Source organism: Glossina fuscipes, unplaced genomic scaffold (assembly GCF_014805625.2).
Source record: "Glossina fuscipes isolate IAEA_lab_2018 unplaced genomic scaffold, Yale_Gfus_2 127, whole genome shotgun sequence".
NCBI lineage: Eukaryota > Metazoa > Arthropoda > Insecta > Diptera > Glossinidae > Glossina > Glossina fuscipes.
Genome location: NW_023998470.1, coordinates 47996 through 100420, shown reverse-complemented (window position 1 = coordinate 100420; position 52425 = coordinate 47996). Strand labels below are relative to the sequence as shown.

General features: G+C 32.7%; 4 protein-coding genes across 10 annotated transcripts; 2 read left to right on the top strand and 2 right to left on the bottom strand.

Annotated features, from left to right (window-relative positions):
- Positions 1-8281: 8281 nt before the first annotated feature.
- On the bottom strand, positions 8282-15725 carry LOC119640719 (transmembrane protein 245). Of its 5 annotated transcripts, none has more exons than XM_038038921.1 (8): positions 15268-15724; positions 13567-14184; positions 12907-13503; positions 12301-12838; positions 9404-9606; positions 8917-9326; positions 8703-8849; positions 8282-8583 (listed from the first exon to the last, which is right to left on the bottom strand). In XM_038038921.1, the coding sequence occupies exons 2-8, from the start codon at positions 14083-14085 to the stop codon at positions 8550-8552; spliced, it is 2448 nt and encodes an 815-aa protein (XP_037894849.1). In that variant the 5' UTR covers positions 14086-14184; positions 15268-15724; the 3' UTR covers positions 8282-8549. The 5 variants fall into 5 exon arrangements, with proteins under 5 accessions (XP_037894849.1, XP_037894846.1, XP_037894850.1 ...); XM_038038918.1 differs by having other exon boundaries at positions 8500-8583; positions 15413-15725; XM_038038922.1 differs by having other exon boundaries at positions 8500-8583; positions 9404-9594.
- Positions 15726-15732: 7 nt separating this feature from the next.
- LOC119640722 lies at positions 15733-16252 on the top strand. Of its 2 annotated transcripts, XM_038038927.1 has the most exons (3): positions 15733-15833; positions 15893-16110; positions 16169-16252. In XM_038038927.1, the coding sequence occupies exons 1-3, from the start codon at positions 15830-15832 to the stop codon at positions 16223-16225; spliced, it is 279 nt and encodes a 92-aa protein (XP_037894855.1). In that variant the 5' UTR covers positions 15733-15829; the 3' UTR covers positions 16226-16252. The 2 variants fall into 2 exon arrangements, with proteins under 2 accessions (XP_037894855.1, XP_037894854.1); XM_038038926.1 differs by having other exon boundaries at positions 15893-16204.
- LOC119640721 lies at positions 16228-17111 on the bottom strand. Its single transcript, XM_038038925.1, has 4 exons — positions 16715-17111; positions 16520-16644; positions 16388-16465; positions 16228-16327 (listed from the first exon to the last, which is right to left on the bottom strand). Exons 1-4 carry the CDS (start codon positions 17013-17015, stop codon positions 16247-16249), a joined length of 585 nt encoding a protein of 194 aa, XP_037894853.1. The 5' UTR covers positions 17016-17111; the 3' UTR covers positions 16228-16246.
- Positions 17112-18471: 1360 nt separating this feature from the next.
- LOC119640726 (serine/threonine-protein phosphatase 4 regulatory subunit 3) lies at positions 18472-44007 on the top strand. 2 transcript variants are annotated; one of them, XM_038038932.1, is made up of 10 exons: positions 18472-18737; positions 38770-39662; positions 39738-39925; positions 40664-41602; positions 41675-41852; positions 41915-42170; positions 42249-42515; positions 42605-42732; positions 42806-43728; positions 43799-44007. In XM_038038932.1, the coding sequence occupies exons 2-10, from the start codon at positions 39551-39553 to the stop codon at positions 43898-43900; spliced, it is 3093 nt and encodes a 1030-aa protein (XP_037894860.1). In that variant the 5' UTR covers positions 18472-18737; positions 38770-39550; the 3' UTR covers positions 43901-44007. The 2 variants fall into 2 exon arrangements, with proteins under 2 accessions (XP_037894860.1, XP_037894861.1); XM_038038933.1 differs by lacking the exon at positions 18472-18737 and adding an exon at positions 19043-19252.
- The last annotated feature ends 8418 nt before the right edge of the window (positions 44008-52425 follow it).

Genomic DNA, 52425 nt, shown 5'->3' with positions numbered 1-52425 from the left:
ATTTTCGCTGACTCACATTTACGATATGCGAATATTTAGTTAATGCAAAGAGTGTTGAGTGAGATAAACCCATCTTTTATTGCTCCAAAAGATTCTAAATTAATTTTCGTAGGCTCTGAGGTCTGCTATGTTTTTGGGTTCAACCAACAGGTTGCAATTATAGATATGTTCTAATGAAGATCTGATACTTGACAATTGAAGGTGCTTGGATTGGACCCTTTCTACGATTACTATCAGTACATTAGCCGTATCCTGGAAAAGTCATTATGTAAATAATAAAAGGTGAAATTTTTCGTATTTCTGGGCAGAGAAGGGTATGCTAAATAAATTCGAGAAATTTGAATCGGATAAGTCCGTTGATTAAATTACGTTCTTAAAAGAAATAAGCGTTCATAGGGGAACAAGGTCAGTTGTCGAATTTACGGAATGAAACAATAGCTTGATCACTGATTCCAACTTACATTGTGCGTGCCCTGGTTATACTTCGATTCATCTAGGGTTCCCTCCTTAAAAATGCTCTTGTATGGTATCAGTCGTCGAATTTAGAAAAGTGCCGACTAATGTACGAAGATCTTGCTCTACTAACCAAAGTAAATGAAAAGTTTACTTTAGAATTTTCCTTTTTGGTTTATTTCCAGCGCAGTAGCTTAGGCTTTCCGCTTTTTTTCGTTATTGCTTGACAAAACTTAATCGATGACAGGCGCAGCGATTTCATATCAATAAAAAGTATTCATCGTAACAGACATTAATCGTTCGAAAAATAAGAAGATAGAAAATTGAAAAAATTTGTATTTATTTACTTCAAAACTTAATCAAATCAATGACTGAGAATACGCTTTTATCACTTAACAATGACTCGTGAATGCCGGCATTCTCACTTGGCTCACTTGACATGTAAATGAATTTAAGTACAATTTATTTTCAGAAATATGTTTATAAAAAAAAGAAGTAATATTAACAAATATATAATTTTAAAACAACATGTATATGTTTATAACAATGTGATAAGTTTAGAAGCAATTAATCTTAATTTTAAATTTCATATATATATGCGTCACGTATGACTTTCACTTTCACAATACAAGGCAAAGCTAAGTTGAAAGATTCTTTTTCTGATCATGAATACAAGTCTCTGTCGAACGTATACCTCAATATATATAGGCATACGAAAGGTGCAAAGTAAAAACATCTTACTCCTTTCCCATTCTATATTTCGTGACAAGCAAGCCGGGGTAACAAATTCATTGGCCACCTCATTGCTTTTAAAAGTTGGCATGCAAGTAGTTAAAGTAGGTAAACAATCCTTAATAAAGGGAAATTTTTTGTTTAACCAAGCATGTGAAAAAAAGGTTCAGAAGCGTTTGCAGGAAACGCTTTCTTCGCGGTCACACATGACGACAACTGAGTTTTAAATTAATGCTGTTCCCAATACTTACATGAAACTGTCGATAAAAAGCCATCATTTGAAGACCAGATCCTTTAAAAAATTACTTTATAAAGTGCGGATTCCTTAAAAAAGTGCTTTTAAAGAATTACTATTCGAAGAGTGCAGGTTCCTACAATATTACTATCCGAAATAGAAGAACTTTTAAGAAATTACTGTCCAAAGTGCAGGTTCTTTCATAAACTGGTATCCGAAGTAGAGATATTTTTAAAAAATTACTATCCGAAATGCGCGTTCCGTCACAGTGGAGATAGTTTTAAAGAATTTCTATCCGAGGTATAGGTTTCATAAGAAACAAATATCCGAAGCGCAGGTTTCTTCAGTATTTACTAACCGGAGTAGAGATACATTTAAAAAATTACAGGTTAACAAAGTACAGGTTAATAAAGAGATTACTAGCCGAAGTAGAGATACTTTTAAAAAATCACTATCTATCCGAAGAGCATATTGCTTGAAAAATTGATATTGAAAGTACAAGAAAACTCACTAACCGAGTCGAGGTTTTTTGAAAAGTTAATACATAAATATATAAAACCCACATGTTTTTAAAAATTGCTACTTAAAGTCCACATTCTTTAAAAGATTATTAATAGTAATCCGTAGCCTTTGAAAAGTTATTATCTGACATAAAGGTCCTTTAATAACAATATCTAAAGCATCTTCAAAAAGCTCCATGCAAGGTCCAAGTTCTTGGAAAGATTACTATCTGAAGCCCATGTTCCGTGAACATACTGTCAAAAATTCAAGTTCTTCAAAATATTAACACACTATCTGAACTCTAAACTCTTTAAAAACTTATTGCTACCTTACGTATAGATTCTTCTAAAGGTTATCACCTCTACATAATTCCAAGGTCATTGATTTAAGTTTGATAAATTGGCTTAGAACCATAGCAGTGTTTTAATTGATATACTAATACTTTACAATCCAAACTTAGGTCTTTTTTTTAATTTCTGTTCACCATTGCATGCGTTTGCAATCTAAAGCGGGCACGAAAACGAATCGAAACGATCTCGATCGGGTCTTCGACAGATCCTCGCACCTAAGTTTTAGTGACTGAATTATACTGAATTTACTGGTAACGCGCTGGCGTTTCTAAAATTATTTTACAAAGTTATTGAAGAGGGATGAAAAGATCACTTGAAACTTCATCAAAGTGAACAAAGGGACAACTAAGCAACCAGCTCTCTCAATCGGTCAAAAAATATATAATATAGAAGATTCAAGGTCGTACGGCGTATATCCGCATTAAAAACTTTAAAATACACAAGAATCTCTTGAACATTTAACCCCAAAAAGGCTGCTCTGCTTACTTTCATGAATTTTCGACAATAGTTGTTATACCCTACATCATACAAGAATAAGTTAAACCTCTCGAAATGTATGCAACCCGCAGGAGGGCTTAATATTGACCTTCCTTTTATTACACTAAGCTTGTCTGTTCGTCTGATAATTGTCCATGTGTTTGTGTGTTCAACTTAAAGGTCACACTTTTTAATAAATTCGGATGAAATTTGACACCCTAAAGTGTTTTGGATCAATTTTTCGGTCACTTCTCATATATGGCGTTATTTTCAAAATTCCATGATATGCATATTTATAAGGTGGTACGGAAGGGGCCGCGCCCCATCCATCGCGTCTTTTTGTTTTTGTCTTTAATTCGACTTTATTTGATATAGAAATAATAAAAAAAATAGTTCCTTAATTTTTTTACACAAAACGATTTTGCAGCTAAGAGATCAAATATTTCCCTAAAGTTTTTGTAAATGCCCCATCGCTGCCTTAGCATCCATCCAAAACTCATAGGATTCAACGAAACTTGATAATTTTTCATCCTCTAACATCCGAGAGAGAAATTGAATTCGCTTTAGATCAAGCTTTGAAGATTGGCTATCGACATATTGACACTGCACCGGATTGTCGAAATAAGATAGCCATAGGTCATCTATTAAAAAAACAGCTCGCTTCTCAAAAAAAAAAAAAAGCCATTGCTACCAAATTGCCGCCGACAGATAGATATTATTAAGAGTTGAAAATAATTCTTGTAAAAGATTTCTCAAATCCAAAATGCTTGAGACAAACCATAAGAAATTAATTGGCCAAATTGCTATTAGATTATCTGAACTTGTATTTAATCCGTAGGCCCTCAGGTGGTTTTAGCAAGAATGATGATATCAAGCGTGATGATAATGGTTTAATAATTTGTAAATGATGATAACGGCTCGTAATTTGTAAAGAATGATGATATCTTATTATTAGTATTAATTTGGGGAAAAAGAAATCCATTATTTTTTCGGTAGGTGGCTGCACTGATAGATTTCTCGTAAAGTATCAATCAAACAATTTCAGATTTATGCTCGTTGAAAAGGTGACATTTCGCAGTAAAAAAAAATTCTTTCGCTGTTTTTTGTTTGGTGCATTCAGTTGTAAGTTACATTGTGTTAAAAATGGAAGTGAACAGAAAGAGTGAAAGAAAGTGAAAGAGAAAATTCGGTACATTTTACAGTTTTTCTTTGACAAAGGCGAAAATGCAAGCCAGGCGGCTAAAATTGTGAATGGTGTTTATGGTTCCGATACTGTAACAGCCAATTATGTGCAATTTTGGTTTCGTAGATTCCATTCAGGAATTTTTGATGTTAAAGATGCACCGGAAGGCCGGTCGTCAGCAGTCGTAACATCGCCCAGGAGCTAAAAATCGACCATAAAACGTTTTTAACCATTTACACAAAGCTGGATTCAAAAAGAAGCTCGATGTTTGGGTGCCACACCAATTAACAGAAAAAAACATGATGGATCGAATTTCCATCTGCGAAGCCTTGGCCACACGCAATGAGATAGACCCATTTCTTAAACGGATGGTGACTGGAGCTGAGAAATGGATCACATACGATAACCCTGTGCGAAAACGATCGTGGTCAAAGAGCGGTGAAGCACCTCAAACGGCCAGGAAGGTTTTCCTATGCATTTGGTGGGACTGGAAGGGGATTATTTATTATGAGTTGCTTCCATATGGCCAAACGCTAAATTCTGATCTCTACAGTTAACAACTGGACCGTTTGAAGATAGCGATTGACCAGAAACGGCCAGAATTGGCCAACAGGAGAGGTGTCGTGTTCCACCAGGACAACGCTAGGCCACACACATCTACAGTGACTCGCCAGAAACTTCGGGAGCTTGGTTGGGAAGTTTTAATGCATCCTTCATACAGTCCGGACTTGGCACCAAGCGATTATCATCTTTTTCTTGCATTGCAAAATTCCTTTAATGATAAAAAATTGGAATCTAGGGAGGATTGTGAAAATCGACTACTAGAGTTTTTTGCAAATAGAGACCAGGACTTCTATGAGAGAGTTACCTTTAAAATGGCAACAAATCATACAACGAAACGGTGCTTATTTGACCCAAATCGGACAATCCGAAGCATGTTAAATAAAGTCCTGAAGTTCATATAAAAATAATGGATTTCTTTTTCCCCAAACTAATATTTAACCTTACATCTCACCCATTAAAAAATAATAACATGATGCGCCATCTTTTCAGAACCTTCTAATTTAGTAGACATTGTCAAAAAAATGTTCTTTTAAGTGCACAGAACCGCAAGTTACTAAAAACTTGATGAAGATAGCGCAGAGGACATTCTGGTCTCCCGTGAATTCCCCATAAATGCAGCATTTTAATCAAGGTTTTGACTCAGTGGCATCTAAAGGGTAAGATGCGGTCTTTGGTTGCAAATTCAATTTGGTCAATACGCGGGCTGCATATTCAACAGGTATAAATAGACTTTTGCAAAATTCAATTTATCATAAAATTCTCTGCAACATTTCGTAAAGTTTAGTGCTTTTAAAAAGGGTCTCATCTATTTGGAAACAGGTCGCCGTAGAAAATAAAAACTTTTTATTCTCTGATCATGTAAAATTCGAAAGGATGTGAGACAAGAACGTTGTGTAATAATTGTGATGTAAATGTTTAAAATATTTTCCTTGTATCTTTCTCTGAAGAATGGAGCATCTTGTGGCCTTGAATTTAACTCGTTCTATTGGTTTATCAAGTTTTAATCGAAAGCAAATGCAAATGTTTTTATATCGTTGCAGCATACCGCCGGCTAACTTTTAGATTAGTTGACAAATATTTTTATTATATATATATTAATAATATTTATTTATTTATATTTACATATTTTGTGAATAGAAAATTTATGTATTGAACATCACACCTATTTACAACAACCGAATTTGAATAAATGAAAAAGAGTTTTTTTTCTTTATAATTATTTATTAATCGGTTTAGAATGTTTTTCAACAATATAAAATTATTCCAATAAAAAAGCAATCTACCTCTTAGTTCTTCAATTTCGAAATTTAGCAAAATCCCAATTGAATGGAAAAAGCCGGCGTTTTTCGAACCGAAAAATTAGTGCGCTACTCCTCTTGTTCTAGCTGAGGGCAAGATTCTCCTTGTTATAAATTTTAATTCAATTACTTGCGGAAATATTTGACCATTAACTGAACTGCTCTCAAATTCTTGATTATTCTCGTGACAACGTATTGATATTTCGTTGCTATTGTTGTTATGATTTTTACCTAATAATTTCTCTATGTTACCATTAGCTTGAAATACGATCGGTTTCGTACGACTGATTCCTCCATGTTGTTCATTGTCAATCTTGATTACTGGAGGGCAAATTTTCTCATCATAACTCGTTTTCAATGTTGATGCTTTCCTCCCTCCTATTTCCCTTCCTTTATTCAAACCATTTTCGCTTGTCTTCATATGCACAAGAGCATCCATTACTTCCTGATTACTGAAAAAGGACTTTACGAATTAATTAAAACACGATGAGATGTGGTTTTTTTCGTTTGTAAAGCTCTTTTGTTTCCATAATAACAGTTTATTTTGCCCTTAAAAGTATGTTAATGTTAAGTAATTCTTTTATGTTTAAATTAAATATTCAAAATCATAATTTCTATATTTCAATCATAATTTCAATATTGGACTTAACGTTCAGGTAATTTTTTTAATGGTTAATTATATTCTAAATTAGAATAGTTTTTAGTAGATTTAGTAGATATCCCTTTATAAGCACCTGAGTGAAATCATTTCGATCAATCAAATCTCTTCTAATAGGCAAAGTCCTTGCCTCACATTGCAACCTAATCCTAGCAAAATCAACTAAATAAACAAATGGGTTAGAAAGTTACAATTAAACGAAACGAAGCTTAACGTGGGCAGATTTTTTGAAAGATACCAGAAGGTTATCGTTTTTGTTATTGTAAAACATTTTCGTAGATTTTAGTTGGAATAAAAATCGCATACTACACCATTACATACTTACACATGAGCAGTTTGGTGGTAATTAAACTTAAACGATCAAGGGTAAAATGCAACAATTTACGTTTGATATCTTATTAATACGAGCTTTTCAAATACAATTCCCGTATCCATAGTTATTCTTGTAAACATTTGAAGAGCTCGTTATGTTCTCTGGCATGAATAAGGGAGAGCATTTCACATTTGATGTTTCATTTGTAGGATACGAGTATCCTGAATTCGTGGTGGTTTATACCAGGACTGTTTGAGATAGAGGCAGCTTTCACTGCACCAATTAATTTACAATCTTCTCCTGAAGGGATTTAAGCCTGCCTGACTGATATTTATCCACTTGTTTGGAATTTAAGCCAAAATTTTCGAGATATTTTAGTAACATTTTGCTCAAAGGGCAGGCAGTCTTTATTAAAAATCGATTAAATAGAACCATTTTTATCCCATCATGTGACATTCTCGTTTCAATGCCTATCGACAAAAAAAAAAAACAATGATTAAAAGATGTCTAAAAATCTAACATTCAAGAATTTAAATGAACGGAGAGGATTTAAGCAGAGTGGGCGCCATTTCTCTCTCAACGCTTTCCCCAGACAAAAATGTTCAAGTATATGAAGTATTAATAATAAAAATTGGTAAAAATTTTTACTATGCCCAACACGGATCATACTTGATGGTGGAGTATTAGTAATTAGGAGCAAAAGGCAAAAAAATAAATCAATCAATTGGTGATAATGATTCTTATACTATGAGTATCTTAATATTTTACAATTTTGGACATTAGCTTAAATATAGTTTAATATGTTCTCTTATATTCGAAAGAATCACTTAGCTCCTGCTAACAATTTCTTTTGTTTTATAATGACAGATCTAAAAAGACCTATATAAGCAAACAATTTTTTAATTTAGTTAGTTGTAAATAATTAAAAAGTAAAGTAAAAAAACGAAGATATGTTCGCCTTTTAGACGAATATTGATAAGCCTACCCACTACCTATAATATATCAGTCGAAGGATCAGTTTCAATTTTTTCCAATGTTTCAGTTTGTAAGTTAAAAATCTTAGAAATGCTTTCGACACTTAATAGATAGATAATAGAGATTAAAAAATGGACAACTTGAAAGGGAAACGACAAAGGATTTTTGCATTCAATTTCTATATTAAATTAAATGCATCTACCGTCACACAGACTGATATGACTTAAATTACTCATTGGTAGTGGATGTAAAAAAAACAAAAAAAAAAAAAAATTAATTCTTTACAACATATAGTTCATTCTAAAAAAAAAAAAATGCATATATATATAATTTCACATAACGTTTACATATAAATTTCATATAAATTAGAAAATTGACTTAGTTTAAAATTCGTTGATTATCATTTTGTCATTTAAGTAAAAAATTAATTAATTAATAAATAAAAACGGAATGACGACGTGCACTGTAAGTAAAGCAAATAAATTCAACGGGAAAACAAGAAAACAGAAAAACAGAAAAAACAAAAAATATCAACATGAAAAAATTAAATAAATTTGAAAATGAAAAGCTTTCAAAGTGAAAATGTCTCGACTTAAAGGAAGAAAAATTAATGATAATGACGGAAATTGAATTATTGAATTTTAGATGAGATTTCAATTGAACTTTTTACTAAACGCATTTGCTTTTGTAAAATATTTCTTTATGTTAGTAAGTAAATTAGCTTAAAATGACGTTATTCTAGCATTTATTTAGCCAATTTTACTATTTGTAATATTTATAAAAATCCTAGGATTAATGGAAGAAGCAAACTCACGTTGTACGTGTATCTTCGTCAGAGCTACGTCTGTAAAAATGTATTAATAAAATGACCACAAAATCAGAGTTGATTGGTTTATGAATTGTTTTATGATAAACGCATTTTGCTACTATGCTGGGCTTTCAAATTTAGAGAAATTTACTTGCCTGGGTTCGTCACGCATAGTAACAGCAGCTACCTCGAATATACCAATAAAGAAACATAACATTAAAGGGCCGAATATGGCGCCCTGCCAACCAATCCAATAGGTGCCGCCTGCTATAGCTAAACCGGTCAAATACGGGTGACCGCCACTGTTGGTGTCAAGAAATGCCATTACATTCTGATATAAATTCTAAATTTGAAATTTTTTTTACTTACCCTTTCATTTCAGCATAAATGGCGGCCTCGAAATATGGTGGCACAAAAAATTGCAGCAAAAATAATATAATGCCGGCATATAAACGATCCTGTGCTAACCATAATTCCAATAAAGCCGGCAAAGAACACCAATAACTGCCTAAGAAAGGCGCCGCCGACAATATAGCCGCCAAAGCGGAAGGTAAAAATACAATTCTTGCTCCAAAAACCGTATGTACCAGCCAGGTGAAGAGACCCGTAAATATTGAACATTTAAACATTGATATCAATACTCCAGAGATAGAATTCTCTAACGCTTCAGCAATTTTCGAGCCCGAAGAAGAGAAACCCAAATATTTTGTTACATGTAAAGGAGCATATTTACTATTACTGCTTGCCAATAGATAAAATAATGCGGTAAAGAAAACAATCTAGGAAAAGAAGAGACAAGTATTGTTTCAACATTCTTTTTATTTTCTTTTTCTTTTATATTTTAATATATACGCACCATGTCCAATATAAATTCTACACAAGCTTGACCACCTGATAGCACTAATGATAGAATTTCTCCGGTAAAGGTCATTATCATCGATAAGTTAGTACGTATAATATGCCATAATGATTCGGCTACTTCCAGTATAGTTTGCGTATTACTTTGCGCCCATCCAATAATTCCCTGTTTGGCCACTAAAACTAGCTCTTTAAAATGTCCTTTATTAAAAACATATATGACATAGTTAGGTATGGATACATGCATGTTAAGCATAAGACAATATTTACACAATTTTCGTGGACCCTGATCGTATGAGAAATTTATCCAGCTTATATATTTTCCCTTTCTAATTAGAATTATATAAAAGAGAGGAAACAAAATTGGCTTTAAAGCGAATTCATCGTTTATATAACTATAACCCTTTTTAGAACTTAAGCTTCAGATCTGATCTTCAAGGAGTAATTCAAAAAATTGCAATTTTGAAATAACCGGCAGACGATCGCACTTGGATGAACCAACATATGTTTAGATGAATATTGTTTCTCTTAAGAAGATAAACTAAGAAAAGGGTCTCCAATCTAGCAGAGTATTATGGAATGAAAATCGCTTGTTTTTTAACTGCAACATAACTTCCGCAGACTATTATTTCTTACTATTGTCTAAAAGTTATAAATTATAAACAATCCTTGCTAGAATGAGCTACACTAACTAACTATCCATATATATTGACATATAAATAACAATAATTTGGAATCTTGGGACCTTTTTAAAGAGACGTTATAAGTTTTCTATGTGCCTTTCAGATTATTTCTTTTAACATTTCAACTTATTAAAGCGCACAGTCTAAGTTTAAGTATACGCTACATTTTTCTATTGTTTGCAGTCTTTTATCAAAGTTGAGATGACATACAGAAGATACTATTTATGACGGCACGACGCTACTACTACATTCCATTCTCAAAAACTGGCCATCTACGTTATCTCAGGTTTGCGACTTCGGAGCTGTAAACCAAGAACGAACATCGGTGACGGGCGCACTTGGTGAAGAACTCGACACATTTCATTGAAATTTTTGATTTACTTTTTCAGTCGGCTTTTCCTTGAATTCCTAATGTTATTAAAATCATCAATTAGGTGTTAAGCAAAATATGCAAACGAAAACCGAAACATTTTAAAATGTTACAGCCGATAAATAGATACCCTACACCACCTCGCACACTTCATTCCAAAGTTAAAAATTGAATAAAACTTAAATTTTGTCTAAAAGAACCTCTTGGAAAAATTTTTTATGAGATGGAGTCGATGAGACGGTGTGGCTCAAATTTAACATAGTTACCTGTTTTTTGTCAAAGGACCTACTTTCACTTCTCAACTATTTCCGCGGTAAAATGTAAAGAGTTAGACATAAGCCGTAAGAAAATTATATTTTTCCCCGATCGTGCCTTTTATACCCATCACTGTAACCCATCGCCTGTCGTGACGTCCGCGATATTTAATTTAAAATTAAAACATTTAGCTTGTCGTACTCTACTCTGCAAGTCCTTTTACTTGATACCCAATTCATTATACTACTAAGAAAAAACGTACCCTCCGTGTTCTGGGATCCATCGTATTTATTTTAGATTTAGCACGTTGTTAGATCTATAAAATATCTTTATGTGGGGTGTATATAGAAAAACCTTCAACATTCTGTCTTAGTTGCCTTATGCGCAGAAGACAAAAAAATAGTTTAAAAAATCGGTTACATTAAAAATGTGTGTAGGCGCACTCGATTTTCCAATTTTGGTACAGCAGGACTACGCCTAAAGTCTATCGTAGTTTACGAGTAAGGAACAAAAAAAGAAATTGCTGTAAATTTTGGAAACATCGATGATCTCAGGCAATACTGTGTCCTTTGCGCCTTTGTGTCCTTTGATCGATTTGTCCCCAAGAACTTGCAATTTTTCTGCTTAATGTGAAGCCGATAGCTTCGTTTTTACGAACAGAATAGTGTTGACCACAGACATTACAAAGACAAGCAGACGGACAGAGGAAGAGACAGACATGCTGATCAAGAATAGATGGGATCTCTGAAGCTTCTTTCTGCGTGTCGTAAAGGTTTTGACAAAATGAATATATCTCCCATCGTTCGGTGGTGGGTGGAAAAACATTTATATTTTATACATGAGAACAGGTTTAAAAAATCCATTCTTCCAATCCATATTCTTAATATTCATCTGTTACGTAAAAGACTATTCTTCGCAGATTTTCGTCGAAAAATATTAAATATGGTAATATTTTTTTAGGGAACATCTTTTTTCTTTCAATATGTGGTTTACACGTAAAAATGCTCCGATCACATTAAGCCGAGGTATATTGAAAATTGATGCCTGTACGTTGAATTGAAAAGCCAACGGAAATTCAGACGTCGAACGAACGAATTTAGCATGCTCTTTAAAATAATTGGTGTAGGGTACAATTAGCTGAATTCATATAAAAATTATTAGTGTTTTTTAGTATATATATGAAAAGAAAAAGTAGATGAAAAGTAGTAAATGAACTGTAGTAGGCGAAGAACTGTGGGATGTTTAGTCTATACCTAAAGAAATAAATGTTTGCTGCTTTTGAAATGGAGTACCCTTTTGAATTCAGCCAATTTTTTTGGAATTTCGTTTCTGTCTACTTTTTCAATTTTTTTTTTTTTCGTTTAGTGTAACACAACATAATGTTCCGGCAATTGATGTTTTTTTATTAAATTATTTCAAATAATAATGAAGTTCTGATGAAATTATCAGCAAATGTGTATGTGAAAAATGTTAGTATAACTGGACAAATTTTTGTTAATTACTCTTACCGATAGTAGATTAAAAAAAAAAAAATAGGTTTAATACCATTCATTTATTATATGCAAACACACAACAAAGTAAACTTACCCGGATTATCAACAATTTCTCCAAATGTCGTTTTTAAAGCATCAGTCGGTACTCGAGGACCATACGAATCGGATTTATTAAAATCTATCCAATATTGTATTAAACGATCCCAAACTTCCAGAATTTGATCTTTCAATTTGGTAGCATGCACTGGATCAGCTTCAGTAAGCCAATCATCAATATAGGTTTCAATTTTTCGTCGTCCAGCTGTGTGGGCATTATCCAAAGCATCATCGATAGATGCTTGCATATTGGCCGGCAATATGTCAATTAATTCAGGACGATCGGTTATAGTTTTATTAATAAGATCTTTGCCCAGATATGCCACTTCTATGGTCTCGGAGTAGATATTGACACAGAAGAACACGCTCAGGAAAACAATAATCAATAACATTAAAATGATCATCAATATCGAAGTCACCAAATCTACGGAAGATTTAAGACCATTACGTATAATTGTATTTATTTCATAATTTAATTCTAAAATCCCAGGCAAACATAACGGCAAAACCGCAGAATGATGGTCGATAGCCCAGCACTGTAAAAAAGCAACAAGAAACGTTTACTTATCTTTTTCAAAAATTGAAAAAAATTTGAAAAACTTTCCTTAATCTCACTATAAACGTCATAGATTTTCTTATTAACAAAATCCGTAAAACCTGTATATTTACTTAGCGTGAATAGCAAATGGATGAAAATGGGAATTGCAGCCATAAAAATCATCCAAATATTGCGATACAAAAACGTAGCCAAACAGGCATAAAATAAAAACTTAAAATAAATGCTGCTTAAATGCTGGTCTTCTAATATTCTATCCTCTTTGAGATCGTAAGTTCCTAATGTTTCCACAGAGTCAATCGTTTCACTTAAAGATATATCTTCGATGTCAGAATGTAGTATGGGTGTATTAATACGCTTCAAGGAATTAATCGATTTCTCAAAGTCGGTTTTATCCAATAATTTGGTAAACTTTTCTGCCAACGAGCTAGAACCTTCAGTGCAGCGCAAGTGATAAATTATGGAAGCTCCGACGTAACACATAATCAAAAGAAAAGCAGGCACTTGCATCGCACCCAGGAAGCTGCATCCATAACTAACAACCGCTAGCCATAAGCTTTGACCGGCCATAACAAAGCGAGCACTATTTGACGGTTTCCAAAATAAATACACCGAACTAAGATACGCTGCAATAATGGCTACCAACTAAAAGAGAATAAAAACTTTTTTTTTTCTATTACTTGCAAATATAAACACAGAAACACTTACTAGATATATGTTTAAGTAACCAATTAGTTGTACAAATACTGTATGAGAAAAAACTATTAAACGCCAGGTAGCACATAGGAAACCCTTAGGGGCGTACAGAACTAATAATTTAACGCTGGCCGCGATGCCCACACCGGCTGTTAATATTTGCCAATGTTCGATTAACCAACTCACAAATATTTCACCACAACTTTCGGTAGTCTCCAGTGGCGCCAAACAAAAGGCTACAAAAACGTTTGAATCGCGCTCTTCTAACTTCTCAAACCAACTGTGCAGCAGCTGAGCTAAACGCCGTTTAAAGGGAAAGAGCACAGCCCCCATGAGAAAAGCCCATAGTAGTGGTCGTACGAATGGACCCAAAATTAAACAAACCGCTACAAAAGCTGCTACACCAGCAGCTATAAGAAAATTGTACATAGCCGCTTTGAAGCTTTCATGGTTCTGGTTACGTATGCGCATTAACTTATTTAAAACGCTATCAAATGAACGATCACGCCTTATTGAATCGGAACGATTCATGATTTCGAACTTCAGGAATGTCCACGGATATATGTTATATTGAGTTTTAAAAGATATTCGGCTTTTAGCTAACGGGTATAATAAACCTAGGGAAAGGAACTGAAAGTATTGAGAAAGAAAGTAAAATCATTATTATTATTATTATATAAGGAGATAAATTTTTAGGCAGAATTGAAAAGAGATATCTGCCAAGCCGAGCAATTGGAAGAGAAAAATTGGCGAGATTAAACGTATTGACTATTTGCTCCTCAAACGATAACTTGTATTGATAAGAGAAGTATCAAAAGTTCCAAACTACCTACAATTATGTGTAGTTTGATCGGAAAGTTTGTTAAAAAGCATTTTCAAGTCAATTACTTATGAGCAAAAATGTACTTTTCTTGCTTTAATAGCTTTGTTCTACATTTTTCTTTCATGCAATATATGAAACATGTTTTCAGCTATGGAAATTAGTCAAGGATATGCATAAACACTGATATTTTGAAATAATTTTTTTAAGGAATATTGGGAAATAATTATTATATAAAAGGCTATGGTGCCAACTTTCAACTCTGAAATATTTCTAATGGGAAATCCATGCCGATTCATGATGCAGCTAAGCAGACTGAAAATCAAATTCATTCCTATACGATAAACACTTGTGGGTAAAGTTCGTATATTCTCTTCGTTTGCTATGCGTTAAAGTTTGTTACATTAACGTTTGATAAGCCTTAAAAAATATGCGAATATCGGTCAAACCCATTTACGATGAAGTGCTTTAAAATAAATTCACCAGGCTTAGCTCTTAGTCACGAATATTACAACTATAAATACTCTTATCTCTTTTACAGAAAAAAACATTTCGTTGATAATTACGGCTTTCATTTTTTTGTGCAAAGCAAAGCAAAAATGGAGTTCAAGGAGTAAACAGAGAATATATGAATTATTTTGGCCTGTTATAAAAAAAACGTAAAAGAAAACAAGGACATCGAGATCGCGATACAAGTGTTATTCTATTCTCAATTTCAGATAAACACACACACCGAAAAAAATACGTATAATTCAAGGTTGCGATGGCATCATCATCGTATATGTATATACAGTGTAAAGCTTTTTTCAAATTCCACCCGGAATTTTAGTAACGTTTGCTTGTTTTCAACTGAACACGCCCGCACTTAAACCAAGATGTTTATATTTACGCACCTTTCATACAATTTTTAATACATTATATGTCTAATTAAGCCGACTTGAAGCCAAACAACAATCCTAACTAATTGCATGCAACTACTTCGCAAGGCAAGTTAGTATGATGAATGGATTGCAAAAATATAAATATGCTCTTAAACACCTCAAACAGCTGTTTTTAATATATGAAATGCCTTTTTGTTCTTTTTGCATATGACATCACGATTGAATATTTTTTGTTACGCACGCACTATCTCTGCCTCTCTTTCCCACTTATTATATTTTTATTTATAATGAATGCTTATTTTTTCTTTTGAAAACACCAAATAATTTAATGATTGCTTTTTTAATTCTAAGAGTTCTTTTCTGTAAACGTTCGCACACCAATTTCACGATTGCTTGGAGTATATAAGAAAAAATACAAAAATTTTGTTTCTTTTAGTCCGTTTGTAAAAAATGCTTCTTCGTATTATTAGTACCAACAAAAAGTATTAATCGTCAAATCTATTCCTCTACATAAAATATTTGGCAGCACTTTACTTGTCATATAGTCTACACGACAATTTTAAATGATATTAAGATGGGTGAAATTTCATTTGGTTTTATTTTAAAGATACATTTAATATTTATTAACTTATTATAGACGCAGAAATGCAACGAATGATGAAAATTCGACCTTTACAAGAGGCTGTAATAAATTATCGCGCAACGGTCTCAAAATATCGTACAATAATGAAGAAGATTTGTGTCTCGGAGAGCAAAAGTCTTATCAATGTGGAAATGACCGTGGATGATGTAAAATTAAAATTACCAGATCCTCAAAATATACCTCCGCTTACCAATTTGCATACAGCAACAAATGTAAATATTTTACTTTTTCAAACTATAAAGAAAAGAAAGCTATGCAGTTTATTTTCAGGCCGATTACTTGCGTAAACAAACTTTTGTCGCACAAAAAGCTCTGGAGCTAATGTAACTTAATTTTAATTTATTATTTTCATTCATGACATGTTTTACGCATTGTTTTATTTAAATGTTTATAAATTATATGTAAGCAATCACCGCAGGGTTTCAAATGCTAAAAACACATTAAAATGTCAAAATACTATGAAAACTTTGTAAAACAAAATGTTTGTACCTTAAATATTGGTATTATCGGTTTTTTTCGAAACAGCACGCCTTTAGTTCGCACAATTAGTAAGTAATGGAAATCAAACTAGAATATAAAGTTATCTTAATGTTTGTGTTTTTGTTCAAGAGAAATAGTTACGTTTTCTAAAACTTCATTAATGACTATATCATGTATACTTGATGCCGCCATAAAATAGTTGCTTTTAGTAAGAAAAGTTGTGGTCTGTATTTGCAAGCCAAAATCATAACAAAATATAAACTTTTCTGTAAACAAAGAAAAATTGAAATGTTAGTAATCTTATAAATATAGATACGAAAGAATTTGTTTTCTTACCATTCTTCACTAAACTGCTGATAGACCATACTTTTATTATTAACCAGAATAATAATAAAAAATTAATTATGCTACTGTAAAAATTTAAAGAGATTTTCACTAATAACGTGATAATCATTACAATAAACATCCACACGACTTGCTTTTGCAATGAACGGCGTAATCTCGAAAAATGCTTGTTTATTAAATTTACTTCTAATACATCATTTCCATATTCGTAGATTTTCAAATGTAAATCCCGTTCTTCCGGGCCTTTATAACGCTGACGAATACTTTGAAATTCAAAGTCAAAATCATTCATTCTTATGAACTTTTCCAACTTTATTTTGTAAAAATGTAATTCAACTTTTTTATATTACATTTATGTACAAGTAGCTATCAGTGAAAGCGGTCATGCCGTTTATGTGTTCGTTTGTTGCATTTCATTATGTATCCAAACACATGGTTATAAACCCGAATAAATGGTACCGGTACGTAAGCAACGCTAAAAAATGTTTCCAAAATATTTTTGGATCTTTCTAAATTTTCAACAGTTTTCTAGAGTACTGCTTTATTAATAGCTTAGGCCAGTTATAAGACGGTCACTTGTATATGCAAAGTAAACAAAAAACATATGTTGTCTGGAGCTCGACGCAGGTAAATAAAATATGTAAATAAATAATTCTAATTTGCGAAATTTTTAAAAATATTTTGTTCTTTATTCTATAAGAATTAATTATTGCGGCATAAGTTAATGCCATACTATAGCTACTTCTAAACCGAAAAACGAAAAAATTGTTACTCGTTTCGTGGAGATCAGAGAAGAGATAATATTAGAAAGAAAAGCAAATTAGTACTTCCAGGCTTTGTTTTGCTATGATTGCATAATCAAAATATGTATGAATTATGAAATATTGGGCTGGTTTTAATCATCAGCAAAAAAACCTGACTTCTTTCATTTAAAACGATATCGTGTTAGAGTTTATCAGCAAGTATATAGTGGGAAAAATATTTCTTATTGTATTAATTTAATTAGTTTTCCATTTTATACTTTGATGTTTTTTTTTTGTTTTTTCGATCCCAGGGATGCCAAGTGCAACGTGATCGAAGGGAGCTGAAACCGCTGTTAAAAAGATGGTAAAATTATGTTAAAAACAGTAGAACTATGTCCAAAAAGGGCCATAAAAGCAAAATTTGTAAAGAAGTAAAAAAACCACAACGTCAATAAAATTTCTTGTTCGGTCTCTCAACGTACGGTGTAAATTTTTACTTACTAAAAGAACAAAATAATAAACATTTATTACTTATGAAAGAATTTAGCTTGACGCTAAGATAGTGAATAATGCCGTAGTAATAATTAAAATAATCGATTAAAAACTCCTACAAGGCGGAAAAAATTGCAATAAGTTTTTCCTACGAAAAATTAATCGTTTTTCTTGTTAAAAAACCTCTGTTTTAGTGAAACTGCATTAGAAAATAAATAAAAAATGGTTTGTTTATCACGTTCTCTATCTGCTGGCAGTTGGTTAAATGTTGGTTAGAAATTGTTTCAACAAAACCCAAATGGACGGACGTGCAAGAGAATATTTAAAGATGTAGTTGCATCAATTCGTGCTCTTTGCAAACAACTCTGTTTTTATTTGCGTGTTTATTTATTTTATATACACCACCATGGCATGTAAACTTTCCAATATGGCGGCATTGTAGTGACGAATGTTTTGTGACCATTCGTTGTAGGAAAGGAATCGGTGTTGTGTGTTTTTAGACGAGGAGTAAGATACAAATTTCACATTTTTCATTTAATTTTTGCTTATTAAGAAAAACTCTTAAACTTCTTAAAGTTTAATCTAAAATGACAATAAAGATATGTTTACATCTAATTTAAAAAATTGGAATGGATATTTTAGCAATTAAATATGCAATTTTTAAAATAAAAAAATAGTCAATTTCAGCAGACATACAAAAAAGTAAAGAAAACGGGTGAAAAAAAAATTCGTGAAAAGCGTAAAGAGTAATTGAGGGAAAGAAATACAAATTGTATTGTGTGAGTATATATATATATATATATGAATATTTATAGTTGGTGAGTGAGTAAACGCGAGTTCATGTACGTGGTGAAGAGAGCGCGAGTATATACACAAATATTTATTTACACGTACATATATAGAAATATATATATGTAAATATATATATATAAATTGTGAGACCGTATTATACGTGATTAAAAATCTATGAATTGAAGAAAATATTGCAATCAATAACGCGTACAGAAAAACGTAAATATTTCTTTTTTATCGACCATTACAAGAAAAAAAAAATTACATATAAGTTTATGAATTCATACATGAAATATATAAGCAAAACTTCTTTTAAGTTAAAATTAAATAAAATCATTAGAAGTGCAAAAAGTTTAATAGAAAAACATTGTGACCTTCGCATTACGTTGCTTTTCGGCTTTTCGCATTAATAAAAGTGTTGGTGTTGTATAAAAGTATACGCGTTAAATGTACTTATTTAAGAACTAGCGAAACTAACATTGACGTATCTTTTATAATACACGTACGTACATATCTAACAGTTTGCCAAAAAATCAAGCAATTCTGACATATTAAATAACTCACGTCTTTGCCCTCTGTTAACGTCATTGTTTATAATACGTTGCCCTTTTCTGTTGTTATTATTTACAGAATATGAATATTGATAAAAGCTACCGGTCAAATATTTTTTTATTTCTTAGAAGTTACATTAAAAATGCTCGAAACCAGTATTAGAAAACTTACATTAGTTGCAGTTTTTTTTTTTTCTTCTAGTTTATTAATTAATGGCAAAGCATTATTTTGATTGCTATTGCATTTTATTTGTTTTGTCTGTATACGCTTAAGTTGGGGTGTGCGTTCGCGAAGGAGAGAGAAAGTGTATTTGTGTTTGTGTATGCAGATGTATACATGAGTACAAGTTTTTGGGGTTTGTGTTTTGTTATTTTTTTTTGTTTCTATTTTGCCATAACTGTGCGGTGAATATTTATCGAAACGTATATTGCTTTGTAGTGGTGAGAATTAATGTGTTTAAATATGTATGAAAAAGTGGGAGTAAGTGTTGAATAGCTTTGGTGGTAAATTGTTGAATTTTTGGTGATTTCTCTTAATGCTCATACACTCACATGTTCTTTTTTATTTTTGCATACGCGACGTACGTTTTGATTTGTGTGTGTATCCATTATTTATATTTTTCATGTTTTTCCTTAGTTTCTTTTTCTATATCTTCTTTTGTGTATAATTTACTTTTAATTAGTATTTTATTTTTACAATTGTATTCCAAGTGCAGCACATTATACATATTTTTCAAGCGATACATATTATTATTGTTGTTTTAGAATATTTTGATATTCGCGTTGTACCGCTGTAATTTTATGTTCGCTTTCTCACTAAATTGACTTATAATGGATAATTGGAAATTGTCGGTCATTGGACCTTGTTTTTTTTCCCTTAAATCGTTCAATATTTAGTTAACTTTTAAGTTAACCAGTTAATAAATAATAGTGATATGTCACCACAATGTTAGCAAAGGAACTAGTGCAATTTTTTAAATACACGTACTTTAAAAACATATTTTTTAAAATGGAATTCTAACTTTTAAGAAATATTTAAGAAAGGAATCCCAACTTTTAAGAGAAATGGATTAGATTTTATTAAATACTCTTTGTATCCTGTTCCTAGTTGCACTTTAAATATCTTTGGTTACAAGTGAATAGATTCTGTAAGCCGTCATTGACCTAATTGCTTCTGCTGGAGAGAATTTTGTACAGTTTTTTTCATAACATCGTCGTCTATGTGTATACCATATACTTTTTATAAAGGCGCTAAAATCTTTAAATTCCATTTTTAACTAAACGAAAATTATTTACTTAAGCAGGCTGTGTTAAGAAAAATGTGCAAATGATTAAATGTCAAAGTTTTTTTGCCGAAATTTATTGGATAACTGTTATATAAAATTGACTGAGTCAATTATGAATGATCGTCAAGTAATAGTAAATTTAGGTTCCTTAGCAATGTTTCCCGGTAATCCTTAATCTTTGCGAAGTCTATATATGTTCGCAGTAATGGAAATGTCTACTCTTAAAAGGCCTCGATTTAGAATTTAGATAGAGAATCGCAAATTCACATATACACGATATAAAAAATAATTTTGACCCTATTGAAAATAAAAAAAGTAAAAGTGCGTTTCCGACACGGGGAATTCGAAGTTTACAGTGCTTCGACAATATCGATGTGTATGCTTTCAAAAAGTCAGGAAAGTTTCAGAGTTCACCTAGCAAGTAGTATAAAGCCGAGTGAAAGAATATCTTAACGGAAAAAATGTTACAGCAGTAAACGCATGCTGCGCTAAACGAAATTTACAACAAAAGGCTTTAATTTCCATCCAGAGAATATCCATATATTACACGATCAAATTACGGCGTTTTTTTCAGGTTGATAACCAAAAAATTCGAATATGATTTAGAATATGCTCTTTCGGAAAGAAAACGCTTATGGGATTGCCTGAAGATGGTCCGAAAATACTTTGGGAACTATTTAAGGGACACTATGGTGGCAACCGGCAAAAGTATTCGAAATATTCCAAAGATCTTTTGGGGTTATTATACAAAGGAAGGGAAAATATTTATTCCATATGTAACAGGTCATAATAATCCATGACCAATTGTAATGAATATATTGCATAGCAATATTGGCAATAACAATTAGAAAAATTGGACGAACACTTAATCCTCTTCTTCTTCTTGTGAACGTGTTAATTGAATGAATTCCAATGTCAAGTGCCAAGGTCCTATTATTTGGGTTATCATGGTTGGTTAGAAAAAATTTTGATTTAATTAGAAACATTAAATAAACGCAAAGAACAAAAGAAACGAGCAGGAGAAAGTTGTATTTGACACTAAGTAAAAATGGTTTTGGTTGATACTGGCCGATCGAAATGGCAATCATTCTAAACTTTGCATCAATTTTTGGGCCAGCATGCATACTCATGTTTCGGATTGAAATATATTACAACTTTTTGTTAATAATATTATCACTTGATAAGAATATAAATGATTTACTTAAGACTCCCATCATAGAGCTTAAGGTCTATTTAATAGAAGGTGTTATTGCTAAAGTGACCGAGAGCGCAAGAAATTTATATCTTTGATGTCTGCAAGTAGACCTAAATTCTCGCTTTTCGTGTGTCATCGAATATAAATACAAAAGCAAGAGAAAATAAGTAAATATTTAGATTAAAGATTTCCAAAGTATTTAAACTTAAGCTTAATAAGATTAAATGCATTGCATTAAGGTGACACAATGACATAAGCTATTTACATATATAATAGAAATACATTCTTGTAAATCCATAATCATGTTTATCGATATGTGTATGTGGGTCTTTAAAAGTTTTAACGGGAAAATTTACATACATTTTATTCACATATATACATATAGATATGTATATATATATGTGCCATACCGGAGCGCGGTTAACTTGTTGAAGTTTGGAATCTCATATTCCAAACCATTTATTTGAGTAATTTTGTATTGATCTTTCCTCCATGATCCAGGGGAAATTCTCAGCTTCAAAAACCTTATTAAGCAGTTAGCTTAAACATATATATATATATATATATATATGTATATATATAGATATAGTTGAATTCATTCTGGGCTTGATTATGCATCTGAAATTCTGAGATTATTTCGAAAATGAAATGGAAAATTGTTAAATAAATCAGTCTTGCTTGCTTGTTCAAATATTTTCTATACACGTAATTGCTAGCTAAGCCCATTATAGGGGACCGCGCTGAAAGCTATTCTGATTTGCCCGACAAAAGTGATGCGATATTTATAGATATGTGGGAGAGTGGCGGCTATTTATAGTTTGCCTGAAGGCTTGCGTAGCTTCTTTTCTTCTTCTTCGTCGCCTAAAAAGCCAACGAAGTCCTTTGTGTTAGGCAGAATGAGTAAAGACGAAAACAATTTAAATACAAACATAAATGTTAAGAGATTATTTCAACACCATTAGCTATTAAAACAATAACATAACATACTTAAAGATGGAGAAGTTACACATAAATACGTATACATCCACACAAATGCATGTAGATAGCATCATCAGGAAACATACATAACGAAGTGCTAAACATCGTTTTATTTTACTATAAACCACCATAGTATATGCAAAAAAGCGCACACTCAAACATCCAAACACCCAAATATACACAATCATACAGCAATATAGTATGAAAGCAAGTTTTTTCAGATACGACTAAAAATCATTCAATTGTGAGTGACGACGTGTATGTACGTACTGTATAAAAATATTGTATTCGAAAATATACATATGCGTGCATGTTTATATTTATGTATGTACGTATACATGCGTGCTCATATATGTGTGCCTGCCTAAAGGCACGATATCAACAAGCAGAACGATGTGGGCGGAGGGGGGGTATATTCGCTAGTTTGTTTTGTCGTCATATCTCATATAGAGCGTAATTGCAAATAAAAATAGTGAGGCAAACAAACGCAAACTAACCAATACGTAGACAAGCAAAGACAATCGACCGTAAAATATTTTGTAAAGCTTTAAAATGCTTGTATTTGCCGGATTGTTTGTGCGCATACATTCATACAGTTATATTTACGTTTGTTTTGAAATCTCTCTTCTTCTCGTCGTCATATCGTTACATACGTCACTAAGTAAAAATATAAGCTCTTACAAAGTGTTCGATTGGCTGACGGTTTGTCTGCCTGTTATAGATTGTTTTGTCTCACTTTTGATCAATTTTCAGTTTCATAAGATATGCACTTTCATTCATAGTTATGTTAGCAGCCTATTCCCAACCATGCTTAATTCATCTTAATTTTTTTAAGTTTGTTTTATGGAAAACGCAAAAATCAATAAAGAAAAAAAAAAATGTTTCTTCTTAAACGAATGGTGATTTGATTATTTTCTTTCTTTCAATAAGATCTGATTTTTTTTTTTTCTTTTTGCTTGAGCCACATCTTGACAGGTCATTTTACAAGTTGTGCAGAAAATATTGGAAGCGTATTTCAACTTATGTATGCATATAGGTAAAGTGGTTCTTGTGAAAATATATATAATTTTTTTTTTTTTTTTTTCAAACCAAAGTTCTTGATTGTTGCTATTGAAGCCTTCGTTATTGTTGCATTTGTTCTTGCATTCTTTTTGGTAAATCTTTTCTTTTCTCTCCTTATCCAAGTACACATTTTGGCTTATGCAGGCAAGCGAAAATTTTCCCTCCTTTTTTTGGCTCCACTATATAGGGACATTGTGCGCGCTTCTCTGATATAAAAAAAAAAGTTCATAAATTTGGCCAGAGTTCTCTGTGTTAGTTTATATGCTACAATCGTATTATAAATGATTTCTGTGTCGCTATTGTTTCTTGTTTCTTTCTTGTTTAAGCTCTCGTCGTATTGTATATAAATATTTATCTCTGAGTTTATTTTGCTTTTGTTCTTCTCTTCTTCCATTTCATTCCGCGCTCTGTCCTGTAGGTTTTATTACATTGGAATGTTAAATGTTTTGTTGTTATTGTTGTACGATGTTGCTCTCATCATTCTTTTGCGAGAATTTCTATGAGAATTTTCCTCTCTATTGGAATTTTTAAAATATAACTATGTTATTGTTGTTGTTTCTGTTGTTGTTACTCATTCATGTTGCTGGGTTTTCTTGATGAAGTCTACCTTTTGTTTGTTCTCCGCTCGGTTAAGCACATACGCTAGCAACCAAAAAGCTGTTGTGTTGATGTTTGTGTAATGTTTAGTGAGGTCTATAAACAATATCTTCACTCTTCTCTAGAAGTTTTACAAATCATGGCGTTTTAGCTTAAACCGCCCACTCAGAAATTTCAGATAAACCAATTACCCTATCAGATATCCTACACCAGTCGAAATGAGAGGCCTGTAAGTTCAAAGGAATCGCTACTAATCTTGTCAATCGTTGCAAAATCGTTTTCTGAATCGCTTTTAATTATATGTCCGCCCGTCCAGCTATTCGATGATTATACACACATACACTCATCTTCTTCTTACACGATATGTCAATATGGCAATAAATGTTAAATTTGGGAACATGTTGACCAACTTTAAAAAATCGTGTAAGATGAAAAAACTGTAAATATTTGCCAAAAAAACAATGCGGAAAATATAATATTGAAATCAATACTAAAATATTTATGAAACTAAAACAATTCATTCGCATTACAAAAAAAAAAAAAAGAAAAAAAGTAGCGTACAGTGAAGATTCAGTCCATAAGTACAATATGAAATTTGAAATTAGGAATAAAAATCATTTTCGAAACTATTCATCGCTACTTGTTAACAAGCTTATTATGGACTTAATCAACAATGTAGATCTGTCAGACATATCTAGCATAACTGTTGGAGTTTGAATTAAATGAATAATTTCGTGCGTAATTAACGCGCTGCACTGGTTGTTTTTGTTGTTGTAGAATCTATTATTAGCAGTTGGCCATGAACCGACCGAATTTTGATTATAATAATTCCACCAGTTGTATTTTGTTGCTATATGCCTAAGTTTCTGTATCACACGACAATTCGTGTAAAATATTGTTCATATTGGTGAACCGTGTTATTTCAAAAACAGGTAAAAACGTCGTGTAAAATAGATTTAAGTGTTAGTTTAGGCGAGTTATGACCTAAGCACAAACATTGTTAAGAACCATATTCTTTTTGCCCATCAATTATAAAACATTAAAATATTTTTCTATTCTCAATTATTTTTAATGAAAATCGATGAAAAATAGAAATTAACTAGCATAGCTAACTGATTCCGGAAAATTCAAAGTCCTTTCATATAAACATGAGGTCCGTTACATGGCAAAAAGGTAGATGCAACTTTTAGTATATTATTAGCAAAACTAACACAAAATAGTGACTTGATATATAATGTCACCGTAATCGGCTTGTCCCTCGCGTTCTAAGGGTTCGCATGACAATCAAGTATTTCTATAACAAGAAGGTGTTGTTCCTGATGTTGTATGGAAATTTTTATTAGGAGGAATACCATAGGGCATCTAATAATCGCTGTTGCTCAGCTGCAACTTTTTAACTTGCTTGTTCAGTTATGCTTGGATCAGTTATGACACGTGCATAAAAAGAAACCAGATAAAAACTTTCGATCCATATAATCTGGTGGGATTTATCCCAGTTTTTAATCAGCACAATTTACTGAGATAATTTTGTTATCTCAGAGTAAGAGCAGCGCATGGTTGAATATCGACGTTTTCTTTAACTGACTCACTACTTGCATGTGTAGATAAGATCTCTGAAGTATTTTCTTTGCTGTCTTATCTAATGATAGTAAAATAAATGTTCATTTACAAACAGGGTAAGTCGCTAATCTACACAATTGGAGTTATGTGCATATGTATACTGCATAGCGTGTATAACTGCAATGGACATAAGATAGATGAAGACAAGGTTTCATATGGTTTGAGTAGACGAGTTCCCCATATCGATAAAAAAAAATGAAAGCAAAGTGCATTTTATGGGCATTCTTTTAAATGCATTCTCTGGGGCCGTATTTGAAGAGATAAAAGTCAGTCTGAAACATTCAGGACTACGTTGGGTATTGGCAGAACAGAAAAGCAACAGTTAACTTACTTTGTTTCGATCGATTTGAAGAACGGCAAGGACGTGGTCAAAATTATGGAGTTAGAAATCGCAAATAATTGTTACGATTTAACTAAAGTCAGGAACGTTTAAATCTGTTTATCAAGTTCTAAATGATACGTTTGCCAAAAAGAAGTTCTTGAATGAAAGGAGGGGAGAGAGAGTGAGCCTATGCAATAATTTTTGGGGGAAAAAAAATATAATCAAATCAATATAATCGGACAAATGTCATGCTATCCTGGACTGGAAGATTTCGTAGTTTTCGAAATTAGAACAAATTAGAAAGTTTGGATTCTTCGAGATTGACTTTTAAATGTCCTGCAACGCTATACAATCCAAGCACACAAAAACAATCCACTCTAATTTATTTTGAATACCGTTCGTTAAAATATATATATGTCTATCTCACGTCGTTGGGAATGTTGTGTACATATGTCTGGTCAAACTTATTATAATTTTTGACGCGGGTAGTGTCCGGTGTAAGTAGTACTTGGAATGAATTTAAAGCGAAGAAATTAGCTGAAGGAACGGAAGCCTTCCCTCTTCCAATTGAATCAATTCTCGAGGAGTATAAGAAAAAGATCCAGTAAAGAACTGCAACACAAAGACCTTATTTCAAATGAACTGAAATGAGAAGCATGTAGAGGAGGACTTGAGTTGGACATGGAAATAAGGATCTTGTCCAGATCGGATTAAAGCGAAGAAATGTGACTGTAGGACTGAGTACAGGAACGGAGTTAAGATCATTAGCGCAATCGAATCAATGTGAAGAATATTTATAGGGGAATTTAATATAAAAACTGTCGTATAATTATATTGCATGCGATAAAAGTTTAGTTTGAAAACGATAAAACAAATTGTGTTAAAAAACTGATTTCTTTTTATAATAAATTTCGTATACTTCCTTACACATAAGGCCAGTTGGCGGCCATGTTTTATTTTGTTGCTTTTTTCATATTAACTTTGCTAAGATTTTTCAATTCATTTTTCTCCAAGTAAGGTTCTCTTCTGTTGTTTTTTATTCCCTAAGCCGGACTCTTATTGTTCAAGCTTTTATAAAATTTCAAGTTAAAATGGCATTTTTTTGTGTTCAGCAGCGATACAAAGGAACACAATCAATGTCAATGAAAAAAATGCATAATTTCGCCCTAAGTGCGTGAGGACAAGGACTTGTTCTTAATTTCAATTTTATGATTAAAGTTAATTGATTCATTAGATGAAAGTGAGCTTTGAAGACAGTTTTTCTCCCGCCCATGTCACTACTCTCGATTATAAAGTAAAAATTTCCATACTCCTATCCAACCAAGAATCGGTAACATTTTGTGCACAATACTTCCTGAATATGATGGCAGAACGATGTCTATGATTTCTATTTTGTAGTTTGAATATGTTACATACCTTTAATGAATTTTTAGGCTTTACGATATAAAGTACAGGTTATGATCTTAAGCTTTAACTAGAAGCAAATAGCAGTGCAACAGCAAGTAACGTGCAGACGATATTATTTTCGTCTCATATTATTGTAGAGGTAAACTTTATGCTCCAAAGTAAAAATTTAAGATTAGATAAGAAATTTTCGAGACATAGGGGGAATGTTGTGTAACGATCTCTTCTTCTCAAGCTATTTGGCTTGGCAAAAGAAAAACCATTAACTGATGAAAAGTCTTCTAAACTCAATTCTGTCATGCCTGCGAAAGTGTCCAAAATCTATAGTTCAATAGAAATGAGAGGTCCTCAAAATTGCCAAAGTGACCCTTTAAGCGCGTCTGTCTTCTCCAAACACTTATTATTCGAGGTTCCGGTATCGCCTTCAATTATAAGATTCTCTTACAGCCATCAGTCAAAAGAAATGACTGTATTGTCGAAATTTGAACCTTTTTTTTTTTCATAAAAAACAAAGCAAAGAAAATGAAATTCATTTGGACACTACTGTTGCAATTTCAAATTTTCGAAAATATTGCAATGACGGTTGTTCTTAGATTTTAAGGACAAGTTTTTAAGAAAAATTTTTGATTTGTTTTTCTAGAAGCAAAACTTGCGACTTGTAACAATATGGTAAGGGACCTAAACGAAAAAAAAGAAAGGGTTTGTGTTGCCAGAGCTCCATCATCTACATTTTGTGCTTAGGATACCTGCAAAAAAAAATTTTCAATATCTTCGATCAAAAGTATGTAAAAATCCATAAATCGAAAAAGTTCATTTTCTAATCCCCTACATACCTTGCATAGGGTATATTAAGTTAGTGCGGTCGTATATAACATGCAGAAAATACACCCACTTCCATCGATTCAGAATCATAATCTGAGTTGATCTAAGCTTCTCTGTCCGTCTGACGTCTGTCCATCTAAACTTGTGTGCAAACTGTAGGTAGCGAATTCTGATATATATATATTAAAATGAAATTTGGTATAGCGACGTATTTTGACTCAAGGAACAAACGTTATTGAGACTGATTCGAATCGATCCGCATTTTCGACTTGTCCTCACATAGCCAAAGTCCATTCTACAAAGTCGTTATATGAGCAAAAGTGGCTACGTAGTAGTATTTTCAAATTATTATTGTAAGTAAACCGTACCGCAATAGGACCACCTCGGCCTATTTTTTGGATTCTAGTCTAATAAAGATTTTCATGAAAATTGCTTTTTGGTAGAGCATGAAAGTCCAAGTTTTAATATGTGGTGATGAAAATTGACGCATAATATTATAGTAATTTCAGGCAAAAATGCACTCTACAAAATTTTGGACCATCTGCATCTATTATTGGATCCTGCCCTATGTAAGGATTAAACTTATACTGCATAAGGTTGCGTTTTGGGCCCGCTTCCCCATAAACACGTGCTTCGAGCCTGAATACAATTAACTTATAAAACCTTTACGTTTAGGTTGATTTTCAAATATTTACTTAACCTCGCTATGCAAATAAATTAATAAATTGTCTTAGTTGTTGGCACACATAGTAAAACTCTTTAAGTAAAGTTTATTGCTCAGCGATAAGACGAAGTTTACGTATGCATACATATGTATAAATATATATATATATAAATATATATATATTATGTGTATAAATATATATATATATATATATATATGTTATATATCGAATGAATGAAAAAAAAAAACAATGAAAACGTTGATGATGTTGATATATAAAGAGCGCGACATAAAGAAGCAGAAAACTTGTCGCTGACATTGTCTGACGTAGATACGTCTGGCAGCAGAATATTACTTCTGTTACGGCTTTTTTTTTTGTTTTGCTTTTTATATAAGCACACATGCACCCCATATAAGCATACATATGTGTATATATATATATATATAAAAACATGTATAAACAACTTGTAGTAATAATAACAAAAACAATAACAACAGCACCAAAAAATAAATAAATAAATAATAGAAGAATCGATAAAACAAACAAAAAAAAAAAAAAAGAGTAATAATCACCCACGCTTTAGCTACGTAACATGCATTCGGTTTTTGTTTTCTTTTTCTTTTTTTTTTGATACAAGCAAGTGAATTGAATTCAATTGATAAATTGGGAAACAAATATTTTATTGAATGTCTAGGTAATAATTAAAATTATCAACATTATAGTTGTCGTCGTCGTCGTCGTCGTTGTAAATGCAATCAAATAAACGAAATGTTGTAATTTGCGCTGATAGAGTGGAATGCAAAACAAACCAAGAAAAATATAAAAGAAAGCAATCAATGCCAGTTAGTTCTACATTTACTTACTACAGGCTGTCTGTAAGAGATTAATAGTAAAATAATTTCAAAAAATGTATAAATATTTTTATTAAACTGATAAGCTGATAACCATTTGCTATACCATACTTTTTTTTTAAACAATTAACGTATTACTTACTATTTTTGATTGATCTCGAATCGGGTACAGACATGAGCTAGGAATAGATAGATGGTTTTTGCGTCTCTTTCTTCACACAACTTATGGTTTATTTGGATTGATATCAATTGCGATGAAAAGGGTTGCTTTCTATGTAAATTAAAAGGAGAGAATATTTAGTTGAATTGATTTTCTTTTTTTTTTATTTTAAATGTCGGTGGATGTGGTATTATCAAGTTATCTACCAAATTCATAGCGTAACGATGAAACGACAGGACATGACAATAACAAAATAGACTTTATTCACTTTGGTCATACCCTCCCCTAAACTGGGAACACACTTTTTTGCCAATAATTTTCCAATTCATTCACCCTGTCTTTGAATGAATTTTTTATATCCAACATCGAAGGATGGGAGTATACATTGCTTTCATTAAAATGTTTATAATATTCAGTAGAAAGTTTTCGGGCATCTATATGATAACTGTAATGTTGATTAGTAATAAAATCTGAATTGAATTGAATATGTCCACACGTCCGTCCGTCCGTCCGCTCGTCTGTCCTTCTGCCTACATAATATCTATGATGAAGATTTTTCTAATCCTTTGATATTTCCCAAAAACAGTGATATTGAAAATGGTTTTAATCGGTCAAAGGACACGTCTGTACGGCAATAGGAACTGAGAAGTCTTTTGGTTGCAAAAGCGAAAAAAATTAACTTTTTTGCTATAATAATTGTTATCATACATTCTATGGATAACTCTATACTATTATACAAAAATGGCACTGTTTGGGCATGCCCATTCAATAATATTAAGTATTAAAATTAATTTTTTTTTGATTTTCGAGTTTCTTTATAAAAAAGTTTTACTAGGTGTAAACGAATTCGGCTATACATGAACATAGTTTTCTTGCTTGTATTTCATTCATTTCTTTCCAGAACTGTTGTAATTTTTAATTTCAAGTTTAGAAAAAAACGATATGAATTTTTTTTTGGTTTGGGAAGGAGACAAGAATCGAAATCGCGGTTAGGTAAGTCCAATGAAAATATTCAAATTTGGTGCATCTTAAGAATAGGTTAACTTTGCGAAAGAATACATCGTTTTGTTGGAAAATATTTTTTTGTACTCATTCACGTCGGTGTGGCTAATCCATGACATCGCATAACAATCTCAATTATATTAGGGCTTTAGAAGTTTCAAGATACGCAGAGTTAATAAAATTTCCATAAAATCTCGGAAGAAATTGCTGCTGCGCTATCTGGGGAGCGCGCAGGACGCGGCAGAACTTTCCATTCGAGTTTGACAAGCCTTGTAACGTGTGCCCGAGCGTTGTCATGCAAGAGGATGATTATTCAATTGATGTCGAAAGATCGCTGCCGTAGCAGTTTTATTCGATTTAAACAGTTCGCAATATTCTACACCACCCTGATCCCACCATAAGGACAGCAAAAGTTTATGGCCATCAGCATTTCGTTTCGTTGTCGATGTGAACGGAACACCTAGATTAACTCATGAACCATGCGTTTGCGATTGCCGTAGTAAATCCACTTTTCATCGTCAGTCACAATACATTACAGAAACCTCTTATTTTTTGGCTGGCTGGCAAGCAATGAAATCGCGATGTTGGAGTAGTCCAAAATGATATTTTCAGTCAATTCATATAGTAGCCGTTTTTTTCAAAACTTTTATAACGCACAGAGGCGACACTCAAAAACCTCCAAAAAGTATATAAATTCTTGGTTTCGAATTCGGAATGCACCTAAGCATGTCCGCCCATTCATTTGTCCATCTGTCCATTTGCGCAACTATGTAGTATGTGCGGTAAACATTCGACCGTTCGCGAATATGAAGATATCGACTACAAATTTGCAAAAGTATTTGAAAATTAGCCAAACCTTTTAAAGAAGGCCCACACGTCCCCGTAATAAGAACAGTGAACATCTTTGCTTTATGTAATTTTTGCGTTTTACCCATAAAGTATAACACATATAAATTTCCAGTTTTATTCTAAAAATAGGAAAAAATCAATCGCGCCCGCCCACTATCATAGTGTATGAAAATGTAGTTCTTACTTTCATGGTCATGGTGATAGGTATGAAAGTTACGGTCACGAACGAATATAGTTTTCTTTCTTGTTAAATTTGAATTTACCTAAAGAGTTTTCGTTTTATTAATGGATTGTATGAAATACAACCTAAAACAATGAAAACACTTACATTGAGATCGATTTCAGTGATCATTTCACCTGAAAACACTTGTGTTTAAATTGGTTTCGAAATCACTAAATCACGAAAAAACAATTTCGATCTATAGACATACGGTTTTGTGTTTATATATCAACGTATATAACATCATAAAGGGTGATAAAAAAAATTTATTCACTATTTAAGCCACAAGTAACTTACAGTTACTATCACTTGTACAATTCCATATAAATTTTATACAACCATTATGCTTCCTTGTCCACTGTACAATGCACCTCCCTAAGTTTCGTTTCTTCCCTTTTTCGCTTGAACCAAGAAACGATAGACCATAGAGCAAAGCTGCCCTATCGTAAAACAGGTAGCTAAACTCGGGCATTTTGACGTAACTTGAATGAAATTGAGATCTTCAATAAAAAATTTCAATAGAAATTCTTATAATAGTCGTGTTGTACACGAAATCTATATATATTTCGTAAATAAAACCTAAATATATTTCGTCGAGATATAAAACCTAAATATATTTCAAGTTAATATCCAACCAGATAAATATCCATTCCGCCTTCACTAAGTTGGTGAACTTTTCACGTTCGAGATAAAAAAAAAATAACAACCTACTAATTACAAACACCAACTGCTAACAAATCATTTTTCGGAAAACCATTTCTTCCATCATAAAATTGTAAGAGAGTGTTTCAAACAGAAGTGTACTTTATTTTAATTAAAAAACACGTAGAAAATAAATGTTCTAAATTGAAATCAAAAATCTTATTACCCTTTCCTCATTTCATTATAAAGTACTAAACATTCGATTTTAACTTTTATATGAAGGCTCCCGTTTCATGAGTACCTCTATATGGCAGGAATTGCATCAAATCGGCCTAAGTGATCCAAACTTGGTGCAGTTAATTTTTTATTTGATATTACTATCATGAACGACGCGATGCTGCATCCCAAAATAGTGATTATTAGGCCATAGAAAGTTTCGATTTACATGAGGGAGAGAGAAGTCGTTGAGCCGATCTATTTTCAGTAGGGTTCGTCCCTGTGAGAAGAATCTTTTTGTCTACCACTTTTCGTGAAATTAGATTGACTTGAACGCGGTCAAAATAAAAAGCCGATCAGACGAGCAGTTTAAATTTAATCAGAAAATATCCGCCTGGGTGATTGAGCAAGCACAGAATTTCGAATAGCAAGCAATTCAATGGTCGTGGGTTCAAATCTCAAGTAGGGCAAAACGTTTTTTTTTTTATTTTTTATTTTTTAAGAGCAATTACTCGGGAGAGAAGTCTCATATTCGTGTAACATGGTGACTGTCAGAAAGAAGAGATGAAAGAGAAAGAGAGAAATAGGATGTTGATGGCTGCAGAACTAGTGGGATATGTCTTTACTGATGGAGAACACGCTACAGTTATGGCCATAGAAAACTTTAGATGCTGGCGGTTTAGATTTTGGTCTTAGATTCTCTATCTCTGGCTAAACCAATCATAATAATAATAAAAAGGATGGGGTGAGGATAAATTCGAATTCCACTAGCAAAGACACCTACCATATCCCTTAACAGAGCTAACGGAGCTACGCTAAGTATTTAAAATTAAGATATAGTTGGATTTGGAAGCCTACTCCGTTCGTATTAAAAAATGTAAAATATTTTTAAGGACATCTTATGAACGGAATTCCTTTGGAACAAGCTAAACAAATTCGAATTCTGCTCATAGCTACTGTTTTTAGCAATTTTTTGGTATGTTAACGAAAAATGGGTGTGGACAAACACCCAAATTTCAAATCCGAGTTCTTCAGATAAATTTTAAAATCTTAAAAATTTAACTGAGTTGCTCGAAGTGTTTCTAGAAACAATTTGTTGTAAATACTTTTGTAACGTATTTATGATAATCATGAAGATTTAAAAAAAAAAAAAACGAGTAAGAAAACAATATTCGGATGTGACTGAATCTTTTATATCCATCACCGCGATCTTGAAAAGAAGCAAGACGACTAAATTTGCATATTCTATAATATTGGATGGGAGCGGCTGACTTTTTCTATTTTCTATTTTCAAGTTAAAAGTGGAAGTTTATATGATGTCTGTGTTGTACTTTATAAGTAACAAGCGAAAAATGCTGAATGATGTTTACAGTTCTTCTTACATGAACGTTTAGGTGTGTTCTTTGACCTGGTTGGGTCCTTTTCGAATTCTCTGGTAAGTTTATAGGCGATATCTGCATTTTTGCGAAGGGGAAAACGTTTACCACAGATACTACACATTTGCGCAGATAGACAGGTGGACAGATGAACAGACAGACATCTTTAGCTGCATTCCGAATTTGCAAGCGACCAAGAATTTATATACTTTATGGGTTCTTTCTTAAGTTTTTGTGCGATTTAGAGCCTTTGAAAAAAAAAAATGAAATTCCGATTGATAAAATCGAGTAGGCTTGGACGTTTTTTTCCTTTTTTGCAGAGGCACCAAAACATCGCCCATGGAATACGTGCACATTTGTGCAGATTTATCTGCCGCAGTTTTATTCATTTTCAACAGCAACCTGCGTGGACGAACTTTCAATGTTTCTTCCAAATTTGAAGCCGATATCTTCATTTGCATTATAGAGACAAACAGAGTTGCATGCTTAAATTAATTCAGCATTTAACGGTAATCAAAGAATAGATACGCTTTGTGAGGTCTCTCTGAACGTCTTGACAAAATGAATGGGTATAAAAAGGTGCATATTGTATGGCAACTTTGTTTTTTAAACTTCAATATATTTAATTTTACACGTTGATGTGTGTTTGCACACAAAATAAAATTACTCATCGTTGTTTTACTGTGTTTTCTTCGCCGCATACACTATGGCATATGTGCATGAAAATGTGTAAATACTATTATATACAAAATAGATTAGTCATAGTGAAAATGTTCGTACACGTCATGAGTGGTGCAAGCGTACAAATATTTGCATATTTAGCACGAGTTTTAAGCAATAAGAAGCTGCCTTCGCCTTCAGGCAAATGTTTTCATTGTATTCGTTGATTAAAACCTCCAATATATATATGTGTACATATACGCATAGGAGAATGTGCATGTATTTAAATGAGCAGCCGGTATATGGGTGTATTTCTTGACACCTCTATTTAACTAATAGATAATAGAATAATAGTAATGTGTTGTGGTGAAAATAATTTAATAAATATGATTACGCGTTAAGTAAATCTTTTCAATTGATAAGAAATTCTTCTTAATCCAGAATTCACAAATATTTTTGAATGCATTAGAGAAGATAAGAAAAATGAATTGAAATTTATATATGATCATTTATGAGTAGACGTAGATACCGTACATAAATGTGTACATGTACATGTACTTCTATATTGTATGTTATGTATTAACGCTCTAGTGGCGAGTTGTAACATTTGCCGGGCAATCAAATCCATTCATGCTAGTCAGCATTTTTTTTTTTTTGGTTTGTTTTTTATTATTTTTTTTATTATTATTATTTTGGGGAAGGGGGAATGTTTTAAGTAAACTTTTGTTTTCGTTATCGTATTTGCTTTTATTTGTGTATTTTTTCTTTCACTATCCATCCATCCTTCTTTGCACCTATATTTTGTTTGTAAACATTGAATTCCGTGTTTGTTTGCTTGTTATATATATATATACAAACTTAGTTTTCGTTTTTTTTTTTTCATATACATATACATATATACATATATATTTATATATATATATATTATATCATATCCATTCTATTCCTATTCGCTTTTTGTCGTTCTTATTATTTCGCACATTGGCTGCGTTGACAAAAAAAAAATAAATAAAATAAAATTGGAAGAGAGATGAGCCAACGTGAGCATACACTTGTTACGCGTTTTTTTATATACGTAGATCAGATGATGATGATGATGTTATTATTGCTGCTCGTGCTCTTGATGACGACGTTTTACTATTTCATTCAAAATGATGATAGTGGCGCTTTGGTTGTCATTGTAGATATTTTATTTTTACATGCATTACAAGTATATATATATATATATATAAACATACATGCATATATACGTACATACATACGTACATTTGGGTATATTTATTTATGAAAAACGGATTTCATTCGACCTCTTGCCTCGTTTTCTTTCATTTACCATTTACTTTACAAGATATTTGTTAATTTTGTACAAATACTTACTGAGCAACCTTAGGAGTGTTTGACTTACGAAAAATTTGTAATAAATTGGAAAATTTTTATAAAAAAAGATATTTTCAATATTATGAAAATTGTTATAATAATCCTAACAATCCCTATGTGAAGGTGGGAGGTATATAACAACAGATATCCTAAAAAGTATATACATATTCGCGACGACTAACATAAAATTCTAGATTCTGAATTCTCTACGATCATCTATCTCTTCATATCAAAGATGATGTGCCATGTGCTATGTGATAACATTTTGCTAATTTTTCTAATAAAACCATTATCATGCTTCCATTGTAGAGCTTTTGGGATTTGCGATTGAAAGGCGAATCAACTGATTTACGCAGAATTATTTCGAAGTCCCTTTGTATACTTTTAAGAGAGATGTATAGAGACCGAAACGCGATGGCAGCTAGACAGGTTAGGGGTCGAGTTATATTTTGAAGAAAGGGGAACGCGTTTGAAGTATAAGTCAATGTGGGACTTGCACGCACTAAGTATTATGTCATGAGGAGCGTCTGAGCCTTAGCTCAACGTGCCTGTGTGTGTATAGGTGGGTGCATGTGATCAGTTATTTTCGTAATGGTCGGTGGTATCTATCCTGTTGGTAAATTTAGGGCACTTTACCTTAGTTGTGTGCTTTAGTCACATTTATTGTTGACAACAGAGAGAGAGAGAGAGCGAGAAGCGATCAGGTTAGAGCAGGCCATAATATGAGAGTGGAACTAAGATAATATCTTATGTGGCGTCAATTCGGACTTTGCCCTTTGTCGCTTACGTGCTTTCCGAGAACATTTTCGCGCATATCATTGCCGTACGAAATCCACATTTCATCGCCCGCAGATTAAAAATTTCTTCGAAAATAACTCGTTTTACCAGCAATTTGGTTAGCGGAAAAACGTGCGAATAAATTTGTCTCCGCAAATTTGTTTGGTATCCAAATCTAGAGTCCCTTTTGTATGCAGCCTTGTGTTTGAAAGAGTGTAAAACTATTGTCGAGCATTCGACTAGAAAGCATCATGTGTTTGTAGTCTCGAATTTTAAGCACGGGAATTAAATTAATTATTCAGGGCTTAAAACACTATGTACATTAGTGTTCATCTGGGCAATGTAGGTTGTAGGGCATAGCCTAGAACTGTTCAGTGGTTGTCTCTGCTATCTTTTGTAGACAATACCAACTACTGCTACGTGTTCTGTCTTGCAAAACGACAAAAACCTGTTTATGCTTGTATTATTATGGTATAACGACTTTAACTATAGAATTATTTCGACGAACAATCGAATGAAAACGGTTAAGTGTAAAATTGTATAAAATAAAGAACGAATAAGTAATAAAGCAAAGAATATTAAAATGAAAATTAATATGAAATTACAAATCTCAGAAGTTAAGTTAAGTAAAATGAAGAGTTCAAAGAATAGCATGTTATAGTCGGGAAAGACCGACCATTAAACACTCCATAATGTTTCGCTTAACATAAATCACACCTTGTTGCCGCATTAAATATCTCGTTGTCTTTACTATCCATGAGTTTCGTTATGTATATTGCATCGGTTTATACTCACTTGGTCACAATTTGTCAACGCCAATTGATATGCTTAGTCACTATAACGGAACAAGTTTCGGCGTAAAATACTAAAAATTAAACCGTTTTACCAGATAAAAGCTTATCTTTTATAAGAAGTTTTACGTGGGAGATAAGTATGTTCGAAAAACGATCCATTACGTTTAAGGTTTACAAACTTTTACACTATGTTAGCGCACTATTTTGCAAAGACTTTTGTCCCGTAAAGTGAAAAAATTTTTAAAATTTTCTGACATATAAACTTCTATGTCAATGATTGCCGTTTCAATGGACCAACTGTTAACGCCCTCGCCCGCTATACGAGGCTAAATCATCTTGACTATGTGTTGATGATTATAAATATAAACGTAGTAGCTGGTTGGTTGAAAAGAGGGGGAGGGGCAATGGAAGAAAAGTCGTAAGTCGTAATAGTCTTTGTGCATCAGCGATTTGGTGCAAACCAATCACTATATATTTTTCGAACTGATCACATGAAATTCAATGATATGTATGCCTACGAATCTGAGGTTAATTTTTATATCTTTACGTAATAGAAATTATATAAAAAAATATTTATTCTTTATTTGTTGCAGTTTCAATATTGCATTATCAAATGGTTTCCGGTAACGTTACGGAAAACACAGAAAAGCGCCACCATTGCCGATGTAACAGGTCCACGATCACTTGCAAACTGTAAAGAATTTTTCTCAATTTCATTTTTATGAATTGAATCAATTAATCCGTTGCATGAAAACGATTCTTCAAGATCTTAATATTAACATCAGCGAGGAACAAAGTTCCACACCCGCCCATCTACATACTCTTGGCTGCAGAGTGCAAAAATTGTTGTAAGCAACAATTTTAAAGCAAAAAAAGAAAAAAAAAAAAAGTAAAAACAGAAAAAATACATATATATATACATATGCTATCGTTTTTGTCGCACAAGTAACGTGCAGTCTGCTATACTTTATGTAAGGCGAAGAAGAATTGAAAATAAAAGTTAAAAAAGCAAAGCAAAACAAAACCAACAGAAAAAAAAAAAAAAAAAAACAATTGACACGTGTGCCACAAGTACGTTAGCCAGCAACAAACAACTACAACGATTATATTTATTAACATTAGATAAATGTGTATACTGCGAATACACATACAAACTCTCTTTTAAGCACTTAAGATAACCCACAAAACCAAAACAACAAAAAGGAAAACATACAATCGGCGTGTGTGGGGGTAGTGTGAGAGTAAAAGAAAGCAAAAAGAGTAAAAAAATATTTTTTACAAATATTTTGAAAAAAAAAAATAAATAAAACAAAAATCATTAATAAATAAAAAAAATAAACTTAACAACAACAATAACAACAATTTAGCAGAAAAATGACTACAGATACCCGCCGACGTGTCAAATTGTATGCTTTAAATGCAGAACGTCAATGGGATGACCGTGGTACCGGTCATGTATCATCGAGCTATGTGGACAGACTTAAAGGTAAATGAATTTAATTGCATTTTGGATTTTCAATTCTTGCGCGTGAAATTCATGAAACAATTTAATTATGCACAGGTATCTCGTTGCTGGTCCGCGCCGAATCTGATGGAAGTTTACTTCTAGAAAGTAAAATTCAACCGGACACCGCCTACCAAAAGCAACAGGATACATTAATCGTTTGGTCCGAAGGAGATAACTTCGATTTGGCCTTAAGTTTCCAAGAAAAGGCAGGTTGCGATGAAATCTGGGAGAAAATCTGTCAGGTACGTTGTTAGTCGAACCTTTTATATATAGGTTTGATCATCGAGCAACGGCCGATTTTGCGCGTACACTGACAGGACTTAGAAATAATGGATACTAGAATGTATAAATGTTTTGATTTAGTATAAAACTCTTTGATAGATATGGTCAGGTCTGTCCATCCTGCATACCACCGACTGTTCTTGAAATACTTATTTATAAACGCCCGATGTCTGAAACGATAAATAAAATTCAAAAATGGAAATGTTTTATTGCAAATGTACACACAGTTCTTAAAATCTTGGAGAACCAACAAAAAAAAAAAAATAGTACTTTCTTCAGGTTTTGATAGATATTGAAATTTAGACATAAAACGACATACGTTTTCCTATTCATTTCCGCCAGCATCAGACATATGACAGTAGAATTGTCGTTCCGAAGGAAATATTTTGAATTGCTTGTCAGCGGCAGGTTTCGATTAGCTGTCCATCATAAATTATTGAGATTTTAATGATTACAAAGAGATGCTCAAAGTAGATGCGAAGGCTGAATACTTTTCATAATAAATGAAGTCTAAAGAATAATGTTGGGCAACACAAAAAATGATGCCTTGCCTGTATGTTTTCTTAAGGTATTTGGAGGTATCGAGAGTTCACCTACACTTATTTGGATGCGATCATGTTGTTTGCAAAATGCTTTTATTTTCATTGCGTTATTGTAAAAGTCAATCCATTTCTTTTTTTCTTTAATTCCTGTTTAAGGTTCAAGGCAAGGATCCTTCAGTGGAAATCACGCAGGATATTGTTGAGGAATCGGAAGATGAGCGCTTCGAAGATATGTCGGATACTGCACCGCCCATTGAACTGCCACCTTGCGAATTGGCCCGCCTGGAAGACATATCCGAGACTATACAGAGTTGTTTAACCACACCGTTACGTAAAGAGAAACTCTCCATGGCTCTAGAGTCGGAAAATTACATCAAGAAACTTCTTAATCTCTTTCACGTGTGCGAAGATCTTGATAATACTGAGGGTCTGCATCATTTATTTGAAATATTTAAAAATATATTCTTGTTAAACAAGAACGCTTTGTTTGAGATCATGTTTGCCGAAGATACAATATTCGATGTGGTCGGATGTTTGGAATATGATCCCAGTGCTACGCAACCGAAAAAACATCGTCAGTATTTAAAACAGTGGGCGAAGTTTCGCGAAGCCGTACCGATAAAAAATCAGGACTTGCTTGCTAAAATCCATCAAACATTTCGTGTACAATACATACAAGATATAATATTGCCCACGCCATCCGTGTTTGTTGAGGATAATATGCTTAATACATTGTCGAGTTTTATATTTTTCAATAAAGTAGAGATAGTTACGCTGATACAAGAGGATGAGCGTTTCTTGGTCGACATGTTTACATTACTTACCGATCCAAATACAAGCGATGCGAAACGTCGTGATATTGTCTTATTTTTGAAGGAATTCTGCAATTACGCTCAGAACCTACAGCCGCAGGGCAAGGATTCATTTTATAAAACTTTGACCTGCTTGGGAATACTGCAGGCTCTCGAAATAACTCTGGTTATGAATGATCAAAAGACCAAAGCGGCCTCAATTGATATATTAACAGCGATTGTAGAATTTTCACCGTTGGTGGTGCGTAATTATACATTGCAGCAAGTCAATCGTACTGAGGGTGTAAGTATTCAAAATGATAGAAAGCGCATGATGCCCTTCATTATATTTGTTTATATTTAATTTTTGATGTAGGAGCGGATGCTTTTAAACATTGCCATTGAACAAATGTTGACTGATTCCGAACCAGAATTAGGTGTAGCCGTGCAATTAATGGGTATTATTAAGATACTATTGGAGCCGGAAAATATGCTTACGGAAAAAGGTGACTTCCTCAACTTTTTCTACAAGCACAGTATACAAACCTTGATCGGTAAATAAAATTAAATATTAATTTTCTTAAGTTCATTCAATAAATATCTGTTCTTTGTTTAGCTCCATTGTTGCTCAACACTATCGGCGATCGTCCTCAGAATGAGGATTATCAGACCGCCCAGCTGTTAGGCATTGTTTTGGATATTTTATCGTTTTGTGTGGAACATCATACTTATCATATTAAAAACTTTATCATACAGAAAGATCTCCTTAAGAGAATTCTAGTGCTTATGAAGAGTTCTCATACGTTCCTTGTTTTAGGCGCCCTAAGGCTTTTAAGAAAAATTGTCGCTCTTAAAGATGAATTCTACAACAGGTTAGTTATAAAAGGTCGAAAATATATATTTTTTAAGTTTACAGCATTTACTCTCGTTTCTCTTCACTTTTTGCAAAGACATATTGTTAAAGGTAATCTATTTGCGCCGGTGGTAGATGCTTTTATACGTAACAATGGCCGCTATAACTTGCTCGAATCCGCGATTTTAGAATTGTTCGAGTTCGTCAAATTGGAAGATATCAAAACATTATGTGTTTATTTTGTTGAAACGTTCAGCAAGATATTTGATGAAATTGAATATGTGCAAACGTTTAAATATCTGAAAAATCGCTATGATCAGTATCAGGATCGAATAAAAGATCGTGACAAGATGAGTTTAGATACGTAAGCATAATCAATTGAACTCATTAAATTCAATGTTCAATGAAAAGAATATCTTTTTATATTTTAATTTCACGTTTAAATACACACAGTGGCATTCCAATTATACGTGGCGGTCGTTTCCGTCGGGATCAGAGACAAATGGAAGAAGAGGAAGAAATGTGGTTTAATGAAGATGAAGACTTGGAAGAATTGGAAACATACAACAGTGTCATGAAATGTAAGTGATTTGTCTTAATTTGCGTCAACTTAAACACCAAGCGATATTTTCATTTCACTTTCAATAATAATAGCTGTTACTGAGAAAAGCGGTCCTCAAGTTTCACAACAATTACAACAGAAGTCACCGCCACAGAGTGCGCAACAGCAATTGCAGCAACACGGTGGCAGCTCTAGTAGCAGTAGCAGCAGTGCTAGCACCAGCTTACTGGGAGGCAATGGTAGTCCAAGCAGCAGTCAGTTAAATTCAACGACGACGTCAACTTCCACGCTTTCACCAACTGGTGGAGGATCAACAAGTAGTAACAATGAAGGTGGTCTTAGTACATCATCATCTTCGAACAGCAGCAGTAATTGTAGTAACAGTGAACAAACGTCCGCCGCGCATTTAGGTGCTGCTCTCCAACAACACCAGCAACAACATCATCATCCACTGCACAATTACCAGCAGCAACAGCTAAATTTAAACAGTACCCTTGTCGCCGCTGCGGCTGCAGCCGCCGCTGCAGGTGTAGCTAGCACTTCCAGCGCTGCTCACTTAGAAGCGCAGCAACAACAACAACAGAGTGATATTGTTGAATTGCAACAACAATTGGCCGCTGTCGAACAGCAGCAACAAGAACTGGTTTTAAGTGGAGGAGCCTCCACATCGAATTCTAATATAGCGCAAACGGGGGTGTCAGTGCCCTCAACAAGTTCGTTGACAGAATCGGCTGCAGCAGCGGCCGCCGCCGCTACTCAATTACTTTCTTCAATGGCATCCAGCGAAGCTGTAGCAGCGGTGGCAGCGGCTGCTGTAGCCGCCGTCGCAGCTAGTGTATCTGGCGTAGCCAATAGTGCAGTAGCTGCCGCTGCTGTCAGTGCAGCCAACGCTGCTGAAGCAGCGAATAAATTAAAAAATAGTGAATTGCATGTCGGCAACGTAACAGCTGTTATTGGTGATCAAAAGGAAACTCCTTCATCGGCTGTGGTCTCCGGGGAGAGTGTTTTAAAGAAGGTAACGGTAATTAATGAAATCAATAAACGGTGAAATAAAAAATCTTTTACTTAATAAATACTTTTAAAAGGGTCTGGTTGATTATGAGAGCGATTCTGGTGATGAAGATTATTATGAAGAGGAAGAAGAGGAATCGCCACAGTCACATCAAAAGAAACCTCGCTTGGCATAGCAACTTTACCAACACCAGCAGCAAACTTTTCATCATAATCACCAGCATCAGCATCAACATCAGCACCATCACCATCATCATCATCATCACCCATTTCATCACCATCATCAACATGTTGTACAACAACAACACCAGCATGCGAATCCCCATCATCATCATCATCAATCGCACGCGTTACAACAGCAACAGCATACAGCTGCCACAAATGCTGCTGTGGCAGCTGCTGCTGCTGCCGCGGCTGCCGCTGAGACTATTATTAAAACATTTGCCACTATGTCATCGCCAGCAAGCACTTCAATGTCACCAACAATTGCTGCAGTTACGGCCTCAAAGTTGCCGTCGTCTTCGTCTATTTTCAATATGAATAATCATAATAATAACAACAACAGCAACAACAAGAACAAACATTTTTAAATTTAAAGATTTATATATAAATATAAAAGTAATAATAAAAGTAACAAAAGTTTAAAAGAAAAGGAATAAATCATTATCAAGCAACCAATCATATAATAGATAAAAGAAAGGAATAAAATAAAATTTTAGCCACAGGCTGCCCGGACACACATTTATATTAAAAGAAAGTAATGAAAAGTTAAAAATAAAACAAAAAATAATCTAAAATAAAAAAAAAAAAATAAAAAAAAAAAACAACAAATTACAATTACCAACGTAGCAATGTAAAATTTCAGTATATTAATGATAAAATTTAAACCCACATGAAAAGAAAAATTAATTGTAATAAAAAACGTAAAAAAATCTACGAAAACAAAATATATATTTAAAGTTTTTTAAATATATGATCAAAAATAGCTAAGAAAAAAGATAACTTTTAGAAGGGCGATGATGACAAAACATTTTTACTTTATAACACAGAAAAGAGTTGTTAGAACACGTTCGTTCCATTGACGAAACTTTAACGAGCAGTTTTGCGATCGCAAGGTGAATAGAAACACTCTTGAACAAATTGTAGCAAGGGTAAATTAATTAGAGAGGATTGTGAGTATGGGAGCAGAAGCAAAGTTTAAAAAGAAATTGAAAGATATCCTGCAGATCCATTTAGAGTGATTTGTTTTGGCTCATTTTGTGAAACAGGTTTTGTTATCGCATCTAAGCCGTTCAAATTATAAAAAATTTACTTCTTTCTTCATTCTTCAATCATTGAAAATTCTTTTGACAAGGAATTGCATAATTTCTAGAATTCTGTTATTAAGCTACCGCTAATTCAATTTGTTTTTTTTGATTTCCTTTGATATATAATTTTAAAAAAAAATTATGTTGCCTATTTTCAGGAGATAAAATTAACCAAAATCTGTTGCCTACTTTTGTTTTCCAATAATGAATGTAAATTGTTAAGAATTTTAAAGGAATAATTTTCTGAAACTACTTCGAAATTTTGGAACCTCATTCCTGAACTTATCTAGATTAAACTAGTTTTTATATATCTTCGCATTAATAGCAGACTTCGATGCCATTATTTCTTTACCTTGGCTTAGATTTCATTAAGTAAAAACAATATCTGTGTTAAGAAAGAATACAAATGTTGATTAAATTCGTTATTTTTGGACAACTTTGAAGTCGAACAACTCCGATGGGAAGTATTATTTTTAAAACCGGAATGGAAAAAGTGCATTTTTCAATCTTACGCTATGCCTGTTCGTATGGCGATAATTTCTGTTTATGGACGGGTATAAAGAAATTATTATTAGACCGAATTTTGCTAAAGTTACAAAGCAATGAATTAATTGTAAATTCATTAATGCGACGAGATATTAATATACTCGTTTTTAGAAAAAAATTTATTAAATTTTTGATTAAATTTTTTTGTAATGAAAGGTAATTGAAAATGAAAAATCACTTTGATAAAAAGTTGCATTAAAACATTGAAGAACGAAAACGAAAATGCTGTTTAGAAATGCTTTCATGATTATCATCATAAAATTAAGAAAAACAAAAAAAAAAAAAAAATAAACAAAAAGCAAAGCAAAATAGAAAAACCGAATTAATTTTAAAATAATTTTGACTTTGTGTTTATATAGCGGAAAATCGTATGGTAATGTTTGTAGTTTTTATTTAAAATAAGTATCTTATTATGTAATTGGTGTCATTTCTAAGTATGCAAAATTATGCAAATATAATTTTCCAGCAAAACTAAGCTGCAATGAAAGGAATATACACAGTTTATTTAAAAAACTAAAATAGATCATATTAATGTTTTAATATAAGAAAAAAGAAACAATAAAATAAAGATAATAATAATATATAAAAATAATAAATGGCCCCTTAAATAACATAATTAAAAAAATGCAAATAAATAAATAATTCTTAAATTATGTACAATTTATTTTCTAAAGCAAAATAAGTTTACGTTGATCCTTAAAAAAAAAAAAGCAAAAAAAAGTTAATATTAAAAAAAAGAACATATATACAAAAAATACTTAAAAACATCGTTCATCTAGTTTAAGCTGGGAAACAAAAACTTTTTATTTATATTAAAACATTATTAGAATTGAATGCCATTATTTATACTAGAGGTGGCCCATAAAATTGAAGCTTACCCGGCCACACCATCCTACCCCCGCCCCGAATCCATTTACCCTATTTTATTAAGGCCAATTAAATTCGATTGTATAACGATAAAGTTGGTCATTCTTTACTTTCAGGACTTCAATAATACACCAGAACACGTACATTTGCACACATATCGTAATCAAATGCACTTTTCATAATAACATCTGCCACCTTGATTTTCCAGTCCATTCAAATGTATCAACTTTTGTTAAAGGTATATGACACTGTTTAAATAAATTCAAATTATTATTATCTTAAATTGCCGTAGGCATTAATGTTATTATCAATTGGAAGCATTTGTCCAAGAGCTAACTAATTCTGATAATTAATTTTCGTTTATTTCATTTACGACGACGACGCTCACTTTAGCTTTTATATTTGAGGAAAAAAAAACAAAAAAAAAAACAGAAATGAAATAAGTAAAGAAAATATTTCGTGCCGTTTATATATTTAAGAATTAGTTGTGAAAGCCTTCTGTACCTTTGTCTTAAAATCTTTTCAAATTAATTGACGAAAAAAGTTTTATGAATTTTTCGTTTTTTTTTTCTTTCTCAACAGTCCTTTATTGGTCGATAATCATCAAGTTAATGTAACTTGAAATCTTAATCTGAAAATAGTATGTGTTTGTGTTTTCGAAAACAATCAATTTGTTCAGAATCTTATGTTCTATTCTTTCTTAATTTTGACTGCATCTTATAAATGCGAAAGCTATACTCGCTCTGCAACGACTTTTTTAGATATTGAATATTTAGTTAATCCTAAGAAAAGTTCAAAGCACTTGCAAACATTTTCTGTTTAGAGTTTAGATATTTTGTCTATTGTGTGAACGGATTAACGTCCATTTTCAAACTTGTTATGCGGAAGTGAAGCATGATATCAGTTATAATGAGATTGTACAAAAACAACGACTAGAAGCGAATCTAACCCGTTTAAATCGACTCCAAATTCGCTTTTCATCAAGAGTAGACTTGAAGGTGTCCGCAAAGTATATTCTCGGACGTTTAAAAAAAGAATGATATAATAATTATTGATTGAAGGGCAAGGAACTTAACATCCGTTAATAATAGGCAAAAAAATGCATAAATCAATTTAATGTAGAGTCTTACGGCAAAAAGTATATGCAGTTTTCTTCTGCGTACTTTAGGGCATTGATATTGAAAAATTCTTTAAAATGATCAGTCGCAAACTAATTAAAGTTGAGTTAATTTATGAGGAATTTCGCTTCAGATTTCACAATGCGATAACATTATATATATACATAAATATATTTAGATTTTTAATATAAGAGAAGCCCTCGACCCTATTGTTACCGATTTTAATTCTTCTTTGACTTTCAATGAAAAAATAAAAAAATGAATTGTACTTTGAGCAAAAATAATTGTACATCTGCATATATTCTATCACTTCATATATAAATTTGGTACATTTTAATATTCGCTATGCGTACGAATGTATTAAGCCTTTCTATGAATTATTTTATTCAAGACTTTTTGCGTTTTACAATTAATTTAGCAATAACAATAATTTTATGATAATTATTTTCACAGTCTTCTTTTTATATAAAATATATTATATATTAAAATCAATCAAATAATATGTATGTATTAAAAATAACATGTATTTTTTAATTAAAACAACAGCAACCACAACCACAAAAATATATAAAAATCAAGAAGAGAAAAAATTCATTGAAAAAATAGTATTAAATAGTTTTTAAACAAATACGAAAAAAAAAACAAACAAACAAAATTGGTTTTATTGCAATTTTTAAGTGTCTACTTTAAGGAGAAGATTTTTTTCTTTTATTTTGACTACATTTAGGATTTCGGATAAAAATTTTCTTGGGTCATATGAGTTTACACTGCTTGCGTACAAAAAAAAAAAAAATAAAAATTTCCTTCAAGTATTATTTTTCTTTTATAAAAATGTTCACAAAATATTTTTCGTCTACCGTGGGCACACATTTGTGGTTTTCTTTGAACTTCACGCAATGCCGGTACCGATAGTCTTTCTTATAAAAATACTGCTGATTTTGGTTTCGCCTCACAACTAAATAAGGTGTACACATCCACTTAAAACTATGTGAGGGAATCACGTTGTCGGCTAAAATTTGTAATGTACATTCTATATATATCCAATGAAACTAGGTAAATATGGAATTTTCAATAGAATAGTCTGTGAATCTAGGAGGGCTGATAATTGCAACTTTAAATTATAATTAGCAAAACGCAGCAGTTTGCAGAACATGATAACTGAAATATTGGCACCTTATCGCAATAAGTGGTGTCATATTGATGCTGACGACTTTTATAACCTTAAAGATTTAGCGAAACCTTTACACAATGTGAAAAGCATAATCTGTGGTACTGTCAGGACAAGCCATGAAGTAACTGCGGTAAATAAAACAATTAAAACTTCGTGGCCGATCTCGATAGCTTTAGATGCTACTGGTTTAAGACTTTAATCTTACAATTTATTTTTTCCCACCCACCATAAGTAAGAAAGTCACGATGAATTAAACAATCCATCAAGTTCCTGACTATTTCGAATATCATCCGGTAGCAGAGTTATTTTTCTTGCGTTAAAGTTAAAGTTATATAGTTGGTTTCACGGTCTGTTTCTTCTCCTAATTAAAATATTTGCAGGAAACTCTGCTAATCTTTTGAGAAAAATGTAATCTACCTCAAGTTTCTCTGGGTATTACGTACACCAGTAAAAATTTCATAGAATGTACGACAAGCGTTGTAGGGTATAAAAATGAAGCGCACGGCAATCACCTTTTTGGAATCGATATTGAATAAAATTTCCAAATTTGCAAAGTGGAAGTCGATGCTTATTTCTATTCGACCATAGAGGGTCTCTGCTACATTTAAAAGAGAGGTTCTATTAATACAATGATTTATGGGGCAAGTCATCCTTTCAATCTAATTTCAATTTTAATTGACATCCTGGGTAAAACATTCGATTAGTCAAACGTAGCTTTAACAAGAGTTTTTATATACATCGGGCTTATATCAATTTATATCGGATCTAGCGCAACGATATCTACATAAGAAAATGTTACAAAATTTCATATCATAAAAAGGTCTAATTTTGATGACGAAAATCAGATCATAATAGTAATTTAAGAAGAAAAAGTTAACTGTACAAAATTTGATGCATTTTGGCCTATGTTTTGGATCCTAACCTATATATACATTTTAAAATGAATTGATCCTTTGTAGAGCGAAAAAGTATAAATTTTTATACATTGTGTAAGGAAGCGTTTTGCGTCCTTACTGAACAAGTCCGTCTCCAAGCAGTCAGTCTGGTTTGTCCCTTACATGTCTTTTGTCTTACCGATTATCACAAAATCATTCCTTCTACCACATAAACCGTTCAATTCAATGTTTATAAAAAGGAAAAAAAGGAAATTGTATACACCGCTCATTATATACTATAGCTTCAGACAATGTACCCAACCATAGAAGGTATACAAATGTATAAGGTGCATAAAATATATAAAATGTATAAATGTATATATAGTAGAACATATATAAACAATATGCATAAATTTGTGCCTAAGGAAACATATTGTGAGCACAGACATGCCTAACGGAGTATGAAATCATACGATTTGGCACCTAGATTAGCAGTGACAATAAAACAGAAGTAAAAATACGCATACAAGCAATAGGCAATGGGAAGAAGGGTTTATAAAATTACGCATGGTACATATCATCTGCGGCATACTTAACGGTGCTGCAGCTTATAAAAATATGTTCGATGAGACCTAAGTTAGTGTACGTAAGAAAAGATACATAAGAATAACACATATGCAAGTCAAAGCAGCTATCTAACGGGATAGCGATGGTGATCGCGACTATAAAAGAGCACGTAGCAGCACGCTCGGTCTTTCAGTCGTGTTACAGCAGCCACAGGTAAGTAACCACGGATTACATAACTAGTTGACGTTACTGCTAGGTTTTTTTTGATTTTACGGATAGGCGATGGCAGGTTTGGCTTAGCCGTCCTCGCTGAATGACTACTAGGACTGTTAACCTTTGCGGATAGGGGATGGCAGGTTTGGCTTAGACGTAATCCCTGAATGACTAATGGACACTCTCTCTTGCGACGGGAAGCGGTTAGGAACGGACGAGTTGCCCTGTAGGCCGAGTTTGGCTGCTGTAACACCCGCGGCGTATTCCTTCTCTTTTACAGAATCCCGCGATACGGTTAAAGCGCAAACAAAATAATAATAATCTTTCGGGTAACCAAAGCAAGAGTCGGGTCACCACGCTGGGTTTTTTCCTACCCTACCCTATATAAGGACTTTTACGAAAATTTTTGTTTTTTAGTAATTTGTTATAAACTTAAACTCTGCAAAATTTGGACGACATATGCCTATTTTTGGATTCTACCGTATGCAAAGACTTACGCAACAATGTTTGTTGTTTAGGGGAGGGGAGAGTCTAAGTTTTAATATTTTATAATGAAAATTGATCCATAATAGCAGTTTGATAAATAAAGTAAGTATGTTGAATTTTGCGTACGTACCATAATTTTAGAACCCGTTGGGTACAACCATTGTTATGGAAAGTAAGCTCTTATTTGCAAAGAGGACTAATTTTAAACACACAGTTCTATAAGAGTAAGTTCATATAAAGGCAGGATATATTTTTTGCGGTCTATGGCAAAAGTAACAACATTATTAGACAACGTGATTTAGGGTATTTGATAGTCACCCTAGCCTGATCTTGCTAGTTTTGTCTTGATTTATTCGGAGGTTGCGTTAATTTTGATAGTTTTTTCACTTGAAAAAGGCATCTATTTTACAATATTTTTGACAACGTGACGATATTATGTCGAAAGAATTTATATTGGTTTGGGGGCGACCCTTTCGCACTTCTTTAACTTTGCGGACCACGTACCATTCAAGCCATGCTGCACCGCTCCGAACAAGTGGTTATCACGAGGCGTAATGTCTGGTAGTTGACGCCCATTCAAGCTGCAATAGTGTGTATTTGGGCAAGTCTTTCAACAAATGGAGTTTTCAGTCAATTGGTGTCGCCAATTCTAAACCGTTGAACCCAAAACCAAAAGTTGGGATACGATGGACCGTGTTTGGTAGGTTCGGCAGCAAGTTTCTTTAAATAAACAACAAAAGTAACGAACATGGAAGAAGAAGATTTTTGGGCGTCCCATGGTTAGCGTCGGCATCCGCCGAATAAATCAGTAATATTAACAGTAAAACTGTTATTTTATGCAGGGCAAGGTCAACACCGTCGATTTCAACCGTTATGTACACTGGTATTTCTTTATAAGTTTCATTATTATTTTTAAGTGTAGAAGTCACCTATTGAAATTAACGCAACCTTCTGATATTTTTTTTTTTTTTTTTTTCTATATACTATATAGATTACGAGATGTGATAAAGTTTTCCTTTTATTGTTCGTCTCGTTTTTGCTTGAATGTAAATCAACGCCTTTTTGTGGCCAATGTCAGACTTTTTTTTCTTTTTTGTTGGTGATAGATCCACTTTTTATTATATTATAAACCACTCTAAGCTTGTCTATACGTCTGATTTTTAAGTTTTGCTGAAAATTTGTTCACAATAGTGACGTAGAAATCAACCTTACCGAGCACGGAGATCTACATTTTGGATACCATGGCATAAAGGATTCCTATCACTATGAAAATTTGATGAAAATTTGTTCATGATAATAATTTCACATAGTAACTACGTGGGGCAAATTCGAGTCACATGGGTCTTCTTTGTAGGATTCCTCATGAATGCAAACCTTTCAGACAATATTTTTTATTACAGTTATTTTCTGATGAAAACTGGTCCATAGTAGCAAGTTAGCGAAAAAATTAGCGGTAGGGAATTCGGATCATATAAGTCTATTTTTGAGTCCCTAACACATATATTGTAGTATTATCGATCAGTCGAACTCTACCGTAGTCTACAAGTTATT

Excerpts from the sequence above, each read along its gene's own strand:
- LOC119640726 (XM_038038932.1), top strand. The coding sequence starts at position 39,551 with ATGACTACAGATACCCGCCGACGTGTCAAATTGTATGCTTTAAATGCA. Across the intron at positions 39,663-39,737 it reads CTATGTGGACAGACTTAAAG|GTATCTCGTTGCTGGTCCGC; the intron begins GTAAATGAATTT and ends AATTATGCACAG. Across the intron at positions 39,926-40,663 it reads TCTGGGAGAAAATCTGTCAG|GTTCAAGGCAAGGATCCTTC; the intron begins GTACGTTGTTAG and ends TTCCTGTTTAAG.
- LOC119640719 (XM_038038918.1), bottom strand. The coding sequence starts at position 14,085 with ATGAATCGTTCCGATTCAATAAGGCGTGATCGTTCATTTGATAGCGTT. Across the intron at positions 12,839-12,906 it reads ACGTTTATAGTGAGATTAAG|TGCTGGGCTATCGACCATCA; the intron begins GAAAGTTTTTCA and ends GCTTTTTTACAG. Across the intron at positions 9,607-12,300 it reads AGAAATTGTTGATAATCCGG|GACATTTTAAAGAGCTAGTT; the intron begins GTAAGTTTACTT and ends TTTTTAATAAAG.
- LOC119640721 (XM_038038925.1), bottom strand. The coding sequence starts at position 17,015 with ATGAATGATTTTGACTTTGAATTTCAAAGTATTCGTCAGCGTTATAAA. Across the intron at positions 16,466-16,519 it reads TTAATGAAGTTTTAGAAAAC|TTTGATTTCCATTACTTACT; the intron begins GTAACTATTTCT and ends TTTATATTCTAG. Across the intron at positions 16,328-16,387 it reads CGATAATACCAATATTTAAG|CATTTGAAACCCTGCGGTGA; the intron begins GTACAAACATTT and ends ATGTGTTTTTAG.